Genomic DNA, 71709 nt, shown 5'->3' on the forward strand with positions numbered 1-71709 from the left:
AAAACCAGTATATATTTAACTGGATTTATATATGCAGACTTATGACTTTGATAGAGATTACAAAAACATTGGTGTTGCTCGATTCACCACCAAGAGCTTTGTTGTTAGGAACTGTCTGTGTAATGCAAAGTCGGATGAGGTTTTATCAGCATGGAATCCTCCAGCCGAGTGGGGAAAGTATGTTTTCCTTGCTTGTTTATCTATCATGCCTGTATTTTTTTCATATATTACATGATCTGCAAGACATTTATAATGGTTCTTAATTTTTTTATATATATAAATGATGCTTTCATAGTTGCATTGGAAAAAATATTGATTGTTTAAGAGATATGAAAGGAACCATAGGGCCACAACTATGAACCTTATGAAGTGTGCTTCATCTTCTTACCACATATGATGTGCAAGTGTGCTTCATCTTTTTACCACATATGATGTGCAAATGCAATGTAATTCTGTTTGCAGGAAATTCATGCTACGTGTGGATGCAAAGCAGGGAACACCAAAAGATGGAAATCCTCTTGACCTTTTTCATGTAAGTATCTTCTGTTCCTTTTTTACCATTTGTTACTGGATTTTCAAAAGTGTGGACTGAAACATGCTAATAGCTGTGACTCTTGTTTTCAGTTTATGACTTTATTTGATATTTTTAAATGAACTGTCTTCTCTTGTTGTGTAAGTTTCCATATCCTTTTGATAGTATCTGTCATTCTTTTAGATGGAGATTTACCCTCTCAGAATCCATTTGTCAGAGACAATGTACAAAATGATGTGGGAGTACTTCTTCCCAGAGGAAGAGCAGGATTCACAAAGGCGACAGGTCAGAACTAGCATCACAATTTAGCATGTAGATGAAAATCTGATTAAAAATTCAAGTATACATAAAATCCTATTTGCTTAAATTTGTGTATTGCAGGAAGTTTGGAAAGTATCGACAACAGCTGGTTCAAAACGTGTAAAGAGACGGTTAGAAAGTCATGAATCTTCTAGTTCTTCTGCTGTAGTACAGTCACAAAGCAATGTTGACTGTGTTCAAGTAGGATTTCATCATAGTTTATACGTCAAAGTTTTGAATGAAATTTCACCATTCGTTTTCAGAATTTACTTGAATTCTATTTGCAGAAATCCAATATGTTAGACGTTAGGTCTACCGCTGGTGGTTCAGCTGATCAGGAACTGAGACGAACATCTTCTTTTGACAGGAGTTGGGAAGAAAGTGTGTTATCTTCCAATGACCAAAAAGGGGAGTCCTCTAGACAGATGAATCTCAAAAACGCAAAAACTGACAAGTCTCCCAGCTCTTCTCGTAGTGAAAAGAAGGCCAGAAAAAAACAAGTGGAGGTGATAAAGATTTACAACATTAAAATAAGTCAGGTGAGTTGACTAGTTTCTACGACTGCATTGGAACTTTAAGGTCAGAGTTTGGCTTATTCAATCGGTTTTATCTCAGGTGGAACTTCTAGTTACCTATGAGGGCTCAAGATTTGTCGTAGAGGACCTCAGATTGTTGATGGATAAATTTTCTCTTGATGAGTTTGCTGGGACCTGGAGGGGACTTTTTGCTCGTGTTAAAAAACACATAACATGTGGAGTACTGAAGTCTGTTATTGGAATGCAGGTAAGATTTATCAATTGTGCATTTTTGCTTTATTGAAGTCATTATGAGTCTAGTTATCCAGAAACACTATGCTTCTGAATGATGATTAGTTTCTTCCAAATCAAAATTTCAGGGGAAGAAATTCACATACAAATCACAAGAGAATGCCGAGTCTTCTGACGATGAACTTAAACTAAGTGACAATGATGAAAGTGGTGTTTTAACAAGAAAAATATATGATGAAAGTGGTGGAGCTGGGGATAATTTTGTAACTTCTGTTCGAGGACTCTTCAATACCCAAAGACGAAAGCCTAAAGCATTTGTCTTAAGAACTATGCGAGGTGAAGCAGATAATGACTTCAACGGGGAGTGGAGTGACAGTGATGTTGAATTTTCTCCTTTTGCCAGGCAGTTAACTATAACAAAGGCTAAGAGGCTCATCAGACGACATACTAAGAAATTTCGTCCAATTTCTGAAAGAGGTTAGTAGAAACCATCAATGCTTTTCACATATCTTGAAAATTCCAAGCCATTTATCTATTTCCAATCAATCAGGACTAATTAAGTCCTATGGATATAATTATTTTTCATGGCCTTGTAGAACATCTTAACTCTCTTAGAAAGTGATCTTTTAGTTTTATAGTTAAGGATCCTAGTGGTTTTGTGGTATATGTTCAGAGTAATTTTATTCTCAGTCTGTTTGTTTCCTGCTCGACTCAGCTTTCTGACTTGTTTTTCTTCTTAGGTTCGATGTCCCAACAAAGAGAGTCACTTCCATTATCTGTAAGAGAGACCGATACGTCTGAAAGTTCTTATTCAAGCGAATCTTCACCGTATGAAGATTTTTCAAGATAAAAATAAAATAGATGTTGTTAAGACTAAAAGTCTGCAAGTAAATGTATTCAATAGAGATACACGGTTGCACAAGTCATATTGAGATAACGTGGCAGAATGTGGTTTTTTTACCTAATCAATTATTTATATTTTGGAACAATTAGTTGAATATCCTTAATGGAAGCCTTAATTAGCCAAATGCCAATGATGTGAAGTAATTGATTTGGATGATGTTTTTTTGGTGTTGGGTTGACGAAAATACCCCTCTGTGTATGTGACACATTAATTGTCTGGACTGACACAACATGTTTGGCAGGTTACTTTCTGCAGTGTATTTTTTTTATTTTGACAACATTTTTGGTAGCTTTTTGTAGGAAGATGTTTAAGTTAGCGATTAAGAAAAATGCTTAGCGGTACATATATATTTTACACCTATTTTGGAAAGACCTGATAAAATTGTTAGAGACAAAATGATTATGAAGAATAAAATCGTAAATCTATAATAGTAATTTTATGAAAAAATAAAAATTTGATAAACACTTTTTTCTCGGTTTATGATGAACAATTTTAGAACTAATAAATAAATGCGCCCGTCAAACATGTTATAAATTTTGTTAGCGAGTTAATAAAATGTGTAACATATTTCACATTTTGTTAACATTGAATACTACTTGTTAACACATATATTATCCATTTCATATTTAGAAGACTAGAATCATAATCAATCACATACATATGTTAAATTATATGTTAGCAGGCTATGTGTATAGTTAACGGCTGATGATATTGACTAATATGTAATAAAATTTGTTAGCGAGTTAACAAATTGTATAGCATGTTTCACATTTTTGTTAACATTGAATTCTACTTCTTAACATGTAAAAGAAAATTTATTAGATTATATTTTGTTATAATACATTAAACAAATCAATAACTTAATAATACACTATATAATTTAGTATCATTTACCAAAGTTAACACACTATGAAATTGACTATTAAGGTTGTTATAATTTTTGTTAGCGAGATAAAAGACTATGTTACATGATACGCATTATGTTAACGTTGAATACTACTTGTTAACATGTTACAAATTATATTATCGAAGTAATAGATATAATAAAATAGATGAAAAATTGATAACCATTACACAAATCATTAAAATAGATGAAAAAGTTGATTATAATTAAAATAGATGAAAATTTGATAATCATTAAACAATTTTTTATCAGGTTATTTTATTATAATACATTAAACAAATAAATAACTTAATAATACACTATATAATTTATTTACAAAAGTTAACCCACTATGAATTTGACTATTAAGATTGTTACAAATTTTGTTAGCAAGTTAACAGACTATGTTACATTTTACGCATTATGCTAACGTTGAGTACTACTTATTAACATGTTACAAATTATGTTATCGATGTAATCAAATATAACTGACCAAAGTTAGTAAAATAGATGAAAAAGTTGATAATCAGAAGTAGTCAGATATTTGAAACTATGAATCTGGTTCGTAAGTGATGAGAGATGAAAGAAAAAAAGGAAAGAAAAAAGATGAATAATAAAGAGAAAAAAACAAAAGAGAACTAAAAAAGAATGAGAATTATCTAACAGATAGAAGAAGGAATATGATATACGACAGAGTAACTCCAGCTCTAAGGGAGTAGCCTGGAGGGCTATTAGATGTAGGTTGGTGTGGCAGAGGGGTAAAATCGTCCAATGAAAAAGGTTTATGAGATTAAGGGTAGATGGTTAATTAGAGATTGATTTAGGTGCATTCTTACCAATTTCTCTTATATTTTCCATAAAAATGTATGTTATTGGAGTGCAGCTCTAAATATTATCATTTTTAGGTGCAAAGCTCTAATATAGATACATACAGAGTGTGGTTTTTTTTTTGGTTCAAAACAGAGTGTGGTCTTTTTATCTAATCAAACTTTTATTTTTTTTTTCCATAAATAAAATATTAATTTCACAAAGATGAAATTTTGTGTGCATACAGAAAAATTTCCAAGAAAATTTTATAAAAATAACTGCATTTGTTAAATTATTATTACTAAACCGATAATCACAATAAATAATGTATTTATGAATTTTTTAATATAATCCTCAAAATGTGCAAAAACACAAAAATATATTTATGAAACTAAAGTATTACAGACTAGCATTTCCAACGCTCAAAATCCTCTTTTCAAGTTTTAAGTAATACAAAATATTTTTTTATTGAGTTAAGTTATGTAATAAATTTTGGATGTCTTTTGAAAAAATTAACAAATGATAGATGGTCATGTGAATCTTTCGGTAGAAAGGGAGGTTTTTACGGTTATGTTTTTAGATACAATTTTTATCCTCTCTCTTCTTTATGCATTTGTTTTTATATTTTACAGAAATTGCCGTGTATACACCTAAACCAACCTCTATTTTAAAATATACCCATAATTTTTTTAACCAATTTTTTTTTCTATTTTACCCTTACCATATACCTTTTTCTACACGATATATCTTCTGAGTTGAGTGTTACGGCACACAACATTTCATCAGTCTAAGCATTAATTCAACCTCTAAACAACATATTTTCAATTCATTAATTCATCCTTCTTTTATCCAGAAATTTCCTCATTTCTTTCCCTAAAATAAAAACCCTAGTCAAAGATAGTGCTTAGATTTCTTAATCATAGATTCATAGGATGGAAGAAATCAACCTCCTTCAAAAGTGTTTGCAGATGACGAGGAACTGACTGGTGAACGAGTCAGCCATCATGATAGTGCTCTTGATTGAAACTCACTCCTCAGGTGGTGTTGATCAGTGCACGGCAATCACTCCTTCTGTCCTCCCAGTAGCTGCAAAATAGTTTGCCGTTAAGTTCTACAACACCTTTTCAAAAACGTTTCAGATTAATGTGGTTTTTTTACCTAGATTTTTTTATTTTTCCTGGTTTTACTTTTTACAATATCATTATCAGATTTTATATTTGGCATATGCTTTTCTTGCCTTCTCGAGTTTCAATCAATATTAGGTATCAACTAACAACATTGGACCCATGCGTGATGATGTTGTGAGACTTAAATGACAAACAATCCACTCATCAGCTAACATTTTAATTACCAGCTACCATACCTAGGTAACATATATCGTGCCTAGGCCTGGGCGTTTTTACCTCAACCCGAAATACCTACCTAAACCCGAACCGAAAAAACCAAAACCGAATCCGAACTGCTATAAAAAAATATCCGAACGGAACTTATGAGCTTAGTACTTTTGGGGTTTGGTTAAAATCCGAATCGAACTGAAATCCGAACTAGGATCCGGTAATATCCGAAATTAGTTAAATATGTTAATGTTTTATATATTTTAAGGTGATTTAGATATTTTAAAGTATTTAAAATATTTTTGTAGTTTGTTTAATTTTTTATTTTGAATACGTTTTAGCTAATTTAGATATTTAACTAATTTAATTAGATTTGTAAAAAATTTATATATTTTGAAAAAAGAAATTGTCAATTTTTGAAGTTTAAAAAATATTTTTGAACGATTTTAAACATTGGTTACATCCGATCCGAACCAAACCCTGAAGGAATTGAACCGAACCGATCTAATGATTAGTAAAACCCGAATGACACTTCTGAGCATAACACCAAAAATCCGAATCACCCAGACCGATACCGAATGGCCCACTGAATGCTCAGGCCTAATCATGCCTATAATAAAGCAAGAGTGTCCTTATTTTAGACATGTGGTCATATTGATGTACATAACTGCTAACAAATGACTTATCAGATAACATTCACAATAGCAACTAACAATCCCTGCGGAGGCCTATTTATATATGGGTTTGAGTATCTAATAGACTGTAACTTTTCTTTCAAGTTGCTAATCCACTACCAAATCAGATTAAAAAAAAATATTTATCTACTGTAAGTATGTTTCATGCATGTTTGTTTACACAAAGAACTTGGTATTTTTTAGTCAACCTGAACTATACACATCGTGCTGTTTTCTTCTTGGGCTTTGTAGTAATGCGTATTTCATACTGAAACTAGAATTTAAATATTTGATAAAGGATGTAAAATAGTATAAAAGGGTTGAAATGTTAACATTCCTAAAATAATGAATGTTGTTATTCAAACACATGCTTTTCGTAGAGTACTAACAATTAATTTTTAGTTGTTTGGTCTTTTATATTGAAACTCAAATTTTTATTGTATGTTTAACTATGTTTTCTTCACTTTTTTCTTATAAGATGTCATGACTGATTTGTACGATGTAATTTGTTGATTATTTTTTATGTTGTATTGTTTAAATTAGTTTCAATAGTCTCTTTTATATAGTAGATATATTACTAATAATTTATATATTTTTAATTAAAGAAAAATACGGATTTTATATTGATTAAGGCAAGTAATCACATCTTCGAATTAAGATTTTAGTACGTCACATGTAATATACTCTTTTATTAAATCAAGTTAATAGTGACTATATCTATTATCTTTTTTCCTTTAACGAAGTAAATAAGTTTTAGTTCAAAAAGCAAGGTTTCATGCAAACGCATTTGCGGATAAATCCTTTGCAGCGACCATCAGGAAAACCTTCACTCATACATACTTGTTTGCAATTCCTCCACTTAAAACACATTCCCCTAAAATCTATGCTATTTGCTTGACAAATTTGCTGTCCTTGAACCATCTTCATACCTATAAAAAATTATTCAAACTAATGACCATAAATATAATCATGAACAACAAAAAATAATTGCTGCAAAAATATATATATTCCAATCTCTTCTAGTTTTTAATATTTATATAACACTTCATCATTTGTATAAACAATTCATAAGTTCTTATATATTGTGATTTTCATGTAAAATATGGGTTTTCAATATTATATCAAATACCTTTTTTACTATGTAAAACAATTATTAAAAACTAATCCAGTTAAAAGTTGTAAACTTAATCTATCATGCAAAATAATTTATTATATTAAACAAAATAATCAAATTTCAGTATATAACACACAAACATACATTAGCAGATTTGGTTACATACTTATAACTTAATATCAGGGGAAAATTACCTGGCCCAACAAGTAGTATTACTAAGAAGAAAACCTTAGAAATTAACTGTGTAAAGTTCTTCATATTTACCAGCTAATTTACAGAAAGAAATGTAATCCAGAGAGAACAAATAGAACTGTTGATATTTTAATTAACTTGTAAATTTTGTATGAGCGACTAGTGTTTTTATAGTATACATAAGTATAAATTTAATTGGTAGAATATAAGCATATATATTATTTCTAAATGTGAAACAACGAACAAAAAAATATGTGGAACAAAATCTCTTTTAATGGAACATATATGTGATAATTCATAGTTGTGAAATTATGTTCTATATATATATATATATATATATATATATATTGTATTTATTTTTATTCCAAACTTTATAAAATCATGAAATTAAAAGTCATTGTTTATAAATACAGGTAGTGAAAACAGATAAAACTGTTTTGGTAAACGTATGACACTTATTGACTTATATATTCAATACATCTATCTTATTAAAGCTGAAGTACAATTTCGGTGTGTTTGGATACTTGGATAAGAGTATTAAAAAAATTTGGTGTGTTTGGAAACATGGATTGTAGTCTTTTTACAAAAATTAATTTTGTTTGGAAACAAAGATAGTAGTATTAAATAGAAAAAGTAATGGGCTTAAGTTATTAAGTCCATTATAAAAGAATGTTGTCAATATATATAAGAAAAATACAATACAAAGCCCAATTTGAAATAACTCAAATTATGGTTTTTATATTTCATATTAAGTTTTTAAAATATAATATATATAATTATTTATATGATGATACATATTAAATATTATTAATTATATGATTACATATATGATGGTACATATAAAATACGATTAATTATATGATGAAATTATACGATATATAATAATGACTAAGGATGGATTTTCAGACATCCATACGGGTTTGGTTCTGATCGGTTTGCGTTTCGGGTTTTCGAGGTCAAAGATTTAAGTCCTATTAGGATGTTTCTAAATTTTTGTTTGAGTTTGATTCGGATCTTTGCGGGTTTGGTTTGGGTTTGGATAACCTATTTAAATAAAATATATCAGAATACCTAAGCTTAACATATCAATTGGTTTGATTTAAAATTTTGGATACAAAATCAATAATTATTTTAAGTATTTTTGGTGATTTGAGTAAACTTTAACTATTTCAGATATTTGTTTTTGACTATCTATATATATTTTCAAGTATTTTAAACCAATTAAAAAGTATCATTCTTGATTTTTTATATACGTTAAATATAAAATAATTAATATATAAGTATATAAATCTATTTTTAGATAAATTTAGGTACACAAATACTTCGGTTCCGATCTAATTCGGTTCTCTAACTAACAAAATTTTGAATAATTCAAATATTTAATCAATTTATGTTCAGGTTTGGTACTATATTTACGGATTGGTATCAGTTATGTTCCTCAGATTCATTTTGCCAAACCCTAATAATCATATGAAAAACAAATATCATCATATTTTTAAAATATACATCCGCAGAGGTGCAGAGATCAAAGTCTATAATCATTTATTTTAACAACAAGCCAAATAAATATGTTGATTGAAGAGCGAATAAAACAAAACTAGAGAAATACATAGTTTACCAGAGACACTCTATGTGTCGAATTTATTATAAAGAAAATTTTATTAAAATAAATAAATTCAATAATTACAAACAAATAATATACTTCATAAAAGTGAAAATAATACCCGCGCTTTCGAAGTGCGGGTCAAAATCTAGTATATAGTTATAAACAATGAAACATATATATAGACATAAATAATCAAAATTATAAGCAATTAATGTTCTCCAGTGATGCAAAATTTGGCTATGATGTCTATATCTTCATGCCCATAAGTCTTTCTTTCATCATGGATTTATAAAATATGAACTAGATATTTGATCATTTGCAAGACGTTCTTGGGAGTAAGCAAATAGCTCTGAGGTGTTTTTATCTGATCTGCAACAAGAAACACATCATATTTAGGCCTTCAGCCTACAAAATATTTGCATGGTGGATTTTTCTTAGGGTTATGATACACCATTCAGTGGATATCAAGAGATTCAACTCGAGAGAGACAACTTCTAAAAATGATTATGTAGGTGGTCTTATCTGATATGTAGCAAGAAACACATTATTTTCAGGGAAAATGTCCTCTTTCAACCTGAACTATACACATTGTGCCTTTTTCTTCTCAAACTTTGTACTAATGCATATTTCATAATGAACTAAAAAAAATTCAAAAATAGTAAAATGAGCTTTATGTGTTGTGCCTTTTCATTCCCGTACTTTATAGTAATTCATATTCATATTTAAACTAAACAAAAATTCTGAAATATTACATGAACTCTCAAAATCATGCTTATATATATATATATATATATAAAATATATTTAAAGGTATTAGTCAAGCGTTAATTTATCAAAACTACATCATTTTCGATAAATTATGTAAAATAAAAATTAAAAATACAACATGAACTCTCAAAAACGATCTTATATATATATAATGACCATCAAAGGTTTTAGTCATCGTTAATTTATCAAAACAACGTCATGTTGGATAAATATGCAAAAAATTTGAAATACTTCAAAAACTCTCAAAATCATGCTTATATATATACATTGCCGTCCAAGGTGTTAGTTATCTGTTAATTTATCAAAATGACGTTATTTTGGATAAAATTTTGTAAATTTTAAAATTATAAAATACTATATAAACTCTCTAAATCGTACTAATATATATAAGATTAATTTTTAGAGTTAATGTAGTATTTTTAATTTTCATTTTACATAATATATCAAAAACGACATCAATTTGATAAATTCGGTAAGAACAATATAATTTTTAATACATTCTAAAAAATTAAAATTATTTTTTTGGGAAAAAAATAAATTTCCGGGTTTGGAAGTACCTTAGACTAAAATTTGGCTGATGCACAGCCCACCTATAGCCTAAGCTCACCCATCCACTCTTGAATTCTTGCCCATAACCGCCCCAAGTGTAAACCTCAACAGTCGTAGGCTAAGACCTCACCTAATCTAACATTATTAACTCAAATCACCCTAACCCTAACACTACAAGAATAATGCATAATATCTGAAATATATATTAGTCGGAAGTTTCTATGTAACGTGTATTTCCTATATATTATTTTCTGACACTCAAATTTAGTCTGAGTTTGGGCGTCAGAAATCTCGGAAAATGTCGTTACATTCAGTCGAAACGTGTTGTGTATATATATATATATATACACACATATTAAAATATACACCCATATTAAAACTAGGAAGCGGAAACGTGTTGGAAGCGTATATTTATTTATATATATATATATACACATATTAAAATATAAAAGATTACAAATGTGACTAACAATTATATGATTCAAATTAAAATAAAAGAAAAATATTCATTTATAATAATTTTAAATGATTTCATGTTAAAACCGTGAAACTATGCATACACTATGTTTATAAAATATTATTATACTAATTATTTTTTAATATTTTGTAAATAATTAACATAATACATTTGAATATAGACGATATTTTTTCTAAAAATCCTCAATACATAAAGACAATATATAGTATTAGTTTTAATTTTTGTATATTTATATTATCTATTTCACTATTATATAAAAACAATGGTTCTTCTATTTTTATTTATTTATGATATTGTATTTCAAAAAAACGGAAGCGTGATTCCAAAATAGAATCGTAAGCTTCCAACGTGTTTTTAAAGATGTATTTTTGGAAGCGCATTGGAAGCGAGATTCCGAGAGCTTCCACAAGCTTCCGATTTCGATTCCGATTCCGAAGCGGGAAGCGGACGTCCGACAAAGTTTCCATGCAACCTAGGTGGGATGTGGAAGAGAAGAAAAGCAGAGTATAAAAATAGAGGTATGCTATATTAAATAAATAAATATATACTACATAAATGCATAGCCCACACAAGTGGATTAGAAAGAAAGATATTATAATTTAAAAGATTAGTATATTATGAGAACTCATCGAAATAAAGTTTACTTTATCAGTGTCTATTTTCCGAGAAATTTAACGACAACTTCCTGAGAAATCATATATGTTGGTATAATCCAAAAATATTCTGAGAACTTCAACGACACGTTTCCAAGAAACATTTTTTGTCGGAAAACTCCTTCAACTTTCTGATGAATTCAACAAGTCCTCGTTATTTTCTCAATCAACTGTCAGCAGATTTCAGAGAACTCAATTTTTGGTAACTTTTATCAGAGTTCGTAACATTTTGTTGTAATATAACACCTAACCGCCAAACCACTCGACCACCACAGAACAAACCCACCGGTCCTGACCTGGCTGTTCCAACTACCTCACTACCATACCCGATTTCCTCAGCTATTCGAGCTGGCCTGTATTACACTGAGCTAACCTCAGCTACATACACTATTCTTAAGCTTACTACACTATCCATTGCTAAATGGGATCTTGTTTCTGGTCGTGGAAACTACCCAAATTTCAGACTCAACCTCTTAACCATGTGCATAGAGAATCCGAGTCGATGGTTCGACTGAACCTTGACTATGCTTGTCCATAGGAGGTCTGTCTGATCCTATGGAGAACCGAAGGCGTTATACTCTTAGTCTTCTATGTAAGTTCTATCCTTTCAATCTTCTGTGGTTATAATATATTTAAATTTTTGAAATATAAATAAACATAAGTTATATTAAATTAAATAAATTATATTATGCTTTTAGAATTCTCAGAATTAATAAAGCGACTTTATAAATTAAACTAATTTTTTAACCTGGTTTCACTAAGTTATAATTTTTAGTAATATAATATGTACATATATATATATATAGAATTTAAATATTTGATAAAAGATGTAAAGTAGTATAAAAGAGTTGAAATGTTAACATTCCTAAAATAATGAATGGTTGTTATTCAAACACATGCTTTTCGTAGAGTACTAACAATTCAATTTTAGTTGCTTGTTCTTTTATATTGAACTCAAAATTTTGTTGTGCGTTTACCTATGTTTTGTGAACTATTAAATTGAATATATATAATATCTCAATAGAGAATGAGCGGACTAAAATGCCTAATTTGTCAAGTTTGATAAGCAGTTTTATAAGATGAAAAAAAAGAAAGAATAACTTTTATTGATATTTATATTCGACATTTTAATATATTATTAAAATGAAATAAGAATAATACTTGTAAGGGAAACTATTTTATGATGCGATCTAGGCTCCAATTGACTCCAGACCAGCACTTGAGACAGCGATAGTTTTGGGTCTAGATTCAAGAATACAAATATGATTTTGGACTTTCTTATGGTTTTTGTAATTAGTGATCCGTTCACTTTTTTTCTTATAAGCTGACATGACTGATTTGTATGATGTAATTTTTGATTATTTTTTATGCTTCATGCTTAAAATAGTTTCAATAGTCTCTTTTATATATTAGAGATATTACTACTAATTTATATTTTTTTAACTAAAGAAAAATATGGATTTTATATTGATTAAGGCAAGTAATCACATCTTCGAATTAAGATTTTAGGACATAACATGTAATCTACTATTTTATTTAATCAAGTTGATAGTGACTATATCTATTATCTTTTTTCCTTTTACGAAGTAAATAATTTTTAGTGCAAAAAGCAAGGCTTCATGCAAACGCATTTTCGGATAAATCCTTTGCAACGACCATCAGGAAAACCTTCACTCATACATACTTGTTTGCAATTCCGCCACTTAAAACACATTCCCCTAAAATCTATGCTATTTGCTTGACAAATTTGTTGTCCTTTAACCATCTTCATACCTATAAAAAATTATTCGATAAGAATTCAAAACTGATGCCCATAAATGTAATTATGAATAACAACAACAAAAATAATTGCTGCAAAAAATATATATTTCAATCGCTTTTTTGTTTAATATTTTATATAAAACTTATCATTTGTATAAAAAATTCATAATTTCTTATATATTGTATTTTTCATGTAAAATATGGGTTTTCAATATTATATCGAATAACTTTTGTACTCTGTAAAACAATTATCAAAAACTAATCCAGTTAAAAATTGTAAACTTAGTCTATCATGCAACATAATTTATTATGTTAAACAAAATAATCAAATTTCAATATATAACACACAAACATACATTAGAAGATTTGGTTACATACGTATAACTTAATATCAGTGGAAAAATACCTGGCCTAACAAGTAGTATGACTAAGAAGAAAACCTTAGAAATTAACTCCATAAAGTTCTTCATATTACCACCTAGTTTATAGAAAGAAATGTAATCTAGAGAGAACAAATAGAACTATTGATATTTGAATTAACTTGTAAATTTTGTATGTGCGACTAGTGTTTTTATAGTAACCATAAGCATAAATTTAATTGGTAGAATATCAGCATATATATTATTTCTAAATGTGAAACAACGAACAAAAAATAATATGTGGAATAAGATCCCTTTTAATGGAACATATATGTGATAATTCATAGTTGTGAGATTATTTTCTATATATATCTTGTACTTAATTTTATTCTAGACTTTATAGAATCATGAAAATTCATAGATAAACAATTTAGAAATACATCTAGTGAAAACAGATAAAACTGTTTTGGTAAACATATGACACTTATTGACTTATATATTCAATACATATATAGTTATGAACAATGAAACATATATACACCTAAATAATCAAAATTATGAACAATTAATGTTCTCCAGTGATGCAAAATTGGGCTACGATGTCTATATCTTCAAGCCCATAAGTCTTTAGATTTATATAAATATGGACTAGATGTTTGATAACTTGCAAGACGTTCTTGGGTGTAAGAAAATAGCCCTGAGGTGTTTTATCTGATCTGCAACAAGAAAAGACATCATATTTAGGCCTTAATTAGGCCTTAAGCCTACACAACATTTGCATGGCGGATGGTTCTTAGGGTTATGATGCACCATTCAGTGGATATCAAGAGATTCCACTGGAGAGAGACAACTTCTAGAAACGATCCCGTAGGTGATTTTATCTGATATGTAGCTAGAAACACACCATATTCAGGGAAAATATCCTCTTTCAACCTGAACTATATACATCGTGCCTTTTTCTTCTCAGACTTTGTAGTAATGCATGTTTCATACTGAAAAAGAAAAAAATTTCAAAAATACTAAATGAACTTTATGTGTTGTGCCTTTTCATTCCCAACTTTATATTAATGCATATTTCATATTTAAACTAAAAACAAATTTAGAAATATTACATGAACTCTCAAAATCGTGCTTATATATATATATATATATACCGTTAAAGGTATTAGTCAAGCGTTAATTTATCAAAAATATATCATTTTGGATAAATTATGTAAAATCAAAATTAAAAATGCAACATGAACTCTCACAAACGATCTTATATATATTGACCGTCAAAAGTTTTAGTCATCCGTTAATTTATCAAAACAACGTCATGTTGGATAAATTATGCAAAAATTTTAAATTACTACAAAAACTCTCAAAATCGTTCTTATATATATACATTGATCGTCAAATGTGTTAGTTATTTGTTAATTTATCAGAATGACGTTATTTTGGATAAAATTAAGTAAAATTTAAATTTATACTACATAAACTCTACAAATCGTACTTATATATGTATATAAAAATTATTTTTTAGAGTTAATGAATTATTTTTAATTTTTATTTTACATAATTTATCCAAAACGACATCGTTTTGATAAATTCGGTAAAAACGACATTATTTTTAATACATTCTGAAAAGTTAAAAAATATTTTTTTGGGAAAAAAATAAATTTTAGGGTTTGGGAATACCTTCGACTCAAATTTGGCTGACACACACCCACCTATAGCCTAAGCTCATCCATCCACTCTTGAATTCTTGTCCATAACTGTCCCAAGTGTAAACCTCAACAGCCGTATGCTAAGACCTCACCTAACCTAATACTTTTAACTCGAATCACCCTAACCCTAACACTACAAGAATAATGCATAATATCTGAAATCGATATTAGTTTAGAAGTTTCTATGTATAGAGTATTTCCTATTATTTTCCGACAATCAAATTTAGTCTGAGTTTGGGCGCCGGAAATCTCGGAAAAATGTCGGTACATTCATATTACTAGTAATGTCCGAGATCTTTGTCAAATATATATTGGAACATTCCGAGGAACCTCGGGAATATATTTTCGATAAATTTCCAAGAAATTTATGTTTTTAAATAAATTAATAATGAAATATAAATAAAAAATAATATGGAACTACTCTTGTCAAAAAATATTGAGTTACTATTAAATATGTATGACAAGAAGGTGCAGTTGAGCCAACAGCAGTGAAAATAATTGCGGTGATGACGGCAGTCGTGAGTTGAGTGGTGGTGGTGTTTCGACCGATTTACAGATCTTACTTAGCAAAACAAATTCACAGATCTGAAAGACACAAAGAAAGAGAGAAGGGGAAGAAGGAAATAGGAGAAGAAAAGGAAAACAATGATCTGATCGTTGATGCCAAAACAAAAACAGATATATTCTTCGACGGAGGTATGTGGGATGTGGAAGAAAAGAAAAGCAGAGTATAAAAATAGAGGTATGTTATTTTATATAAATATATATTACATAAATGCATGGACCACACAGGTGGATTAGAAAGAAAGATATTAGCATTTAAAAGATTAGTATATTATGCGAACTCATCGCAATAAAGTTTACTTTATTAGTGTCTATTTCCCGATGACAACTCCGACAAAGTACCGAGAAATTTTATATATCGGTATAACCCGAGAAATTCAACGACAAGTTTCTGAGAAATCTTATATGTCGGTATAATCCGACAATATTCCGAGAACTTCAATGACAAGTTTCCGAGAAACATTTTTTTGTCGGAAAAAATCCTTCAACTTTCTGATGAATTCAACAAGTCCTCGTTATTTTCTCAATCAACCATCAGCAGATTTTCTGAGAACTCAATTTTTGGTAACTTTTATCGGAGTTCGTAACATTTTGTTGTAGTATAACACCTAACTGCCAAACCACTCGATCACCACCAAACAAACCCACCGGTCCTTGCGTGGCCGTCCCCAACTACCTCACTACTAAACCTGATTGCCTCAGCTAGTCGAGCTAGCCTATATTACACTGAGCTAACCTCAGCTACATACAATATTCTTAAGCTTATTACATTATCCATAGCTAAATGGGATCTTGTTTCTGGTCGTGGAAACTACCCAAGTTTCAGACTCGACCTCTTAACCACGTCTATGGAGAATCCGAGTCGATGGTTCGACTGAACATCGACTATGCTTGTCCATAGGAAGTCTGTCTGATCCTATGGAGGACCGAAGGCGTTATACTCTTAATCTTCTATGTAAGTTTTATTTTTTTCAATCTTCTATTGGTTATAGTATATTTAAAACTTTTGAAATATAAATAAATATAAATTATAGTAAATTATATTATGCTTTTAGAATTCTCGGAATTATTAAACACCTGTATAAACTAAAACTAATTTTTTAACATAGTTTCACTAAGTTATAATTTTCTTTATTTATAGAATATATATATATATAGAATTTAAATATTTGATAAAGGATGTAAAGTAGTATAAATGGGTTGAAATATTAACATTCCTAAAATAATGAATGGTTGTTATTCAAACACATGCTTTTCGTAGAGTACTAACAATTTTTGCTTGTTCTTTTATATTGAAACTCAGTTTTTGTTGTATGTTTCACTATGTTTCGTGAACTATTAAATTGAATATCTATAATATCTCAATAGAGAATGAACAGACTAAAACAAAGATGACAATTTGTCCTTAACCAACGAGAGTCAATGCTAAGGAAAATTGTGAACATATCGAATCTGATCATAATATTTATCTTCATTCTCTGAATCAAACGAAAGTCTAGATTGTAGGTCTGCTTGATAAATGGGTTGATGCCACAAAAGTTGGTTAATCTTGCTTTGTTATCTGAGTTCGAGACGGGTTTTTCTTAGTTCCTTGAATAGATGTTTGGCTCATGATCATTACATTGCAGAAATCATCACCCTGGACCTAGTGCGTTATCTCCCTGATTTTACATCATTCTCATCCTGCTGTTTAGTTACTTAAGTTACATAAATCATCAACCAAATTGCTTTGTCTTAGCTAATTTATTTCACTCTGAAAGAACCTAGTATAACTGTTGATCTCTGTGGATTCGATCCTAAAGTGCTACATCGACATACCATTTGATTGTGGTAGTGTGCATGTTAGATTAATTGGTGTGCATGTACACGTAATAACAATTTGACACCGTTGCCAGGGACCATTTGTGTTACCTTTGTTTCAGAGATTGAATTTTAGTCTAATAACTAGTGAAAAATTCTTATTCTCTTGTGTGTTTCAGGTGTTGAACCAGGAACTAGCAAGGTAGGGAAGGATTAACGAGAAAGAACATAAATCAAATACAGCCATCATAGGCGAAGAAATCGACAACATGGCTGGTATTGGTCATGTAGCTGGTGCGATTCAGAGGATGGAACAGCAAATTCAGCAGCTCCAACGACAACAACAGCCATAACAAAAACGAGCAATTGGAGATGCTCACAAATCTACTGTCTTCTGTCAGAACAGATCTCATGTATATCTACCAGCTGTTGAGAGAGAAGAGTTTAGAATCAAACCTTATCTGATCGAATTGGTGGATCAGAACTCGTTCCATGGTTCAGCTGATGAGAATCCGATAGATCATCTTAAGAATTTAGAGGCGATAGGCAGCACTATCTGCATGAGTGGAGTACCTCCTGAATTTGTAGCTTGTAAGCTATTTCCTTTTTCTCTAGCAGGCAAGGCTTTTATATAGCTGAAGTTGCTGCCGCCTGGGTTTTTGACTACATGGGAAAAGTCTAGATCTACTTTTCTAAACCACTTCTACACTAGGTCTAAGACAGCTGTAATGAGAAAAAAATCACCACTTTCATCAGCATTTAGAGGAGCCTTTTTATGAGGCATGGCAGAGATTCAAGGACTATCGCACGCACTGTCCTCACCATGGTTTTTCGGATGAGAAGATTCTTGACATATTTTAGGATGGAGTTAGTTGGGACTACCAAAATCTCCTTGATGCTGCAAGTAATGGAAGCTTCACGACTCAGACTAAGGAAAGAGCGTATCAGTTAATAGAGAACTTGGCTGCAAGCTCTAGAAATAGATGTCATGAGAATGAGTTGAATGCGGCAGATGACTTGATGCTGAAGCGAAATCAGAGAAGTGTTAAATTTTGTGAGGACACAGGAGATAATGCTTTATGTCATATATTTCAAGGTGGATTGCAGAAGGATCAGCCTTTGGATACTTTCCAAGAAGCATCCCCAGCCTCATTCCAAGCTCCTGAAAGCGATTCTATGGGTGAGCTAAATATTCTCATGCAGAAGCTAGTCCAAAGGCAGCAAATGCTAGTCCAAAGTCAGAAAGATAATTTAAATGCAATGCACCAGAAAAATATTGAGCGCAGTACCAAATTGGGTGGCATGTACAATGATATTAATAGTAAGTTTGAAGCAAAACTCATGTGAAGGTGCTTGAGTTTCAGATTGTTGAAACTGCCGAAGAGATCATGAGATCACAAGGAACTCTACCAGAAAAATTGGAGAAAAATTCCAGACGAGAGTATGTTGATGCAGTTGAGGGGAAAATGAAAAAAGGGCTGCAATTTTCAGCAAAAACGTTCCTGGAAAATATTAAAAAAAGAGATAAGGAACAGGTTCATGAGCGATCACTCCCTTCCGAAGCGACTGCTCCTAACGAACCTGATGAGAATCCACCTGCTCGGGTCTATGTTCCTAAGGTTTCCTATCCAGTTTCAACTATACATCTGATGGATCACATTAGTACAGAGCAGCTGGCTGGATTTAAGAAGATGGTGATAAGACTTCCTAAAAAGATCTGATTTGAACATGCTTAAGAGATTCACCCATTGCATATGTTCTTCAAAGAGTTGTAGAGAAACTCAAGAGGAAGGCACTCTTTACTGAAAAAATGACACTATCACTTAAGCTATTGCCTAAGGTTGAAGACCCTGGAAATTTGCTTTTCCATGTTTCATCTGTGGAATGGAATTTAAGGAAGCTCTTTTTGACTTCAGTTCTAGTGTGAATCTTGTCTCAAAGGCGATTGTAGACGAGTTGGCCATTGTGGATGTTGAGCCTTCTCAGTTGACTCTAGCTTTTGCAAACTATTCCACAACAGTCCTTTATGGTACCATTCGCAACATTCCTGTCAAAGTAGAGGATTATATCCTTCATACTGAATTTCTGGTTGTTGAGATGAGAAAAATTATAAAATGTATTTGCTCTTTTGAAGGTCATTTATGGCTACAGTGGGGACAATCATTTATGCCTAATAAGAGAGTCTCCTTCTCCAACATCAACAAGAAGGTTTTCTTTAAGGCTGTCCAACTAGATCTCTCATCCTATATGCCTCTTGCATCTCAATGGTTAGTGGAGAACAGCTGAAAATTGTTCCTAAGAAGAAGCTTGGTGATAAGAGTCAGATCAAAGAAGTATTGAATGAAAATCCTCATACTGATACCAAAAAACTCAAAAAGAATGTGAAAGATAAAGTCCAGAAGAAATGGTCAAGAATGATCATACAATGACTTTGATATCTCACATGTGTGATGAGAAATCCATTGAATATGAGGTAAAATGTAAAGGTATCTCTAAACCTTTCTCTAGAGTTACAGTTATCCTCACACATGAGCTGAAAGAGAAAGGAAAAACTGCTGTGAAAGGGTTGTTGAGCGGAGTTCTGAAGCTGAATCTGTTTGATTGTGGAGCCTGTTTTGGCACAAGCCCACATGCTTAACCCGATTGAGCCCTATCAGCAAGTCAAGCTAGTGACCAAGAGCTTAGTGGGAGACAACCCACTGGTTAGTGTAAAAATCATTATGATTTTTTTTTGCTTATTTTTTGTTTTAGTTTATTGAGTTTCAAGTCAAAAATCAGGAAAACCCCAGATACTTCAAAATTATGGATGTCACAAACAGAGCACTTTGCCCTCTAAAAGGAGCGACCGCTCCATGCCAAAATCTGACAATGGAGCACTCATAATTTTTGTAGAGAACCTGATCTACCCAGGTAAGTATCTTGACCAAAGGAAAGTTTATTATTGTTTACACATTCTCTCTGATTTATTTTCACCACAGAAACGTTGTAAAGTAAATCTGGAGAAGGGTCTTCATAATTAACTAACTTATCTTTTTTTTTGAGTCAGTTATGAGTCAGTTTTATTGAATCAAAATTTGTTGGGAATGAAGATATTTCTTTGGAACAAACCATCTAACTGGTGCCACAGTGACCATTCTTTCAGCTATTGATTGCAGATTGTACAACATGGAAAAGCCAAAATAGATTGATCTGCGAATAACATATATGCTTGTAGGATCCAAAACTGGCGTGGAACATAACATACTTGACTCACTTGTCGTAGGGCTTGAAATACACTTGATCGAATTCCTCGTCCAGATCTCAAAATGCAAGTCTGTGTAAGTATGGTTCCCTTCTCTCTGCCTTCAGCATCTAAATTAGTTACAGAATTAAGGAACTAAATTTGTTTTGCATTTAATTTAGATTTTCTTTATTAAATTATGAAAAGACAAAAATGTTTAAAACTCAATTAATTTGTTTTTTTAATATCAAAAGACTATTATATTACTCAAATGAATTTAAGTGGCATGGATTTGTAAATAAATGACAAATTTTAGGGTAAATTTATATCTGTACTTATGTTCTATGTATTATATAAAGTAGGCGTAATCGAGGGAGCGTGTGTATAGGTAGTAGATACAAAAACGTTCTCAATAACGTTACTCTAAGAAGGTCTACATGCGTTGTACACTTCTCCCCGCAGTACATCGATTGGTCTATGTTCCAAAGTATATCGCTCAGGCCCCATGTACACCCCTGTCTTCTCCAGTAGCCCCATTGCTTCCTCTCTTCCGTATTTTGACTCGTACAGCTTCAAGTACTCATAATCCTGTTCCATTACATCAATTTAAACACAATTCGTTCTTTCTTTCTTTCTGGTTGGTAACTAAAAGCTTAAAAGCAGCCATACCTGCAAGCCACTAAGAAGACGCTCTAGCCTAAGTGAAGCAACTGGCTCTGAGGATGATGAGAAAACTTCACCGGGATAGTAAAGAACGCCATCACCAGGAGGAAGACCGCGTCTAAACCTTACCTACAGATACATTTGGTTACTTTGTATAACTTCCTGAAGCAATCAATCAAGAAACATTTACAAAAGGAACCATATAGGTCAAACGAACCTCAGCGCTCGGGACGGTTGCCTTCTCATAGCAGTTCGCACCCCAGTACAAGAACCCGGTTCCACCTTCTTTCCACACACGCCACATCACTGCACGGTGCTGTGTCCCACGCATCCCTAAGTGCCAATTTGGGTGAGGATCTGTAGGTCCAAGGCATATATATGTCCACCATTCCTGCACCCATCATGAGAATTCCTCTTTATTGCTAATACATACATATACAACCACACAAGATTAGCATTAAGATGCCTTAGCTGATTATGATAATCTCGGTTTTACTAATGCAAGATGTATACATGTGTGGACTTTTTGAGAGCTTATGATAACTAATTAACTGTATTGCGTATGGTTGAATCGACCAATGTCTATACTTAAGTACTAATTTCTATTCAGTTACGCAATTGATTAGATGTATCAAACCACATCGAGTCTAGGGTAGACAAGGATGATGGAGAGCTTACCTCACGATTCTCTAACTGCAAACCCTCAACAATATCCTTCACCAAATCTTCCCGGTTACCAAGCACCCACTCACTGAATATTAAACCATATTTTAAGACTTGAGTTGCGGGATTAAGGCAACGATAGACTCCTTGAAAACAGATTTCTCTAAATATTCCTGAAAACGCATCTTTAAAATCCTAACTCATAGAATAACATAATAAACTTACACGCATGCATGTCTATCCAAATAGATAATCGGAGTGATACGGTAGGCAATTTTAAGATCAAAAATGTATTTGCTCAAAAAGGTGACTTTTTGATTGATTTGTGAGAGGTAAGAGAAGGCAATTTTTCTAAATGATCAAATCACTGCCACCTAAGAGAATGTGCATGCGCAATTACCTTGTGCAGTATATCTGAGTATGGGGTCGAAGCAGATTTGGAACTTTGACAAAAGATTCAAAGGGCGTTGGTGCAAGAGGCGCATCACCCGGACCTACAAATAAGAGTAATATTATTAAATTAAATTTCTAAGTAGCTAGTAAGTGCTGTAATGAAACATATCAGACAACCACTGGACCAACATGACAAGTGTGTGAATAAATATTATGGGCTGAACAATCACATAGTGTGAGAAAAAAAGTAAGCAAAATCGAGAAACAGATAAGTAATTAACTAACACATTTAAATTCCACAAAAAGGGAATCATACCACAGTAGTAAGTAGTCAAAACACGAGCATCCGGGGCATAGGCGTAAATTTCACTAGCCATCTTGCGAACGTTATGAAAGTGATCCATATTCAATGGCTGCCAAATTTTCGAATGATAATAAGAAAGCTGTGTCAATAAGTAAATTTTAGCTAAAAGAACACATCAATTACACCGATGGTGGAACATGAGATACAGAAATGCTAAGAGACACCACATCAGCCTATTGATAATCAGTAGGAAAAAAAAATGATTGAAAGACTAAGATACCTCATCCCACAAGTAAAAGTAAGCTTTATTCCAGTGGGGTTTACTCCTCAGTATCTCAACTTCTTTCCGCAGGTAAATTTCTCTTGAATCATCCCTGCTTGTACATCAACAATAGTTAGTTTGGGTACCTACAGTTTGACTGGGACAACACATGCATACCCTGCTATGACTTGTCTATAAGGTACTGCATAAGCAGCAAGCCTTGGATCAGAGAAATATTCATCAGTCTTCGGATGATCGGCTGCAAAACCAAAAAGCGGAATGCAAATGAAAAAAAACTTATACAGATGGTGATAGACAAATAAAAAGAGGATTAGCAATACCAGGCCATGGTGAGGTGTATGTCAAGACACGCATATTTTCACCCCACTTGCAGAAGTATGGACTGATCCGGTACTGAAGAAGCCACTTGAAATGAAGATCCAGTTTCTCGTACCACTTTTCACTTCCATGTTCAACACCAAAACGATCCTCGATTACAGTATCAGAGACGCCAATGACAGCAGGGAGTGATGGAGTCACTGGAATAATAAATTCCCAAACTGTCAATCTTAGCTTTATACGTACTGCAAGGTTTGACACAACATCTTCTTCCATCATATCAGAGGATCCATTTGTAGAAATGAACTCCGCAAATGATGGAGAGAAGAGAATTCTTCTTAATGATGAACTTGCACATTTTATTCTTTCTACCTAAAAGACAAGCTGCAGATTACTGACAAAGTAAAATATTTTATCAAGGGACGAGCTCAACAAAACAGAATCAAACTGAAAATATTACCACTTCGTCCATGGGTTTCCCTTCTATTGGTTCCATAATATCGAGACAGTTCTTAAGTTCCAGACATAGCTGATCCTTCTCATGCTTTCCCAAGTTATCAGAACAGCTGTAACCAACCACAAATATGGGCATCAGCGTGTAAAATCCATGAGAAACAACCTCTCATTTTTACAAGACACAATGAAACCAAGCAGAGATGTGAGCATCCTGAAGTAGATAAAAGAAAAGATATACAGAGGGAGACTCACCCTCCATCTGTTTTCATTGCAGAAACAATGATCTCTCCTTCATATTGACCAGGAGGCTGCCCATTAGGAACGTCTATTGAGACCCAAATCACACTTGTTTCTCTACAGTATGAACCATCCGAGACTATGTCAGTCTTGACGAATTAAGACATCAGTGCTCCACATATCAGAAAACAAAAAAAAAAAGATTAGCGAGTGGTAGTACCCTGGAAGTAAGCTAAGTTGAGTAACAGGCAAATCAAGAGGCACGAGAGCGTCAGGAACACCTAGGACAGGCACTACTCTCCGCAACTTTAGAGACTGCCCAACAACCAATCTGTCGTTGAAAGGAAGAAAACAATCATATGCAGAGCAGATGAAAGGGAGAAAAGCGAAACTATACATTGAAGAAAAGGGAAGGAGGTACCAAAAGGCTCACCTATCACCAGCTGAAGAGCATAAGTCACTGCACTGAATCTGAACACTCCCCGAAGGGGTAGAGGCAGCCCAAGAAACTTTGGGACGCATGGCAATCTGAAAACTTTCCCTCTCGTTTCTAGCTGCCAAAAGATTTATCTGTAGAAACACACAAAAATCACATGGAAAAATGAACAAGATAGGTAAACTAGAATCTATTCAATACAAACTAGTTCAATATAAGAAACAGTAGGATAGAAGAAAGGGGTTTACAGTCTCAAGAGGACGAGGGGTTTCTTGGGAACCGACGTTAACAGAATTGGGCATACACCAGACGTGAACCAAATCGGAAGTAGGAACCTCAGTGGGATCGGTAGATTGTTGAAGAGGTTCTGAATTAAGACCACCGTCGTTAAACCCATAAGCTGTGCCTCCACCAGCAACCCCTTCTACAGGCACACTCATCTCTTGAGGCCCCCCTGCACAGTTAAATTACCTTTTTTTATAAATTACTTTAGATTTCGTCTTAACTTTATTGATCTATAAAGAATATAAAATTCCCAGATACTGAAACCTAATTTCCACTTAGATAAAGAGTTAAATAAGAACGAAATTTGTGTAAACTGACTTCCCAAATCCCTTTCTCAGACTGATTCCACATTTTTTTTCAAATCGCAGACGGAGCAAGCAACGAAGGAACTCGAGAAAAGGGAGAATTGAATCGTACCATTGTTGCTGTCCATTTGAATTGCTTCTTCTTGAGGAGAGGAGAAAGGATCGCGTTGTTGGAGATTTTTTTCTGAAGGCTTTTAACACGTACGTAGTAACCTCCCGCTTTTGTTTTACTCGTGCCCGAAAAGTACCTTTAACTCATCCCACTGCCAATGTCCTTTGTTTGCTTCTTTCCCTGCAATATTCTATGATTTTTTGCACCCAGTGGCCAAAGGCATTTTTATGATCAAACATGTCACGGTTTCGAAACGCAGGATGATCCTTTTTGGTTTTTAGTCAAAAAAAAAAAAAAAAAAAAATCTTAGGATTTTGCAAAAATGATTTACACAAAAATAATTTCTCTTTTTTGTTTCATAATAAAAATAGTTTTATCTGAAAATACGAAAATTAAAAAAATATATATCAACAAATTATTATTTAAATATGGATTAATTATACTAAACCAATATAAATACATCTATGTAATTTGATTGGTCAAATTATGCCTAATAAATATAAATTTTTTTATAAATACATCTTGTGCCTAAAACGAACTGAGACAATGCTACGATTACTATTTTTTTGTGTGTTTTAGTGTACATTGCTAATATGCTAGAGATATGGATCAAAGCTGATGCAATGGTTCACCTGTAGCTGTTGCCGATGCAATGTTTTAAACTAAAAAGGCAGAAGACTTCCAATCAGATACGCAGGAAAGAACCTCGTCGAAGCAGTTTGTGGAACGTTAGTTACCTCTGCAGCTGTTAAGTATCTATGCAATGATTCTAAAGTGATCCACTTGTATGATCCATAAGATTGAGATATAATGGAGTAGTCAAAGTAGCTCTAGTTTATCATCATTGGATCTGTGATTTTTGGTAGTCTCAAGGCCACCTGCTATGTTAGCCTAAGGCATTCCTCAACATGTGCTACCTTTATGTTCTTTATCTTGAAGCAGTTTGAATACCATCTCATGAAAACAGCTTCACCGAGGTGTTGCTCAAAGGTTCATGGCTCTATATCTGCATATGAAATAACACATATCGACCGAGCAAACCTGAGATTAATTTTTTCCAATTAAGAGAACTGCGTTGTTTGGTCGTAAAGCCTGTTCTGATATTGGTTTGTTTAGTTGAAGATGATAGATAAGCTAATGAAGTTTCCTCAAAAAATGTATTAGAATTCTCAGAGTAAAAAAAGATGCTTTTCAATTGCTTATCACGGTAAAAAGATTAAGACTGGAGTTTGCAGAGGAAAGAACTCTGTATAGTGAGCAATTCAGATTGAAAAGAACTTTATTAACAGTTACACTTTCGTAACATACTGATTTGAGACCTCAGATACATACCAAACATCAATGAAACTACACAGTGATCCTAAACGTCAATAAACAAAAACTACTAAGCAAGAGATATACCATTGAACAGAAAACAACCTACTAAACCTTAATGTACAGACACTAAATTAAAGTCGGTCGATTTCTTCAAAGGCATGAACTTCAACCTCAAGACTTGGTTCAAAGCTCTCTTAAACTGTGTGGCCTTTGTAGGAAAAAACCTCAAATTCAAAGGCTTCTTCTCTGAAATAACAACAGCATCATCTGTCCTTGGTTTCTTGTTGGAACTTCTTCGTCTGAACAACTTAAATAGAAACGAGTTTCTTGTTTTCTTGTCCTCCTTCTCTTTTTCTTCAACTTCTGAACGAGGCAAGAAAGGATGAGACAACAACTCATAAGCGCTTCCTCTCTCCTCATGCTCCCTGGAGAAACAAGTTTGGATAAAGTCCTTTGCATCGGAAGGTAAACCCTCAGGGATCTCAGGAGCTTCACCGCAACGGAGACGAGTCGCTAGAAGATCGAGACGAACACCTTCCCAAGGACTCACCCCCGTGTACATCTCCAGCACCAAACACCCCACCGACCACAAATCCAACGTCTTGTAAACGACGCCGTAACGGACGGACTTTGGCGCCATGTAGAAAGGAGTCCCCACCCACGGGACTCCACTCCCCCAGAACATAGGAACCTCTCCCACCTCCAACGCGTTACCGAAATCCGAAATCTTGACCTCGTAAGAAGATCTCGGACGAGGGAAGACGAGTATGTTGTCTGGTTTGATGTCACAATGGACGTAACCGTGGCCGTGAACCGAGACCAAACCTCGGAGAATCATCCGCGTGAAATCTTTGATCAAGGGCTCCGGCAGCTTCCTGTCGGGGTATTTGTCCATGAAAGCGGTTAGACTACCTTCGGAAGCGTACTCGAGTTGGAGTCTGTAGAGTCTCTCCCCGAGTTCGCTGAAGCCTTCTTGGAGAGAGTCTCCGAAACACGTGACGATATTGGGGTATCCCTTGAGTTCGAGAAGAATCTTTAACTCGCTTTGGAGGCTGTCGCAGTCTTCTTGGTGAGAGGTCTTGACGGCAGAGAGATAGGAAGAGGAAGAGGAAGAGCCGTTAGAGTAGTAGCGGACGAGATTAACGCTGCCGAAGGAGCCTTCTCCTAGAAACCTTACGAACTCTTCGTTTGATGATGATGATGATGATTGCATCTTTTGATTTTCTAGGGTTTCGAAAGAGAGTCGCGTTTTGAGAAATAAAGAATAAAAAACAAAAGCTTTTTTAGGGTTTTGAAAACAGAATCGCTTGCGGAGAAAAACGTAAGGAAAAGCAAATTGTAGTGAAGGAGAAGAGATGACAGTCTTTTTATAGATTTCGGCACACACGGGAAAAGGAAATTATTGAATTAACAATTTCCTTTTCTGACACTCAAAAAAGGAAATTCAAAGCACCGCCAAAAGATTGAAAAAAGGAAAATCCTTTGATTTCCTTTTTTGGCATTAAAGTTCAGTCAAAACAATAAACAATTTAGAAGTTATAAAGAAAAACAATTTAATAGTTTTAGTAAATCGAAGTAAATAATACTTATTTAAGCTTTTTAATCCGAAATATAAACAATTACAATTAAAAAACAAAAAAGAACAAAAGACCACAAACAATTGTTTTCAAATTTCCTCTTTAAAAATAAACTTACATATACCAATATAAATTTTATTCTTTTTTTTTGATAACTCGAGCAAACAATTTCTCATGTAGTACCCGGAGCGTACCGTTATCAATGATCCATGTAGGTTCGGATGAAAGTTTGGCTAACTAGACTGTTTTAAGTTTTGCTAAAAAAAAAAAAGACTAAGTTTTGTATTTACCTTTCCTTATTATTGTTCGTTGTCAAAAACGTATTTGGATATTGTTTTAGATATACTTAATAATAATAATAATTAATTTATAAATCATACCTTTAAATATATATTTATTTTAAATTATATAAACTAGTTTCTTAAATATATAAATCATATTTTTAATATTTATTCATCCATTCAGTCTTGATTCAATAATAATAAACAAAATACTAAAATTTTATTCATTCACTCCTTGAATTCCATGTCCGAATCGGTTTAAGCAGTTGTGCGATTTTTACACATTATTTAACTCGACACTATGAATTTTCCTCTAAAGAGGCTTCTGTCATTGACTGCGTGACAGAAAAGTGTTAGAGAAGTGGGATCCCATAATTTTCAGTAACCAAAAACTCTCTTTTATTTCATCACCCTCAAATATACACCAATCTAATAATACAAATGTGTATCTAATAGATATGTGCTGTGGGCGGGTATGCCAGTTTTTGTTGCCACACTATTAATTAGCTTTGAGATTTGCATTTGAAACCATTCCAAATGATTTTATGACAAAACTGCATAAACAGTTACCCTAAACCATTAAGGTAACGAACTCGCATAGAAAAAAAGGGAGAGTAGTTGCAGCAGCAGCAGCTACAAACGTCAAAGCAGATGCAAACCAGACCAACCCGCTGACTAAAGCCCGCTTTGACGATTGTACCAAAGCTCTACGTTCCATGGCCATTAAAAGGTGAGGCTCCTCCTCCTTTGGTTGGATCCTTTTGCAATAACACATCATGATTGATCGAAGCCAACTGTGACAAATTCTGCAACATAATATTTATCATTATCTTATAGTTTGATAATAAATAATCCCAAGACAGAATAATATAATCCTCAACTTACTTATTTCTATAGTTATTAATCTATACTAAGGTTCCCAAGACTACCCAACAACGTCAACTAAATGTAAACTGAGATTCGTTTTAGTGTGAGAGCAGAGATTTTACCTTGAAAGAAAAGTTTATGAAGGAGAGATAGTAAGGTGGAGAATCAAAGTCGGCCAGGTTGGTGCATTCATCCAACTAAAAAAAACGCACGAAACCAGGATACGCTTTAGATCCGATGTTTGCAAGTGAAAGTACTTGGAGAGAAAAAGGGATGCAGAGTTTTCTAGATGTTTACCTCGTCTCCTGAGTTTGGATATGATTCACTTTCCTTGTCAGTATCAGAATCACTGCAACTCTTTTCACCGAACCGTGATACAAAATAGCTGGTGTCATGTATATTCTCAGGCTGTGGTACAAAGGCAGCCTGCCAAAAAGAAAGATTATAAGACTTGTGTTTTTCTCATCTCTTCATCAGGCGACTAACAATGATTTACTAGCATAATTTGTCTAACAAATCTGTCTTGATAGCAAAACAGGTGGGGAGTCATGTTCTTACCTTTTGCATAGCAAGATTTTCCCAGTCAACACCTCGAAAGAAGGGATGTGACTTAACCTGGAAATGTGACCAGAAAATGTTAAAGCATAATTTAAGTAAACAACAGCATCCTTCTGCTGTAGCATGTGGTTTTTCAGTTCTGCTGCTTTAATAAAAAGTAAAGGGAAAAGTAGTTGAATACCTCTGCAGCCCCATTCGCCCCCAGTCGCTTTTCCGGCTCATGGACAAGAAACCTATATCGAAAGAAAATGAGTCTATTTGAATACGGAGAAACCAGTAATATATCCTTAACAAAGACCACCATAAAGCCAAAAAATCAGCTCGAAATATACTAAAGAGTAACGTGAATAAGACTGCAGAAAAGTCGGGGTCTCAGTCAAGACAAAACATACCTGTTAATCAGATCCTGAGCTTCGTATGACATTTGACCAGGCACATCAGGCCAGGGCATTTTTCCGTTGAGGATGTTGTCAAATATAATCTGCACAGCATAATTAGAAAAGTTTGAGCCTGGTAAAATATTTGTAGAACTCATCTCAATATAGCTGGTAACAAATGAACTATTCAGAGAGTTCTTTGCTTAGACAGAAATACATAGCTACTATATGGTTCGTTCAATCAGATAAGTGCATAAGATGCCTGAGGAACATTGGACTATAGTGAACATATGACTATGATACTTTACTAAGATTTTATGACTTTAAAAATTGCTGGCAGCTCCAGAAATACACTCTAGTCAGTAAGTTTAAGATGTTGTAGGCACCTCAGGGCGGGCTGCTGTAAATGGTGGAATTCCGGTTATCAGTTCAAACAAGATGATTCCCACAGACCACCAATCAGCAGCATAACCTGCACACACATTAAAAAAGGTAAATATAATTTCTTGGCCTACGTTTAAGGTTGTATGCAGACCATGTTCAGTTCCCAGAAGAATCTCCGGCGCCAAGTAGTCAGGTGTCCCAACAGCTGAATGACGAATCCTCTCTTCTTCTTTGCTCTTCTGAAAATGACGAGAACTTTTTCTTGGAGATGCGTCTGACTCAGGCCCAGATAAATCAATTGTGTTGTTTATAAGACCGATCTTTGACAGCCCAAAGTCTGTCAGCTGGTGACAAAGATTATAATAAGTTAGATGGTTAAAACAGCAGAACAATTTAAATTCAACAATCGCAGAGGATAGATAACAGACCTTGATGTGTCCATCATGGGCAATTAAAAGGTTATCAGGCTTTATATCTCTGTGCACTATATTTAGAGAATGGAGGTATTCCAATGCAAGAACCTGAAATAAATAATAACTGTTTCTTTAAGAACCCCACAAACTTAGTTATTCTATGCGTTTGAAGCCTTTCAACTAACCAGTTCAGCGATGTATATACGAGCAATGTCATCATCAAGACAACCAACTTTCTGGAGCAGAGAGTATAGATCACCACCATTGAGATATTCCATTACCAAGTAGAGGTTATCACTGCAGGTGAATGAATAAAAAAATCGAACCTGCATTAATAATAAGACCAGGTGTTCAGCCTTTGGGAAGAGTTATTATGGTTGGACAGTAGCAAAGAAGTGAAAATGTTTTACCACAAAAGGGTATCTGACTGTTATTAGTATATTTCGCTCTTCCAATATCCGTTCGAAGTCGTTTTTCCTTATCATGTCCAGCTTCTTGAGTATCTGTATTTTAGCAACATAAGATTAGCACACGGATAAGCTGACTCCAAATAGTTTAACAAATACCAATGTCCCCTGTTGCATCTACCTTGATTGCAAAAAAGTCCCCTGTTGTTCTTTTACGTGCAAGAAAGACTTTACCAAAGGCACCTCTGCTAATTGGTTTGATGATCTCAAAGTCATCGATGCTTGTCCTTTCTTTCTGCGCAAAGTGGGGAGTAGTCATTGCTGAACCTTGCGATGCATGCTCCGAGACACTTTCACTATCTTTTACATTGCCCGTTGAACTTTTATCAGCAATCAAATCACATGCATACATATATTTCTCGCTGCAGGTACGATCAGAAATTAATATACTTATATAAAATATAATTATCGCTGCAGATAGGGGTAGAAATTTATAACACAGTGAATTTTACCAGAGAAGTTTCTCGATCCTCCCTCCAAAGGTATCTATAACAAGTGCTTTGAGCTTGCTCTGCTTCAATACAGCTTGTATGTCCTGCATGCAGGCAAGCAAATAGTCACAGGAACCCTCTTTCGAGAGATCAGTGCTTGCTCCACAGCGTGCAATATCAGAAAGGTCCATCATCTGCAAGATGAGAAAAAAGTATTCCCAAAACTCATCAGGATAGGACCTAAATAAATATTCCCTCCGTTTCAAATTAATTGTTGTTGTAGGAGAAAATTTTCGTTTCAAAATAAGCTTCATTTTATGATTTCAATGCAAAATTTATTAATAAAATTCTTCTATTTATTTTTCTATTGGTTGAAATATATAAGAAAGACAGAAAAGCAACCTGATTCAAATACATAGTGAGACCAGAAAACTAACCAGTTGAAGATCCTCTTGCTCTGGACTATGCCGCTCCAGCCAATAAGAGTCAAAGTGACTTGTTCTGGGGGTATTCGTTGAAGATACTGAGGTGATGCTACCAGTTGATGATGAAGTGCCATGATGGCAAAATTTAGCCCCTACATGGCTCTTCAAGTTAATAGGAAATGTATTAGACTCGTCTATGAAGGCAGTATCCATCTCATGCAGATCCTCAAACATTCCCTCCACACCTTTGTTCCGCCATTCATTCACCTTAGGAGAACAACCTTCAGATGCAACCCCAGATTTCTGCACGACCGAGTTTTCCAGGCCGCCGCCACCGGCTTGAGGAAAAGAATTTGAACTCCTTGAATCAATGATCTGTTCCAGTATCTCTTCTAGTTTCAAAAGGCGCTCATCTACATCCAAACAGTTTATCTCACATTTATCTGCGTATGCACATATGTAAGAGTGTGGTTCCAGATGGGAGAGAGTAACTTCTTCCTCGCATATTCTGCAGATTACAGAATCCCATCCACCTAACTCTTTCCCAGGCTCATTTGGCATCTTCTCCTCTTTAGAAGCTCCATAACCTTCTCTAGCAGCATCATTGCCTAGAGTTGCCTCTGGCTCCAAAGACTCCTTGTCCTGTTTCTTCAACCCTTTTCCAGAATCATCAACTCTAGAATTGGAAACCCAATGTGTTTCCAGAGAAGGGATGTTTTCCAAACACTCCTTAAATTTCCGGAAGGAGTTCTCATCAATTGGCTCAGTCTCCTTCTGGAACATGACGACTCTTGTACAATGAGTCAGTATAAAGAGCAACTGAGAGACAAACCACTTCACAAGTCCTGCTTGACACTGTTTCATCTTCTTAGTTAAGTCTTGGACAATAGCTTCACAAGTAGCACGAAGCTGAGCAGATGTCATCTCTATACAGGTCTGAGCCAACTTAAGTAACTCCTCTGCCATCTCTCGATCTTCAGGGCATGATGAATCCATTTTCTCCATATTCTCTTCCACATCTATAACAAAGTCATCCAGCTTCTTATCCACAATCTCCTTTGCTACATCAAATCTTGAGTGAAGTGAGCCCAAAAGTTCCTGAATATAACCAATTTTCATCTCCAAAACTCAATAATTTTAAGACAAAACCAAACAAATCAAAATATAAAAGCATCACCTTGAGATCGTTGTAGCTGTGTGGACGAGGGTGAGAAGCTTGAACACCGCCACGTGGCCCTAACTCATGTGAAAAGCTCTTTATACCTATTGCTGGCACCTTGTTAGTCTCAGATAGTTTGACCATCCTTTCCTCCTCTTTACAACGAGAGTTCTTGACTTTAGATTTGGCATCCTGCCACCAAAAAGCAAGGTCACAGTTAGTATCAAAACCCCAATGATGCACAAATCAAAACCAATTTCTTTACCTCACTAGTTGAGCAACCATAATCTTTGTGAAGGTTCACAGAGTACTTGGGTTTATAAGAAGCAAGCCACCTAGACAACTTCTTTCCTTTATGCTCTGAAATCAAGAATCAAGAATCAAGAATCAAGAATCAAGAAACCTATTCAGTTTGGTTTCTTTGGAGGCAAGTTTGAAATGATCATAACAGAAATGAAAACCTTGCTTGGAAGAAGTGGTTTTGCCATGTTGACGAGGAGCAATACGGTTATTAAAAGGAGGAGGAGGAACGGTGACGAAGGCGGATTCATCGGGTCTGGGAGCTAACCGGGTCTTGATCCGGTTCAAACCGGAAGGAATCGAGACTTCAGACGAAACGCCTCGATCCTTACGATTCTCTGCCGCCATAAACAGGGAGGATGGTGAGGAAAACCCCTAATTGAAAGACCTCTAAAAGGGCTATATATGGCTTCTCCCGGGAAACGAGGACGGCGATGAGAGAGAATGAGAATGAGAAGGAGAAGAAAGATTCATGGTTTTGGTAAGAGCTTATTAGAGAGTGCAAATGTGGTGTTTGGTTGGTTATAGGATCAACGACTCACTCGCGGTTGTAATCTCTCGTTCAGTTTAATGATTTTTTTTAATGTGTTTACCTTTTCAAATTTCAAAACAATTTATTAATTATATTGTATTTTTTCTATAAAGTATATTTTTACCATATTTTAACCAATAGGCTTGAACATAATGGATCATGTCCGATTCTTCCCAAACTACATGTGGCTTTTTTGTGAAAATGATCGAGATTTACCCATTTCGGTCACTATAATGTTTTTTTTTTCTTTTTGACAAAAAACATTAATGTTTTATTACCCATTTTGTCACTTTAATGTTTTTAGTGAATTAAAAATCAGAGTGGGTAACTTATACAAAAGGTCCAAGAATACACAGAACACGACAGCTTCATAGATAAAGATTATCAAAGTTATGTGATTTGCGAGAAAAAGACACTTTTTTGGGAAAGGGCTGAGAAAAAACAATTTTGATGATGACAAAATATATAAATCATTTTCGATGTTAAAAGTTAAAAAAACACGAAGATAATATACTCAGAACTTACTACGTAAATAAATATGAGTTAACATTTTGAAAAGGTTCATAGCATCTGATATTTTTCAGAAAGTCGATGTCAATCTCTGGAACTTAGCTTAAGTAACTGATGAATTAGAAACCATCTCAGAATCATCTTGAAACATCATGAGTATTGGATTCCTCCTGCTTCCAACCGGAACAAATGTAACACTAGATTCTCTTGGTCCAAACATAAACACTTAGGAGCATCTTGGGTTCACCGTAATGATCAGGGAACCTGTCTTTTACACAGCATAGGCCTTTTTTGTTTGTTAACAACCTTCATGATGCCAATGTTTAAAGTCTTCTATGGACAGTGGAGAGCATGGTTCATTTAAAGGTCTCTAAAGTGGTGTTTGCCTTGAATGCTAAAGATTTAGTTGGTGCTGTTAATAGGTCACTTGCTTGGCCCGCATTAAGATATGTCTCTTCGGAAGTTAGAGTTGCATTATCTTCTATTTCATTTTGGTCCATGAAAGGGGAAAATAGCTCTTCTAACCATCCATCCAGCCTAATAGAAAGCAGTGTAACCTCTCAAAATAGGACCCAATCCTATGCTGTTTCGGGTGACCCATTTTTAGGGATGGCAATCAAAGACCTGGACCGCGGGCCTAGCCCGTAAAGGCTTGCTGCGGGGCGGGATTGGGCTTCCATTTGATAGGCCCGCAAAATTGCGGACCTCGCGGGACGGGCTCAAAACGGGACGGGTTCAAAGCGGGATGGGCTCAAAATAGGACGGGTCGAAAGTGGGATGGGTTAAACCGCGGGATTTTGCGACAATCCTAAGTCTCCATTTATGCTTTCACATGAGAGAGAGAGAGAGAGAGAGAGAGAGAGAGAGAGAGAGAGAGAGAGAGAGAGAGAGAGAGAGAGAGTGAGAGAGAGAGAGAGAGAGAGAGAGAGAGAGAGAGAGAGAGAGAGAGAGAGAGAGAGAGAGAGAGAGAGATTAGACACTATGGAACTCCACTGATGGTGGTTTCAGTGTCGATGATGCTTCCGGTCTCCCAAGAGCCTCTGATCTGCACTGGTAGAGCTTCTTCAAACCATCATAAATGATAATAAATACATTTTTTTTGTAAAAGCTTAATGTATTGATCTTGTAAGAGTATACTCGATCATGTGCAAGATAAAAATCAATTCATGTCTATGTTTGTTTGTGCATGTAAAAATAAGCAATGTAATATTTGATATCCCGCGGGAAAGCCCGCGAAGGCCTGCATATTTCGCGGTACGGGATTGGGCAGCTAGTTTGAGGACCGCATCCCGCGCAGGACAGGCCCGCCGTGTACCGCCAGAAGTCGAACCCGCAGCGGTTCGGGACGGGACGGGACGGGACGGGAGAACCCAATTGCCATCTCTACCCATTTTGGTTAAATGGTCTATTTGCTTATGAGAAATCTTTTTGTATTTAATTCTATTTCGTTTGTCCTTTTGTAAATGTCCATATTTTTTTGTAAAGTAGATCTTTTAAAAAACTTACATCCATGATTAAAAAATGGAGAATTTATTTCTATATACATATATAACCTCCCCCTCCCCCCCCCCCCTAATTCTCTAACCAAAGCATTTCTTCTCTTTCCATTTCTCTTCATATCTCTTTCTAACATCTCACAAAAATCTAATTATCTCTTATCTTTTGTTTATTTGGAAATAAGCCCATTAAAGATTAAGATTTTAATGAGTCATCTCGAACACAAAAAAAAACTCGATAGAATAACAATACAAGAGTTTAGAAATAAATAGTCGCAAAATTTAACTCAATAGAAACTGTAGCTACCATATAATGCTACTGTATACATTCAAAATGAATAAGGAAATAACATTTCTGCAAATTTCAATTCAAGCAAAAACATCTGACTGCCAACCTGGAGTTCTTCTTCCAGTAAGATGCGTATTTTCTGAACACTCAAAACAGTATATGTTTTAAGTTACACTGATATCAAAAAATTTCCAAAATCTTAAAACGAAAGATCAAGTATATAATTTGGTGGTTAAGAAAATAACATCATATATTATAATTAGTTGTTTGGGTCCTCGCTTTGTTATCTTTTCTTTTACATGGGTAACGATCTATTTTCCCCCAGAACTATTGTATATCATCATATTCACACAGAGTTTGCCCATCATCCTATTTCCCCCAAACTGAAAGTTTCAACCCTTGTTACACCTAAATATAAAGTTCGAAACAAGGTTTGAAACTTTCAGTTTGGGGGATATAGGATGATGGACAAACTATGTGTAGATATGGTGATGTGCAATAGTTTCCGGGGGTGGAGGATCCTCTTTTACAATAATAATTTATTTAGACCAATATTTGCAACAATTCCTACATGATCAGTCTCATTATATATGTTTTCAGAAAAAATCATCTTACCATAATTCTTTATATTATACATTTAAATTCAATCCGTCCACCTACAACCCAACACACCAAATCCAAAAGAGGTATATAAAAAGATCTAGTCTTTAATTCTTTATAAAACAGACAACCGCATGATATTTTACAAAATTGTAGAAACTAAACTATGTATGCTTTATTGTCAAGTTCATATATTGTTTGAAGCTTAAAAGGCCGTGTCCAAAGAACAAATTGAAACAATCCCAAAGGTAGAGTATATACATTAATTCGAAGTTTTAAGAAATGCACAAGAAGCTAGTTTTCTCTTTGAACCGAGTTCATAATTGAATTGCAGAAAAATATTCCAATGGACAGCAGAAAAATATTTCTAATTGTTGACAAACTGCACTCACTAATAATAATAAGAGATATCAGTTTGTGTGGTCGTTAAAGTCTCAGTAATAATTATCAAGAAAATGTCTTAGTAACATCAAACAACGACTAAAAATGTTCTTATGGATAATTGGATATCACATGCGAGGAAAAAGATTGTGGCTACCTTGCTCATGACGTGAGTGAAAGGTCATGTTTAATATGCCAAATGATAAATCTCCGGGTGCAGACAGATTCATCTCTAAATTTCTCAAGGTCTCATGGTCTATTGTTGGTAAAGATTACACTGTTGTCATTCAATCTTTCTTTGTAAAAAGGTTTCTAAAAGAGGAGAACTCAAAAATATTAGTTCTAATTTCGAAGAAGTTAAAGGCAAAAACTAAGAAAGATTATAGACAAATTTCATAGTGCAGCATTTTGTACAAAGTGTTCTAGAAAATATTTGTAAATTAGTTAGAGAAGATACTTCAAAGTTCATTAGCCCAAATCAGTCAGTGTGCCACTGAAATAGGGAAAGACTAACATAAGGAGGATGTTTCTTCTAATGTGACCAAAATCAACATCTCTAAAGCCTTCAATTTTGTTCAATGTATTTCTTATTGAACACGCTCACAAATTTAAATTTCCTTGAGAAGTACATATCTGGATCAGATTGTGCATTACGACAACTTCATTCTTAGTTTAAGTTTCAGAGCAAAAGTGGATTACGACAGGGTTGTGTCCTTACCTATTTGTAATCTGTATGAATGTTTTATCGCGGTTGATCGACAAAGCGGTTGAAGACTGAAGGATTGGTTTCATTTTAATACACTTCTGCTTTGTTTATGATCTTATCGTATTTGTGGATGGTAGAGAATATCCATTGAAAGGATTCTTCTGATCTTTTATGAGTTTTTAGTTTTCTCAGGTCTGAAGATAAGCATTGACAAGCTGGTTCCTAAGAAAAAAATACAAAAACCTTCCAACTTAGTAATGGGTGAGTTACCAGTGATATATTTGGTACTATATTTACTAACTAAAAGGATGAAAAAACAGATTATGATCTGCTAATGGGACATATTAGGTGCAAGTTCAAAGCTTGGACATGGTGTTATCCCTCCTTGGCAGGACGGTTACAACTACTCAGGTAAGTGATCTTGAGTGTGGTCAATATACAGATCACTGCATATCGATTGCCTCAAGTTGTATAAAAGATAGAAAAACTGTGTTCAGCTTTCTTGTTGTTTCCTGGTGAGAGGTTTGTACACAAAAGATAGAAGAAGGTGTGGGTGTGAATTCTTTCTCTTAAGCAAGCAAAATGAACTGTTGCAACTTGCGTGGCGAATTATCTATGGAGTACCATCTCTCCGACAAACTGGATTAAGAAAATGCTGCTAGGGAAGAAATCTTTATGGTCAGTTAATAAGGTTTTGATTGGTACAACTGATGAAGAAACAATAACAATATGTTTAAAAGCAGTATACCTCAAAAACTATATGCTCTTATTAAAAATTTTAATAATGTAATTGGTAGAGTAGTAGCAATATACAGTTTTAAAATTATCATAAAAGTTAGTATATAATATATTTATTTTTAAAATAATATATATTAAATTATAGTATATATTAATAATATATTTGTTGTTAAAATGATGAATCTTATTTAATTATATAAATTAAATTTTACATGTGAAATGTTACTATATTAAAAATAAATGTAAATTTATTTTAAGATATAAATTTATTTTTTGGATTTAAAATAATTTTTTAAATTATTAAATAAAATAACATAATTATATATAAATTATCATTATTTATTTATTAGTAGAGCAGTGCAGATTTATATAATATTATTATCATAAAATTAATATAGACAATATATGACATATAATTACTTATTTCTAAATAATATAGATATGTTTATTTTTAATATTCAAATATATATTATTTTATTTTTTATTAAAATAATGAATGATATGTCTAATTATATAAATTATATTATATTTTAAATGTGAAATATTGTTCGTTTTAAAATGTTAAAAATATTTAATCACAACTTTTATTTTTTTAAAATAATATTTATTATGAACGTAATTTTATATTTTAAATCAAAATTCATTAATTATATAATTATTTTAAAAAATTTATATATTCTAACTGAAAATGCTCTACCAAAAATTCCATATGAGAACATTGAGTAAAGAATATTTGGAGAGCATTAGCATCTTATAAATGTTATTCTAAATGCTTTTGTAATAAGTGTTAATTGGATAATAACTAGCATAATGCTTATGTTAATGCTCTATTAATCGAACTCTAAGAAGGCAAAAAGGTTTCAAGGGTGTGGAAGAAGATCCATTTTTTTTTTTTTTTGAACACTTAAAATTAGATTGAAAAGAAAGAGGCCTCAGGCCCAAGTAGTACAAGAGTGAAACAAGCAAGCCTTGGCTAAGCTGTCCGCTGGCCCATTACAGTCTCGAGACACAAACGAGAAACAACAGAAATTGAAACAGAGAGATAGCGATTCGATGTCCGATAAGATCCCGTAGAGATTCATCGGCTTGGTGATCGAATCTATCGCTTTGATAAGCGATAGGGAGTCTGAGCGTAGCCAGATCGTAATGGGAAACGGCGCAACACACTTTTTGGCACAATTGTTGGTCACCATTGAGAAAATTGTATGAACTTACTAGATAAAGAGGAGCAATCATTTATATATATATATACATTTTTGTTGCAAATAAAATCGCACTGGCATGTTACTAATCAGTCAATAATAATTGGAAATTGTTTTATCTTGTTTTAGAGCTGAAATATGTTTTTGTAATCTTGGAGTTTTAGGCTAACATTTTATGCTAGTTTTGGAGTTGTAAGATGTTTTTCGAATCTATTTCACCGCACAAATGTACATAAGTTATGTTGGTGATTGTGGAAATCTAATTAGAGTTTGTAATCATGAGGAAGACATGTCACTACAAGAAAACATGGCGATTCTGACGGACATTCCGACAGAAAATGAGATCCTCGGAATATTCCGAGAGATTTTAGAAGAAATTCCGAGGAAACTCAAAATTTGAGTCTTCTCGGAATTTCCTCGGAATATACCGACGGAATTCCGAGGAACGAAAATTTCGTCGGTATTTTTTTATGAAATACTGAGGAAACAATGTTCCTCGGAAAAAAACCGACGAAAATCTGAGGATATATTATAGCCGTTAGAGAGTCGTTGGGGAATTTTCAAATTACCGAGGAAATTCCGAGGAAGGAGCCATTCCCGTTGGAATTCCATCGGAATTACCTCGGTAATGTCGGCAGCTTCTCATCTATAAATACGAGCACCCCTCATCCTCTCCATTCACTCCATTTCTTCATCCTCTCACATACTATATTTACTCACGAATTAGATTGAAAAAAAAGATGTCTTCTTCAAATTATTATCGTTCTTGGATCGATCGACCTCATTTGGATCCGAACACGAGATTGCTTACAGAAGAATACCAACGAGGTATAAACGAATTCATGGGGATAGTTCAGCGACAACCGGAAGCAGAAACAGGTAAGTTAAGATGTCATTGCTCTAATTGTAAAAATAGAAAGGTTATTATAGAGTGGGATGTTTGGACTCATCTATATTTGAATGGGTTTACACGGAGTTACAAAATTTGGTATCATTATGGGGAAACTGATTATGAATATGGTAGTACTAGCGAACCTCAGCCTGCGGTTAGGTTAGAAGAACCAATTAGAACTGATGTAGATTATGGTGTAGTTACTGAGCAGATGGTAAATGATCATTTTAGAGGGGAAGATTTACCCAATGCACAAGCTAGGAGATTTTATGATATGTTGGATGCTGGAAAGCAACCCTTGTATGAAGGATGCAGAGATGGTCATTCAGCTTTATCATCTGCAACAAGACTGATGGGCATTAAAACAGATTATAATTTGGCTGAAGACTGTGTGGATGCGATTGATGATTTTGTAAAAGGTATTCTACCTGAGGATAATGTAGCCCCTGGTTCATACTACGAGGTTCAGAAACTGGTAGCTGGTCTTGGTTTATCGTATCAGGTAATAGATGTATGCAGCGATAACTGCATGATTTATTGGAGGGCTGATGAACAGCGGGTTACATGCAAATTTTGTGGGAAGGCTCGTTATAAAGATACGAGTGGAAGAGTTCCAGTGCCATATAAAAGGATGTGGTATTTGCCTCTGATGGAAAGATTGCAGAGGTTGTACCAGTCGGAACGCACAGCGCAACCAATGAGATGGCATGCAGAGGTTGTACCAGTTGTCGATCCCAGTCGGTTCCTCCTTGTGCACCATCGTCCTCAGTTGATCCAGTTTTTATGGATCAATTGAAGGACAGGGATGACCGCATTGCTGCGTTGGAGACCAGGATGGCAGATCAACAGGCGGGATGGGAGGAAACGAGGAGGCAGAACGAGAGAATGATGGAGATGATGAAGAGGATGTACCCGAACGAGTAGTTCCCGTAGTTTATTTTTTTTTTTCAAAAACTCTGAATGTTTTATTTTAATTTGTACAACTTTGAATATTATCTAATATGTTTTCTTTCAATTCTAATTCTAATTTTATATTTTCTAATTCCAATTAAAAACAAATTAATTTACAATTTTTTTAAAAAAAAATTTGGGAAAATTCCGAGGAAGTGTATCCCTCGGAATATTCCGAGGAAACGGTCGTCGGAATATTCCGAGGGATACACTTCCTCGGAAAAGCGTCGGTATGCTTCCGAGGACATTATCGAGGACACCGTCCCTCGGAAATTTCCGAGGAAAAGTTCCCTCGGAAAATTCCGAGAAAATTATTGGTCGGAAATTTCCGAGGGCCGTTGTCCTCGAAATGTCCTTGGAAACATACCGACGCTTTTCCGAGGAATATTCTATCGGACATATCTGAGAAAATATCGATGAAATAGTCTTCAAAAACGTTCTTCGGAATTTCGTCGGAAATTAGTGTTCTCATAATTTCCTCGGAAATTTCTGAAGAAATTCCGAGGAGTCTGGACTTTCCGACCAAATTTTTCCGATGACGTTTTTCGTCGGTATGTCCTTGAAATACCGTTATTCCGAGGAGATACCGACGAAAATTTCCGTCAGAATCACGATGTTTTCTTGTAGTGTGTGTTTTATGAAGTTTTGAATCCTTGTAGTTCTATTAAGGATTCACTGCGAGCTATATTATTTTAAGCAATACCATTAACTTAACAAATAAAATGAGTCATAAAATAAACAGAAAAAACAAGGGTTATTATGTTTTGTTAAATATCAAATATTATATATACTTTTTTGACTAATAATATTATATATACTTGATGGAACTAATACTGATTACACTTTACTTTTAGTTTTCTATAATATTCTCTTTCACAGTAGAGAACTCAAGACAGTCTTTGGAACTACATATAGTTTTATACAATATTAACACACATATCAAGAAGATTTCAAACATGTCATGTGAATAATCTTAGCACAAAACAAAAACTAAAAATGGTTAGAATTAAAGTCAAGTTTTATGATCAAGAAATATGTCCTGTAAAAATAATCATACAAAACATAAAAGAGTACATGGTTAGAAAGTCAAGCTCCATTTTTGAACGTGTTGCAGGTAAAAGCTTCCCTTGCTTCAGGCACCTTGACGTTATCCTGTAAATAATTATATAACTAAACAAAAACAAATTAACATGTTAGAAAGTCAAGCTCTATTTTGAAATGTGTGGCTCGCTTACTATTGTTGTTTTTAGGTCTTTGAATGCTTTGACATGTCTTTAAATTTTTTAAATCAAGCATCACGGAATATGCTCTCTTCCTTACTAGAATCTTATTGAGTACAAGCCTCATCGTCAATCGTAGTGGTAGAGCTAACTCGAATACTGAAGGATCTAAGCTGCGAAAAAAAAGAGAAATGAGATTGTAATGAGATGGTGGCTTCCATGGTGGATGAAGGAGATTCCAGAGCTGAATATTCGTCAAAGACACTAAGCAGTAGAGACATCTAGTCTGGACACTAAAAAGAATCCAGTTGATGAACATTGAACGAACTGACCCTCAAGAACGTGTAGAAGCTTTACTGTAAACAAACAGATTCAGTGTATAGAGCTTGAGACTTAGTATTCAAAAGGAAGAGGGGAGATCAATTAACGCTTTGGGAACGTAATTGTTAGATATTAAGGAGGTGATTGGTAGAGGCGGTAGAAGCTGTAGACATACTTTTTAATTTCTACACTCATTTTTAAAGCATTTTTTTATTTTTAAAACTGAATCTAAAGCCAAAAGATTATAACATGAAATGTGTTAGTTTAGAAAGTACATTTTCTAGAGATTTTATTTGGTGTTCTAAAAAATTTCTAGCAAAATAAATTAAAACTGAAGCTAAAAGTTTAAGGCATAGATCTTAGAGTAAAAAAACAGAAAGCCACAGTTTCAACTAATCAAACCCTAACTTTACTTTTGACTTAACAGTGCTGTGAAAATAATCAAAAATTATATACGGGAAGGTTAAACAAAAATGTATATGCCAAGGCTAGATGAGTGACATGTATTTGTTTTCATTTGTAGTTCAGTTTTTTTCACTTATTGACGTGTCTTCTGGAAAAAGTTCGAAAATACGAAGATATCATCCTTTGAAAATGCATATGTGATATTATTGTGTTGATTATTATGTTATTCATTAATTTTGAAAAACAATTTTTTTTTTAATACAATGTATGATACTAGAGAAAAAAAGAAACTATCTACTTAAATATATGTTTGTTTTAGATTTATATACCTGACTGATTGTATATAAACTTTAAATTCACAAGCTTAATGATTTAGTTACGTTCTATTACTTAGAAGTTTTAATCAATTAATAATTAGTTTTTCTTTTCATCAAACGACTATTCTATTACTCAAATTTGAGGTGGTCTGGGAAACCACACTAGAACAGAACAACTAATGTAATACAAATTTCTATGAAAGGATCTTGTTATCTTAGTTAATGAATCAGATGATACATTCACAGAACGAGGAATAAAAACTATCGAAACCTCAGTGAATCTGTTCTTCAACTTCATCAGCTCTTTCAACTCAGTGGAGAAGTTAGGTCATGTCCCACGATCTTGAATCTTTGAGACTAAATCCTTATAATCGGTGCCAAAAGATTGACAAGTCGATAGTTACAACATGCACTCCATTGCCCATGATAATGTTTCGAGTTCCGAATGTAGTGGTGATATTCATCGTCTTTGGTTCCTTGCACCCAATAAGTGGATTACTCCTCTAGAGTTTGTCCATGTCCATCCATAACCAATAAAAAGAGTGTCATGTGTCCATGATCCATCTATATGCATCGCTCTTTGATCTCCTCTTGTTGTAAAACTTGGGTCTCCACCGGTTCTTCTTCTTTTTGATTAGCCTCAAACCAAGCATGACATACAGTTTCCAATGGGTACATGTCTATCCTTCTGAGTAATTGATATTCGTGTTCACGCACACCAATTAACCTAATGTGCACACTACCACAATCGAATGGTATGTCGATGTAGCACTTTAGGATCGAATCCATAGAGACCAACTCTTACACTTTATTTCTATAGGATCAATATTAAGCTAAAACAATATGGGGGTTTTGAGTTTTGTAACAGACAGCAAATAAAATAAAGTAAATGTGAATTCAGATTAAAGAGAAGCCAGCCTAGGGTTACTTCATCGGGTGTTAATACTTGTGAGCTAAACAATTATTCAAGTGCTAATAAGAACAGTCTAGAACTCGGATCACTCAAGTAGAACAGTCCACTGTCGTGGTACTGCTCCCTATGCTGATCGATCTCACCGTCTAACTGTCGTTGAGGTGAGAAGCGACAACAAGCAATAGAGATCAAGTCCGATAGGTTCACAGAACACCCTAATATCTACTTTCGCTGATTAGGGATGCAATGCTCATTCAAAACAGATCTAGCAACCTAAGCACTTTTGATGATCAGATTAAACCTATGATCTAACATTAAGCGGCCAGTTTAATGCAAGCAGTAAGAATGGTTATGAATGAAGACAATCGAGTGATTCACTTATCTATGTTTAGCTCACGAAATCAACACCCTAGAACCCTAGACAAGCTAGCAGACTACTCAGCCATATCACAAGAGATCAGAGACATTGATACTGAATAATACTGCATAAAGAAAACAGAAACAAGAGATAGGGTTCGGGGTTCTTCTCTATGGAGAGAGATATCCTTCTCCCTTTACAAAGTAGCAAATCCCAAAGTAAAAAGCTCTAGAGTCTGTTTCTCTATGAAAAGTAGCGTAGAATGATAATGAGAAAACAGAAAATATGATATATCAAAGCCACAGGCGGCTGGGAGAGAAAAAGAGGATAATTAGGGCAAATCCCGAGATGTTGTATTTTCTTTATTCGTCTAGAACAACCACGGGATCACTCCGTCTGCTTGTTCCGCTTGATCGGGAACAGTCATCAGACTGTTCTACATGAAAATCACCAAACTGCACTGATTTCTACCTCTTTTGCTCCAACAGGTCCATCTTCCATCCAGTGCAACTCCAGACCTGTAATGACTCGAAAAAGACTAGAAAGACTCGATAAAAACTTGAAAACCAATTAGAAAACATATATACAATGATGTATAAAACACCATATATCAATTCCTCCAGACTTAGATCCTTGTTTGTCCTCGAACAAGACCAAGTATCAAGAATAGGGAGAAAGGTTTGAAAGTGTGCAAACTCTCCTATTCTCAGCAACCTTACCTTAACCACGAATCTCAGAACCATACAAGCAGTAAACTAGGACAACACACCCTTACCAGAACCCCACTGACTGATGTTCAAAATCGGCTCCATACTCTACATCTCAAACCTGAAAAAGCAACACTATCGAGACAGAACTCCCTACATTCATTTAAGAGCAGCGTGAGCTTCTCATCACAGATACTATTCAGGGTAGACGGGCTAGGTGTGGAACATGCTAATTTTATGGTGGAGTTAAATAGTGTTTAGGGGCTACCAACTTTTCGTAGTGGATGCAGGATATCGCGCAAAATAGTCGTGAGAGGACGGCTCCATTGATGTCCACAGCCCCTTGCTCGTTTTGCTATCTCAGGAGCGACTGTTCTTTTCGTTCGAGAACAATCATCAGACTGCTCCGCTCATCTGTCTGCTCCTCATCCCTTCATATTGATACCCACTCTTCTGCTCGACCTTTCCAGTGGCTCATGTATCCTGAATTCTTCTCCTTCTCCATCATCATATGCTAAATAAAATGAAAGACAGATTTTTTTTTTTTTTACAAGTACAAAAAGAGATGATGAGGTGACGAAGAATGAGGTAACATGTGATGTCAAGGATGCCACTGGTGGTTTTCATTCAAATCATTCTGGTTCTCCACCCATGTTCTTGAACAGCTCATTGGTTATGGAGTGGTTGTTCCCTTAATCTGCTTGTTCTCCTTCTGGATGTATCTGCGCAACAGTAACGAGTAAGAGGCTGCGTCGATCCTTTCCTCTCCGACCTTTTTGCACATATCTGCACATATAACACTGAAAAACAAATGCATGAAGGTGGAATAAAGGCTAAGGTTCAGGGTGGGAACTAGCTAAAGATGAGCTAGCCACTCAGGAACAACAAGATGAATAGAAAGAATAAGAAGTACTGAGTGTAGTTCTCGTTTCCCTGATCTAGTGCCCATAACAAGAAGAATTTCAGTCAAGATTAGGTTCAAGTTATTTGGAGTTAAGTCTGCCCAGTGTAACCTGATCGGCTGAGAACTTCTGGAGAATCAAGTGAGATATGTCAGGGTGTTCCGGGTCCACATGTGTGTCTTTTGCCACTGCTAAGGTCACTGAATAAGACAACTAAAGCACGAGGTGGTTAGTGATCAACACAAAATAAGGTCCTAATTCCCACAAAACTTTGACTGACTCGATCCTAAAAACTGACTCAAACTGACTCAAGAGAAAAACCAAAGAAAAAAACGAGTTAGTAAACGACGAAGACCCTCCCCCAGACTTACTTCACAACGTCTCGGTGTGGAAATAAATCAGAGAGAAGGTGAAAACAAGAATTTACAATTTTTTTGGTCGAGATACTTACGTGGAGCGGGTGCTCCGAAAAATTATGGGTGTTCTGTTGCCAGATTTTCACCTGGGCGGTTGTTCTTGGCTCCTGCAGAACAGGGAGCTCCGTTTCTGCAACCCAGAATTTTTCGAAGTATCTCGAATTTTTCTGCTTTTTGACTTGAAACTCCATAAACTAAAACGAAAATAAGCAAACAAACTTGAAACTTACCAGTGGGTTGCCTCCCACCAAGCGCTTGGTTAAAGTCACTAGCTTGACTTGGTGACAGGGATCAATCGGGTTGAGCATGAGGGCTTGTTCCAAAACAAGCTCCACAATCAGACATGTTCAGCTTCAAAACTTTGCTCAACAACCCTTTCACAGCAGCTTCTCCTTTCTCTTTCAGCTCATCAGTGAGAATAACTCTGACTTTAGAGAAAGGTTTAGAGGTATATCCTTGCACTTTACCTCATACTCAATGGATTTCTCATCACACCAGTGAGGTGTCAAAGTCATAGTAGGATCTCCTTTGACCCTTTTCTTCTGGACTTTCTCTTTCACCCTTGCATTCCCACTGAGTTTCTTGGTATCATTGTGAGAATCTCTATTCAGAACTTCCTTGAACTCACTGTTTTTACCAAGCTCCTTCCTTGGAACAACCTTCAGCTTTTCTCCACTGAACACTGAGATGCAAGAGGCGTGTAGTTTCTGAAATCTGGTGGGAACAGCCTGATAAAAGACATTCTTGTTGATGCGGGAGAAGGAGACTCTCTTATTATGCATATCAACGATTGCTCCCACTGTAGCCATAAATGTCCTTCCTAAGATTAAAGACATCTCATGATCCTTGTTCATCTCAACAACCTGAAATTCAGTATGGAGAACACAGTCCCCAACTTGGACAGGAAGGTTGCGAATGGTGCCATAAGGAACTGCTCTGGAAGAGTTTGCAAAAATCAGAGTCACCTTAGAAGGCTCAACATCAGCAATGCCTAACTTGTCTACAATCGCCTTTGAGACAAGATTCACACAAGATCCAGAGTCACAAAGAGCTTCCTCAAATTTTACTCCAGCAATGGAACATGGAAAAGCAAATTTTCCAGGGTCATCAACCTTAGGCAACACCTTCAGGTGTCTAGGTGGAATCGGATAGGGAACCTTGGGAACATAGACTCGCACTGGTGGAATATCAGTAGATCCGTCGGGAGCGGGAGCAGTCGCAGGAGCAGTCGCTCTAGAGCTAGCAGACTGCTCTGTTCTCTGTTCTGCGCCCAGAACAGTCTCAGCAAACAGTTGTTCCGCTTGTTTTTCCTCAGATTTCTCACGGCTCTACTCGGTTGCATTACAGTGCTCAACTCTAGAATTCATCACACTCTTCCCACGAATGATCTCTTGCTGTCTTTTAACAGCTTCAGCAGTTTGAGCAAACTGAACATCAATCCTCTTTATGTGGTTGCTCACAGTATCATATTTTGAATTCAGCTCAGTGAACATGCTGTCCATCCTGGTGTTGATGTCTGCGGTAACCTGATTCAGTGCTTTGACCTGAAGCTGCTGGCTCTGGAGCATCTGCTGCATCATAATGTTCAGATTTTTCAGATCATCTTGTGGACTGTTCCCTGCAGTTGCAGCACTCGCGGCTGGAACAGCTTGCTGATTGCTCTGCGGGGTGGTGTTCTGATACCCAGATCATTGTGCCTGGTTGTTCTGCAGTAGCTGATCGACCTTAGCTGTCAGCTCATCAATTTTCTGGGTGTGTACACTGTTGACTTCCTTGGAGCGATCGCTCTCCTGGTTCTCATTGGTTGAGCTAGCTGCCATGTTCTCAATCAGCTTGAGCGCTCCATTAGTGGTCTGAGTCATGAAGTCTCCATTGCTCGAAGAGTTTAGAGCACCTTGGTATTTCCAGTCCACCCCATCATAGAAAATGTCCAGGAGGTAATCATCATCAAATCCTTGGTGAGGGCATTCTCTCTGGTAGTCATTGAAGCGCTCCCATGCGTCACAAAAAGGCTCATCATGGAGCTGTCTGAATGAGGTGATCTTGTTCCTCAATGCAGTTGTTCTCGCCTTAGAGTAGAAATGGTTGAGGAACGGTGATCAGACCTATTCCCATGAAGTGAGAGAACCGGTAGGGAGGGGGTTCAACCACCGTGCAGCTTTTCCATCAAGAGAGTGATATCACTCAAATTACCCTAAAAAGTGAATTACTCTCTCAAATAAGAGGTTCAGATGCCGTACTTAGGGATCGAATCCACAAGGACTCTAGGATTACTTCAAGGTTTAACCAAATAGAATTAAAGATAAACTTAAGGTTTTATATGTTTTAAAGCAGTAAATATTAATGTGAACAAGGGAATTGTTCAGTAAATGAAGTGAAGGTTGTTTCTAAATGAGGAAGATAGCTAGATTCAGGTATTTCTCAGGTATGAATTTATGCAGTTTGAAAGCGACAATAGGGCTTTAGTCCATGAACTCAATCAATTGGTACGACCAGTAGGGCCTCCTTTACTAGATCCCGGATCTCAACTGTCGTTTGTTGATCTCGGAAAAGAGTCGATCGATACGACTTTTTTCTTAATCGATCGATACACCTTTCATACAATCGATCGTTACAACGATGGTTGTGTCGATCGATAGTAATTCTAGCAAGCATTATCGATTTGGTTGAACACGTTCTCTAATGATCTAGACCACCTTTCGCATGAGTCTAGTCAGTTAGATCACTATAGTTTATTTCAGGGTATTGAGAGTATACAATTGGTTATCTCTTCAATCCTAAGATCTAGATTTAAGGGTGATCAATCCTAAATCTAGTATTAAGAACAACTAAGTGAAAGAACTAATTTAACAACCCTAATAAACATCACAATCTCATCACATGATTCACCCTTATGAGAAACCTAAATCTAACAATTAGGTTTACTCAGACATATTCATGAGAGACAAGATCATGATGGTTTGAATAAAACTTAATATGAAATAAGGAACACAAAGAGTAATGAGTAAGATAAAAAGGGAGTTCAAGATCTTCTCTGTTTTGCAGTCTCAGATCTATCTCTCCAACTCTAACTCTTCTCCTAAGGTAGCCAAATTGCTTCTCCTCTCCAATAGGTCTCTAGGTTAGTCTGCCTCTAAAATGATACAAAACCCTAGTATATAAAGCCTAACAGGCGACCAGGGACTAATTGTGTAAATAACAAACTTTGTGATTCTTGAAAATCTTCTAAATCGTAATCCATCGAATGGTTAAATATCGATCGACACTCTTCCATCACTGTCGATCGATTGTAAATGACTCTAATTGCCCGACCTCGCATGATTCCTATCGGTCGATTCTTCATTCGTGAAAATACTCCAAAAATACCTTAAAAGTATTGATTTCTTCAATTAAGTACCTGTGCCTGAAAATACTCTAAAATACTTTGAAAACTAAGTTAAATATGATTGAAAACTCTTATATACCATGGTTAAAAACGGGTGAAATTTATGGTATATCAGAGAGAATGGGAATAACATGCACTTGATGTAGTCTGGTGGCACACCATTCGCACGAGTAAAACTGCAGACTTTTTCGAAATTCTCAATATGCTCCATTGGAATTTCTGCAGAGAGACCAGATAACACTTTTCTCTGTACCAGATCAATCAGAGCAGGCTTGATCTCGAAGTCCTACCTGGTGCAGAGTGGAGGAACAATGGCAGAGCGCGTAGTAAGAATGTTCCGCGGAATATTTCTCTCCCCGATTAGAAAAGTCTGCGCTGCTTGTTCCTGCCGCGCGAGAGCAGCCTGTTGAGCAGATTGTTTTGCAGCTGCTTGCTGAGCTTAGATGGTCTGCTGCATCTGAAGCATCTGCTGTTGCATCAGTTGCATTGCTGCAGCGAGATCATCCTGATGACCGTGATCACCCATGGTGGTGTCAGTAGGCCTTGGCTGTTGTCTGTTCTGATTTTCTAAACCTTGCGATCTCCTGCAACAAAGAGAAAAGAGCAAGTTAGAGGTCTTAGACTAAATAAATAACCGAAAAATAAAGGTAAAAAGATGGTCCCCGACAACGGTGCCAAATTGATATTCGTGTTCACGCACACCAATTAACCTAATGTGCACACTACCACAATCGAATGGTATATCGATGTAGCACTTTAGGATCGAATCCACAGAGACCAACTCTTACACTTTATTTCTATAGGATCAATATTAAGCTAAAACAATATTGGGGTTTTGAGTTTTGTAACAAGCAGCAAATAAAATAAAGTAAATGTGAATTCAGATTAAAGAGAAGCCAGACTAGGGTTATTTCATCGGGTGTTAATACTTGTGAGCTAAACAATTATTCAAGTGCTAATAAGAACAGTCTAGAACTCGGATCACTCAAGTAGAACAGTCCACTGTCGTGGTACTGCTACCTATGCTGATCGATCTCACCGTCTAACTGTCGTTGAGGTGAGAAGCGACAACAAGCAATAGAGATCAAGTCCAATAGGTTCACAGAACACCCTAATATCTACTTTCGCTGATTAGGGATGCAATGCTCATTCAAAACAGATCTAGCAACCTAAGCACTTTTGATGATCAGATTAAACCTATGATCTAACATTAAGCGGCCAGATAAATGCAAGCAGTAAGAATGGTTATGAATGAAGACAATCGAGTGATTCACTTATCTATGTTTAGCTCACGAAATCAACACCCTAGAATCCTAGACAAGCTAGCAGAATACTCAGCCATATCACAAGAGATCAGAGACATTGATACTGAATAATACTGCATAAAGAAAACAGAAACAAGAGATAGGGTTCAGGGTTCTTCTCTATGGAGAGAGATATCCTTCTCCCTTTACAAAGTAGCAAATCCCAAAGTAAAAAGCTCTAGAGTCTGTTTCTCTATGAAAAGTAGCGTAGAATGATAATGAGAAAACAGAAAATATGATATATCAAAGCCACAGGCGGCTGGGAGAGAAAAAGAGGATAATTAGGACAAATCCCGAGATATTGTATTTTCCTTATTCGTCCGGAACAACCATGGGATCACTCCATCTGCTTGTTCTGCTTGATCGGGAACAGTCATCAGACTGTTCTACGTGAAAATCACCAAACTGCACTGATTTCTACCTCTTTTGCTCCAACAGGTCCATCTTCCACCCAGTGCAACTCCAGACCTATAATGACTCGAAAAAGACTAGAAAGACTCGATAAAAACTTGAAAACCAATTAGAAAACATATATACAATGATGTATAAAACACCATATATCAGTAACTTATCATTATGTGCTTCCCAAATGTACCATATAATCCAAGGGTATGGATCACTATCAAACTCTGGATCTTTAATATCGTTATTTCGCCAGAAAAGATAGTCCATATTTGTATAGCGGCTTGTAGTGGGAAACATCACTGGTGGATTTGGGGTTGATGCATGTTCCCATATTTGTAGAACTGGAGGACACTCAAACATTACATGATTCATAGTTTCATCCTCTGCCCCACATCTAGGAAAATGATTGTCGCACCTCATATGCTGATGAGTCAAATTACTTGTCACTACTAATTGTTAGATGTCGTTTGCCAAATGAGGTGTCAGATTTTTAGGGGAGCTTTTATCTTCCAGGCAAATGCTTGAAGTTTTGTTATACTTGGTTCTTGTATCTCCATCGTTGTTGCCACCCAATAACTAACTTAACAGTGTACATTCTAATCTTTGTATAACTCCAGCAATATTCATCTCGATGATAATCCTGACTTATGGCCATCGATTGAATTAATGAGATATCTTTTTGATTGACATAGTTTTCCAGCATCTCTAAGTTCCACCTCTTTGGGTTCTCTATCATCAATCGACTTGTTGGCATCATCAGGTGAACTACAGGAGCAATATGCCTAGCTGATCTTGCCAGTATCGTTGGTATCCAAAGATCTTTCCAAATTCTAATCTCATTTTCAGAGTGTACCTTCGATCTAATTCCCTGTGCTATTAATGGTTTCGCAGCCATTGTACTCATCCACCTATACGAAGGGTTAGAAGTTTTGTATAGCTGCAAAAGCAAACTACAGCGGAAATATTGTTCCCTTAAAACTCTTACCAATAAAGAGTGAGAATGGCACTAACCCCCATAGCTGTTTACCTAATAAAACAAGATTGAACATGGATCAACCTGAATACACACATTTATATTCTGCAAATACTCAAATCTGAAACACTCAAACCAATATGATTAAGTTTATGCTTTTCAGTTATATTTGATTCATCTTTAATGCCAACTAGATTTTGATCCGCACTTTTAAAGGGCGGATATATATATATATATATATATATATATTTTTTTTTTTTTAATTTGTTGGCATTAAAGATGCCAACAAATGCCAACTAGAGGGCGGATATTTGATTCATCTTTAATGCCAACTAGATTTTGTTTTAATTTTTTTTTAAATTTTTTTTATTTAAGTTTTTTTTATAATCATATATGTGTTTAATATTAATTTGATAGAATAGTCCTTTAAATAAATAAAATACATAGTTGGATATAACATTTATCAATAGATTATGTTTCTGTTTTAACAGAACTAGGTGATTATCCCGTGCTTATGCACGGGTAAAAATATTTATAAATTGAAGTATATTGAGTTACATATATTCTTAGAATTTAAACTGAAGTATAATTATTTTTATTACAATTAAGTAAAATTAAATTAATTTTGTTTATCATTTAAAAGTGCATGGGTTTTCATAATATTTATAAAATTATATGTTTATTTTTTAATATTAGAAAATAAAGAGATGTCCAATAGGAAGTTACATACATAAGTAACTAATACATTTTTGGAAGTTCATAAGCACATATCAATATTTACAATAGTTGTAAAATATTTTATAAATTATAAATAGTTTTATTTCTTAGATTTATTAAATGGTAGACTGAAATTCATTTTAAATAATTTTAAAAATGATAATTCAGATTTGCTTTGGTATTTTAATTATGGTTATATTAACTTCCTCAAAACTAAAAACATAAATTTTAAAAGCAAATTTAATATTAAGAAAAAAATAATGATAAAATATAATATATCTACCTCATTAAAGTATATAATGTTATGTTATTTTAAAATATTTTGTAGTTATTTGATCGAGAGATGTTTATTGTGATTTTTTCTTATGAGATCATAGTATATAAAAATATAAGAAAATATAGATATAAAGAAATATTTTATTACTTCAAAATTATATTTTATGTTATTTAAAAATATTTTTTAATGGAATATATCTATTTTGTGAAATTTCCTTTTTAATGAAATTATATTATATAAACATATATTTTCGTTTTTAAATTTGTTTTTTTTTAATTTATAAATATTTCCTTTTTATTATATATGTTATTTGAAAAAAAATTAAAAGGAAACTAAAAAAAAAACAATAATAGTACTTAAATGTAATATGTTAATTCATTAAGGGTATCAGCGTAATCAACCATCATGAAAGTTAAATTGAACGCGACACATAAGAAACTAACTTCTCAAATAATATTATAGAGATATATTATTAGGATCATACAAAATTGTCAAAAAACTATCAAGCAACAAAGGATAATACATTAAGCATGCATAAGCATCAAACTGTTATTACAAATAGTGAAAGAAAGTATAAAAACATATGAAAATTAAATCAATAAAAAAATTCATATAAAAGAAATTACACATAAAATGAACGTGGATATGAAGTGTAGGTGAGAGAATGTAAATCCCATCTATTTTGTATCCAAACAAAATGATTTACGGTATACAAAAAGTAGAAAATTGATCTATTATGTAGATTACGATTATACTCTTAATGAGAGACAAAATTCAGTTTGAAAAATTAGTGGCAAAAGAAGTAACATTTTAAGGTATATTGAGGGTAAAAAATAACAATAATCATGTTTTAATAAATTAGATTCCCATAAGATTTTAGAAGCGTATGTACTTTTTTGTGAATGTTATGTATAACATATATCTATTGATTGAAAATCTTTGTTTGAAATAGCCATATCTTCATCTTTTTCTTGTAGAATTAAGACTATATATTTTTTTCATGGTAGATTTTTTAAAAATTAATGATTTTATTCATAAACAAACCAAAGTCAATCAAGATATTAGTGTTTAAGTATTCTGCTCTTTACAGCCCAAAAAAAAGAAAAAGGAGGAAAAAATCTCTAAGAAATCTGTTTAAAACATAGTAAGAAAATTTGTCTTTTAGAAAAAATATAGCTGTGAGAAGATTTCAAAGCATTTGCCAATCAAATCTATTATGTATGACAGCCCATAACATAATGATTTAGGAATCTATGTTGAATATAAGCAGATTGATAACGCATACTTTCAGACATGTTCAAGAGATAAGATAATATACTATACGCATTTATCACCAATTATTTTAACAATTGGTTTAATATCACAATTAGCTTTGGATTCGTCGAAGTTCCTTTTAATTTACGAAGTTAATATAAAAAGAGAGAGAGAGAGAAGCAACAAGAAGAGGCAAAAGAGGCAGCGTGCGTTTGGTTGGACGTGAGAGAAAAGAAGAGACAAAAGACACCTTCTCGTCTTAATTTGCCCAACTTGCTTTTCCTCCCTCTCTCCTCACCAAATCTAATTACATATATTACATTCACGTTACAAATACAAAGTCTCTCTCTTTCTCTCTCTACAATAGATTTATTACCATAGTTTCGTGTTGGTACCTATCTTCTTTTGCAACATAGCTATTCAATTCTGTCTTCGGAAACTGCTCTTTTTTGCTTGACTTTTTCTCTTAAAATTAATTCCCATTCTTCTTTTTTAAAAATATTCAACTTCCTTTTGTTGTTGTTATTATCAAATTTTGAATATTATAGTCTTTGGTTAAATGTGAATTTACCAATATTACTGTTCTCTCGTCCTAATAATCTCCGGATTCTATTCCCATTTGGTTTATGTGTTGTTGCTTCGCTTCCCTTTCCTCATTCCCATCATCATCTCCTCTTCTCTCTGCTAATAAAAAGTGGTTTGTTTTCCTCTTTTCTCCGCAATCGGTTTCCTCTTTCATTGTGTTTTGTTCAAGAATCTAATATTATGATATTTAGGCTGTAACGTTTCTTTCATTCTCCTACCAAACCTTCTCAGATCGGTCTCTTTCTTTGTGTTGTTTTTTTTCTTTTTGCTTTCTGGGTTGTGGGTTTCTTTGTGCTCGATCTTAACTGGTGAAATCGGTTGGTGGGGTTTGGCTCTGTTCGTCCTAAGAACTTGAATAATTCAAGTTTTGCAAGAAAAAACTTTAGTTTCTTTGCAATTAGTTTTTAGGCTGGATCTCTGTCTTTAGGAAACCTGTTCAGTGTTTGGTTTCGCAAAAGGTTGTCTTTTTTTTTTTTAAGTTTATAATATATTTAGTTATTGTTTTTCTGATTTGTTTTGTTGATTCTGGTTAACTAACAAGGCTTTTGTTAACCTAATACATTCATGTTTTTTTTTTTTTTATAGTTGAGATTTGAAGTGGAGATTTCTGCTGAAGTTTTGATCTTTTTATTCTTCGTCTGTTGCAAGTGCCATTGGTAGAGTATATAGGTTGCTCTTGATTTTGAAGTGCACATGTCAAAACTGATAATGCAGCTTTTTCTATATGGTTAACAACACAATTGGTTTTGTGGTCTTAATATTATGCATAGCATATGTAATTTTACTTGCTTAGTTGCATCATTCTTTTAACTTTACATTCTTAGTTGCATTATTCACCATTGGCTCATGAGGAACTGTTTTCAATTAAGTGCTGGACTATGTTTCTCTTTGACAGTTGAATGCTTCCAGTGACAAGATTGTTGAGCTTTTTTTTTTTCTTTAATAAAAGATAACTAAAACAGGTTTACATTGTTCGTTTTGTTTTAGTTTCCAGCATCGATTACATTGTGGAAAGTGGTGAGGATGCAAGGAGAGAGGGCAAGTATCGGTTCTTTATCAGAGACCATGAACTATGAGCATGGTTCTACATCTAGCAACCCTGTGGTAGAACAGCAGATTCGTTGGGATAGTCTTCACAGTCTCGGTGATAATGATCTGCATAACTACATGAGTTCATCCGCAGCTGCTGATGCAAACACTAGTTTGTCAAACTCAGTGTATCATGAGCAACGTGAGTTACAACACAGGTTTACCCTTGGTGAAGCTAGCTCTAGTGGTCCAAAGAACGAAGCCCCTAGTGAGCAGTGGATGCAAATGGGACGCTTTGAGGAAAGAAGAAACGACAAGATAGACTTGAGCCCTTTGTTAATGCAACAACCGTCTAGTGGAAACCGAGTCGTGCGTGATGTCAATCTGAATGCAGAATATATCGAGCGTGCTGAGGACATGAATCCAGTCACAGGTCATCCTGGTCTTAGTCAGGTTAACGAAAATGCTAGAGCTGGTTGTAAAAGAAAAGCTATTGATGCTGGCATTGGCCAGTCATCATCATCAACGGGAGCTTTCCACCGTGGAGAGAGCAGTTCTTCTTGGGTTTATAACCAAAATGATTTGAACATATCTCTCAACCACCCTCCAAGAGGGTTGGTGTCTCCTTCTCCTCCCATCTCCAGCAGAAGCTTTTCTTTCGGTGCTAATCCCACAGCTCAGCAAGAGGGTGTTTTCTCTGCTGGAAGTGTTATCAGACAACCAGTTACTCCTCCATCCATGAATGCACCAGCTTATCCACCACCTGTAGATCATCAATATAGACATGCTTTTAGCAATTTCACTCCTCTAAACCCAAATGCTTCTGCTGTTAGTATGCCTCCTGTTTCAAGAAACATGACACCACCATTTCAATGGAGTGGGAACACTGCTGTAGCAGCAGGCATTGGATCATCTGCTCCCGTTGACCGAAACGCCCTTCGTCCAGGTCAATCAAGGCTGAGAAGCAACATGCTAGCGAATCCTTTGTTTGTTCCAGCTCCTCCTGAACCGAGGAACCTGCATCAGGGTCATGGAAGTGGAGGAGCTGGACATGTAAGTGTTCAGCCATCAGCGTCTACTCCAACATGGACTCCTTACCAGAACCAGTCGCCAGTTAATCAAAGAAGATTATCTGAACATCGTCGTAGGTCGTTGATTTCTTCCCTTCTTACAAACCAGAGAGCTGCTGCTGCTGCTGCTGCTCGTTCCATGGTCCCTCCTCCCACTCCGGATCAGCATGTGCTTCAGCCTGGCGGTGATAACAACTTTCAGACACATAATCAGGCTTACTCTAGAGCAGTACCAAGACAAGGACAAACCGCTGTTGGCGTTCCTCATTCTTTGCGTAGCTTGGTGGCATCCACAAGCCGAGGAAGAAGCAGACCTTCTGCATCTGAGGTTAGTTCATTACAAAGACTAGTGTTGTTGCCTTTTGGGTGGTTCATCTACACTGTAAAAGACCTGACGCTGTGATTTTTTCATTTTATTTTTGAAACAGATCCGCAATGTCTTGGATCATATGCGTAGGACAGGGAACTTGCGTGTGGAGGTAAGATATTTTGTGTTATCACATCTTCTGTTTTGTTTAGATGAAAGGCAATCAAATATAACAAAAAAACGTTACATATATTTAATATTTTTATTGTGCTGATTTTTTTTTTCAGGATTTTATGCTTCTCAATCAGACGATGATGCTAGGTGCAGCTGATGTTCATGACCGGTATAGAGACATGCGTCTTGATGTGGACGACATGACATATGAGGTAAAGCCAGAACATAAAAAAACTCTTTATATGCTCATCGTATTAACATTGTCATCAAATCTGCAGGAGTTGTTGTCTCTAGAAGAAAGGATTGGAGATGTTTGTACCGGTCTTAATGAAGAGACCATATCAAACCGATTGAAGCAAAGGAAATACAATTGTGGTAGCAAATCTACACAAGAAGTAGAGCCATGCTGTGTTTGTCAGGTAATATTTGGTGTCACCTTCACTTTTGCAAAATGGTATGAATGTGTATATATTGACTTGGGTGCAAATACTGCAGGAGGAATACAAGGAAGGAGAAGAAATGGGGGTGCTTGAATGTGGGCATGACTTCCATAGCCAGTGCATCAAAGAATGGCTGAAGAGGAAGAATCTTTGTCCAATCTGCAAAACAACAGGGTTAAACACCGCAGAGAAGCCGAGCAAATAATGATGTTAAGACCTTAAGCTGTTCTTGAGTTTTCACCATTCGTCGAATCTTCTATACCATTGCAACCTCATAAGAACCCCCACAAAAGGCAACTTTGGTGTCTGAGTTTGAGGTTTGATGATTTGGAGGTAGTGAAAATTAAGGGAAGCACCTGAGGGAGATAGAAAGGAGATGAGGAGAATCTAAGAAAAAAGAAACTTGGGTTCTTCTGAAATTGTTTGGATAATTTAATTTTTACCAATTAGTTTTTTTTTTTCATTATTAAAAGAACCAAAAAAGTTTGTGAGTCAATTTGATAGATTTTATGGATGATTGATTATGTAATATACATGTCTTATATTATTCTAGTTGGATCTATCAACATAGCAAAAGCTATGTAAATTCTTTGATTCAATTATGTAGCAAGATCTTAGCTCTTAGTATCATTTGATTTATATGGCTTTGTTTATGGTTAAGTTAGGTGGACTTCCACCACTGTTGTCAACGGCAAGGTCAGCATAGTTGGCTAAACTTCCGTTAAGTTTTTCCATTAAGAAAGCGCTAGACAGTGATTCAACACCTAGTTCTTAAAACAATTAATTAATCGTCTAGATTATGAGTTAATTTCTGTAAACTTTAAGCATTTACTAATTATAACAATGTACTAAATATATTTAATATAATAAGTTAAATATAACGATTTACAAATAGTTGTATCCATATTATTTATTTTAATAAAATTTTATTATTTTCATATTCTAATAATAAATATTTATATTTATTATTGTCATATCATTATATTACAATTATTTGACAAAAGGTGGCTGAAAAATGAAGAACTAAAGCAAGTAATTTTTGAGGAACTATGTATTTTTCCTGCACCATGTGCAGTAAGAAATTTTTTAAATCTAACTTATATTTAAAAATAAATTTGATTAAATATTATAAATTTAACTATTTTTTACTAATATTTAATATATATTTGATATATATTAAATCAATTTGTATAAAACGAATAAAATTATATAAAATTGTATAATTATAAAAATTAGCCTAACCAGTATTTATAAAATTTGTTGATATATAAGAAACTAATAATCTTAAGATTAGATATTTAAATTTTTAAAAAATTATAGAAAATTTTGAAAGTTTTAGTAATACAAATTGTATAATTATAAAAATAATAATAAGTAGAATTTGAAATGTTATATATGTTTTTTAAATCTAATCTATTTTTTTTAAAAATAAATTTTATTAAATTTTATTAAATATTATAGATTTTACTATTTTCTTACTAATATTTAATATATATTTGATGTATATTAAATAAATTTGTATAAAACTAATAAAATAATATAAAATTTTATAATTATAAATTTTTTTCCCTAAACAATATTTATAAAATTTGTTGATATATAAGAAACTAATAATCTTACGATTAGATATTTTTTTTTTTTAAATTGTAGATTTTTTTGAAAGTTTTAGTAATACAAAATTGTATAATTATAAAAAATTACTAATATTTCGAAATTTGAAATTTTATATGAATATATTTATTTTATAGGTGATGTATGAGCTATTACCATATTTTAAAAAAGTTTACCAAAAAGAAATATCAATATTAAATGTAATATATGAATTATTACCATATTCTAATAAGTTTGCCAAAAATATAAATCAACATTAAATGAACTTATCCATGTCATATTTTTCCGGAAGCCATGTCATCAATTTTAGTAGCAATGTCATATTTGTTTTGTGAAACTGATTGTAAAGAAGACATGTGGCAAAATCACTTCGCAAATATAGACTATTGGATGGAAATCTCCAAATCTCCCTCGAGATGTAAATATTATGGTGTATATTGCGAGCAAGAGTGCATGTATTCAAATGATTATGCTATAACTGAAGAAATAGCTGAGACATTGAAAGAGCTATCTGATGTGCTTAAGGCAGAAGAAATGTTGTGGAAGTAGAAAAGCAGGATGTTCTCGATACGAGAAGGCGACATAAATACAAAATTTTTTCATGCGTTGACAAAGAAAAGGAGAGCGAAAAATAAGATTACCTAGCTTTTAGATGCAAATGGGAATGTTGTGGAGGATGAAGAAAGACTAGTAGCCATTGCTACTAGTTATTTTAGGCAAATCTTTGAATCTTCTAACCCAGAGAATATAGAAGAAGCGTTTTCGGAGGTATCAACAACTATTACTGGATCAATTAATGATGATCTTACAGGTCCAGTTACTAAATGGAAAGTGAAATTAGCTCTTTTCGCTATGCATCTGAAGAAGGCTACTGGCTTAGATGGGATGACAGCTCTATTCTATCAGAAATTTTGGAATATTGTAAAAGATGATTTAACTCTTATGATTAATCAATTCATTTTACATGGAGAGATGGCGAATGGTTTTGCCACAAACATATGCCTTATCCCAAAGACGACTAGGCCTAACGAGATGACTCAATTTCGACCCATCAGTTTGTGTATCAGTTTGTGTAACATCAGCTATAAGATAATCTCTAAGGTCTTATGCCAGGATTAAAGAAAGTTTTACATGATAGAATTTCAAATGCTGGAAGACAGATTACATACAATATTATGATTGCACAAGAGATGTTCCATGCTCTGAGAACTAAACCAAGCGGCAGAAACAAAATGATGGCCATTAAGATAGACATGAACAAAGCATACGATAAAATGGAGTGGTCATTTATTGAAGCAGTTATGCGCAAGATGAGATTCTCTGAAATCTGGATCACCGGGATAATGAGGTGCATTACATCGGTTAAATACAAGGTACTCATGAATGGGCAACCAAGGGGAAATATAGTCCCGGAAAGAGGTTTCCGTCAAGGAGATCCTTTGTCTCCTTTCATCTTTATTCGATGCACGGAATCGCTCGTTAGCCTTTTTAATCATGGAGAGAACCAAGGGAAGATAACGGAGATGCGTGTTACACGCGCTTGTCCCTCGGTAACCTTCTCTTTGCTGATGATTGTCTTTTCTTCTATAAGGCGGAGCCCCGTGAATGTGAAGAAGTGATGAAAGTGGTCAGGAAATATGGGAAAACATCAGGATAGTGTATCCATTTTGACAAGTCCTCCTTACTCTTTGGTAAGAGGATCGGTGTAAATCTTAACAAATACATGATACACTTGAGATACATAATGAGGAAGGCATGGAAACATATCTTGGAATCCCAGAAGACATTAGCAGATCCAAGTGTAAGCTTTTTGCGTTTCTTAAAGAAAAACTAATGCATAGAGTGAATGGATGGATAAGAAGGTGGCTATCAAAAGAATGGAAAGATGTGCTAATCAAATCTATACTGTTAGCCCTCCCGACATATGTTATGTCTATCTTTTTGCTCCCGCTGGAGATTTGTGAAAACCTCATAAGTGCCATTGCAAAATTTTGGTGGAGCTCAAATCCACCAAAGAGAGGGATTCATTAGACTAAATGGGATAAGATGTGCCTACCAAGAGAAGGGGACGAGATTGGTTTCCAAACGACTTTGGAGATTATTCCAGTTCCCTAACTCGTTGGTAGCTCGAATATTGAGAGGAAGGTATTATAGAATGAGTTCGCCATTGTGAATGCATTATGTGAGTAGTCCATCTTATGTCTGGTCCAGTACTTCATCGGGTCGAAAACTACTATTATTGGGGATTAGACAAAAAAATCATTCTGGCTATGAGGTTAGGGTTTGGGAGGACCCTTGGATCCCTACTACACCAGCTAGGCCGGCTAGATCAATTGCCCTTGTACTGCATCCAAATCTGAGAGTTTGTGATCTCATTAATGGTGAAACAAAGGAGTGGGATGTTGGCTACTAAAGAACTATGTTATTCCAGATGATATACCCCTCATTAGAAGTTTGGTCGTAAGTTCAACCCACCGCAAAGACTCCTTTTGCTGGAATTACACAAAAAGATCAATACATAGTTAAGTCGGGATATTGGGTAGCTTGTAATTTGATGAGGAATGATAAAGAGATAGCGATCGTAGAGCCCAGTATAACCAAACTCCAAACCTTTGTTTGGAAAGTAAAAGCACCTAAGAAGATATGTGGCAACTGATAACAAGACAAGTCGCTGTTGCAAGAAATCTAATACGCCGGAACATGAGATGAGATAATTACTGTCCAAGTTGTGGGGAGCCAGAAGAAACCGCTACTCATGCCATATTTGAATGTCCTCCAGCTTTGCAAGTATGATCCCTAGTATCAACACCGTCTGCTCCTGACATTTTTCCATTACCTAGTATTTATGCCAATATGGATTATCTTTTCTGGAGGAAGAATGACATTTCTGAACCAGAGCTTGATAAAAGACCCTTATCCTTGGATAATCTGGTATATCTGAAAGGCTCAAAAAGATAAAATTTTTAGGAGAATAAACAGAGATCCTCTGGAACTAGTCAGGTATGCTGAAAGCGAATGTCAGGCTTTGTTTAATGCGAATGAGATGGTATCAGACACCACACATGAGCTCCACAATGAGGAATCCCAAGCCATATGCTTGGATGACATATGCATGGTCGATGGATCATGGAGTTCCATGGCACAATTTAGTGGTTGCGGATGGGTTTGGAAAGATAGCATGGGGAAAATACAACTTGTGGGAATGCGAAACTTAAGTAGGCGAGAGTCTGCCCTATATTCAGAAGTGGAGGCACTGCGGTGGGCAATAGAGAGCATGCTTCTACATTCCTCGTGATTGCAAGGATCTAATAGCAATGATAAGGGAGCCTCAAGCTTGGCCAAGTTTTGCAACTAAGTTGGAGGCAATAAAAACACTACAGTTATGCTTTCTGGAATTCAAGATCTCTCACATCCCAAGAGCACAAAATAGAATATCTGATTCACTAGCCAAGTCTGCTAGATCATTTTATAGGAAGTTTTGTTATATTGATTGTTCTATTCTGGTCTGATTACTCAGACCATCTCAAGTTCTTTAATTAATAGAATAGATGTTCGATGTAAAAAAAATATTACAATTATTTAAACGATTTATAAGGTAATTGCCATAGTTTTAGAGAGCCTATTTGTTGTGTTTTTTTTTTGGCAAGAGCCTATTTGTTGTCTAAGTGGCCGTTTAAAACGATTTTAACAAAATCAAACTTTTCAGATGCATTTTCCGATACACAAAAACACAACTAAATTGGGAATATATATAACTCGGTTTGGTTCAACTAAGTCAAAGTTAAACTTTTTGATTTACATATATATCTAATTTAATGTAAAAACTTATATAGAATTTATTTAAGTACATACCAATTAACTTATTATGTCAACAATACCACAATTGATTATTATGTCATTCTAGCACTTTAAAATCGAATCATAGAGAACTAAAGACTTATAAATTATAATAACAAGAATACACAAGCATCAATAATCTAAGGAAATAAGAAGAATGTATCTGATCTAAACTATGCAAAATGAAAAAAAATCAATAAAAGTCAACACAAGATCATGCCGACGAGAGTTAAAGAAAGACATGTTCTTGGATCAAGGTTATTGATTATAATGATCAAATACTATCTCGTAATGCTTAAACAATCAACAATTGCTAATCATTATGTCTAAGATCACTAATTTAAGTCTCTCGTTGGAACTACACTAGGTGCTAGTCGGACGCCAATTCCGAACCTAACAAATTACCAAAAAATCAAGGATTAATCGGGGTATATACAGCTCACTATTAAATAGTCTTCTGAAATATAGTAAGACTTCGGAAACATTCAAGCGCGACATCTGTAGCAACGTATTATGCAATCTTTCAATATCTATCTTATTAAAGTAGAAGTACTTTAAGCTTTTGTTTGGTAATAGGGATAGGAGTCTTTAAAAAAATTAAATTTTGTTTGGTAACAAAGATAGTAGAGAATTTTGTATTTTCCTTATTTAAATGATAGATTTAAGTATTTAATATTTTTTTCCTAATTTAAATAATAAATTCTTTAGTAGAATGAATCTTAACCAAAATAAATTTTCTATAGATTTTTTGTTAACATTAAATATTTTTCAATATATTTATTATTGCTAAAAAACCCATTATAGAAAATTAAATACTTAAATCTATCTTAGCATTATTAATAAAAAATAAAATAATTTATAATAAATAAAATATATAAACATATTTGAAATTAAATAAATTTATTAAAAAAAAATCTTACGCCATTGTTATTTATTTCTATAGATTCACCCCGTGGCCGTATAAAATTTGCTTTCACTTCAATTTTTTCTTTGTTCTAATGATAAATATATATATATATAATATATATAATATGTATTAGATAATTGTTAGTATAGCATTTTAAAATATTTTTTTTTTTATTTATTACTTTAAATAATTATATTATGTGATTTTAATCGTCTATTATATCACAGTGTATCATATAAAAATCTAATATTTAATAACTAAGTGGACTTATATTATAAAAGTGTATACTAACAATTTATAAATAAAATATTTATATTTTATTATATGATATATAAATTGATTTTGATGTGTGATTTTTATTTTATTATTTTATTAATAAATATTGAAAAATATTTAATGTTAACAAAAAAATCTATAAGGAGAATTATTTTGGTTAAGATTCATTCTATTAAAGAAATCTATAAGGAAATTTATTTTGGTAAATTAATATGTATTACATAATTTTTAGCATAACATTTTAAAACAAAATTTTATTTATTACTTTAAATAATTATATTATGTGATTTTAATCGTCTATTATAACAGTGTATCATATAAAAATCTAATATTTATAACTAATTGGACTTATATTATAAAAGTGTTATACTAACAATTTAAAAATAAAATATTTAATTATGCTAACAATTTATAAATAAAATATTTATAAATAAAATAATGCTAAGATTTTGGAATTGGAAAAAATTATGACCCATCTCTATATTATTTTAATTAGGAATTAAAATTTATATCAAAATATTTTTTTTTAACTTTTAATTTTTATTATAACTACAAATGTTAATTTTCAATCTAAATTAATGTTTAAATATTACAAATATATCATTTATAAATAAAAAACTAAAAACATAAAATAAATATTCGCCCGGTTGGGCGGGTCAAGATCTAGTTTTCTTATTACGTTTATTGCAGAAAAAGTACTCAAAACCTCCTTTTGGATCAATCCAACAGAAACACACAAAAAACTCTGATTAAGTTCTGATCATGATAATAAATCCCATTGCAGATTGAGCTTCTGATCAGAAATCAAATTCGTATAATAGCCGCAAAACATGAGTTTTTCGGGACAGCTTTCCTAAATTCAAATTTGAAAATGTCTTACGAGACAACTTCCGTAAAACCAAACTTGATAACATTTTACGGAACAGCTTTGTAGAATTGAATTCGGCAACATTTTACGAAATAAGTCAAACAATTAAACTGACAAAATTTTACGAAATCCTTCGTAATATTTAACTCGACAACATTTAAGAAACAATTTCATAGAGTTAAACTCAAAAGAAATTTACGAAATAGCTTTCATATACTCGGCAACATTTTATGGAATAACTTTCGTAAAATTAAACTCGACAACACTTTACGAAACAACTTTCCTAAAACTAAACTCGCCTACATTTTACAAAACAACTTTTGTAAAATTAAACTTGACAGCATTTTACGAAATAAAATTTAAAAGTTAAAACGAAACATCTTTCATAAAATTTAACAAGAAAATATTTACAAAAATAATTCGTAAAATTAAACTTGATAGTATTTTATGATACAACTTTCGCAGAAGAAATTTGACAAAATTTACAAATGACTCTCGTAAATAAAACTCAAAAAATTATTTGACGACCTTTAAAAATCAAACAACGATCAACGAAAACTGAAGGGCTAGAACAGGACCAGTTCTCCCACAGTTTATGTTTTTTTTGCTCTTCGCCCTTCACTTTTCCTCAAGTTGTCGACTGCTTCTCATCATTTCGTGTCAATGCTTTGGTAAAAGTTCCATTTATTTAAAATATGTAATCATGTTTTAAGAAATTCAGCTATGTTGAGGTCGAAACCTGCTACTCATACACATTTGATAGAGTTTTCAACGATATACGAAGTGCAGTTGATCATTTTCACAAGACCAACGATACAAAGAAACAAGAACATAAACTTAGAACGGAGAATTGGGATCCTCCCTTGCGGTTATGTTCTCGTCAGAGTTTGTTAGCGACCAAATCATACAAGAATTAGAATCAAGCTTTGCGAATTTCTGCAACATTGAGTCGAAAATGGGTATAGTTTTTCATAGTTCAGTTAACTATGATCATAGTGAATCATAATAGGGAAAATTGTGCATAGAGAAAAAAAACAAGGGTGTTGTCACTTTGGTATAAATTTTTTTTTATCCATTTTTTCCCTTTTTACCCTTTGTATTTCTGAAAACTAATGAAATAAATAATTTTGTGAATAAAAAATATTAAAAAATATAAAAAATTAATAAAATACCCATATACACAAGTTGGTATTTTTTATTTTTTCAAAAAGTTGATAAATAAAAATTTGAAAAATACATTCTACTAAAGTAGAATGTGTCTTCTACGAAAAATGATATAGTAGAAAACGATTTCTAAAATAAAAATGTTCATCTACTTCTTTTAGAACGCACATTCTATTATTTACTAAATCTCTAAATAAGAGGAATGTGCATTCTATTACTCGTAAAGCTATCTACTCTTCGTCCGGATGCATCTTCTACTTTTATTAAGTATTCTAAATTTTGGGGAATGTGTTTTCTACAATGTACACTTCCGTCTACTAAGACCATCTCCAATGTATTTTGCTATTTTCACCTCTAAAATAGAGGAACTCTATAATAGAGGTGGGATATGCTCCAATGTATTTCTCTAAAATAGCAATCTCTATTTTATAGAGTAAAAAATAGAGGAATGCTATTTCTTCCTCTATAAATAGAAGAAAAAATAGATATCCCCTATATATTAAAGGAGAAGCATTTTTAAGGCTTTCCTTAAACGATTTTTGTGAGAATGCATGAGAAGGTTCGGATCCACGTGTCACTCTGTGAGCGATTTGAAAAAAAACACAACATTTAATGCTTAACTTTCTTTCCTTTTTTGCTTAAATAACAAAGGAACATAACGAATTTTTTTTTCATAGCTTTGACGTCAAACGACAAGAAACAACCACAATAACAACATATAGTTTCAATCCCCATCTCAACAAAAGGATATAGATCGTACTAAACTCACCACCACGAACCAGAAACACTTAGAAGCATTTTCGGTGAGATTTCTCTGTTTCTATTTCATGTCTCTTTGTCTCTCTGAAACACTACTTGAACGTTTTCTCTGCGTACGTAAACGTACGTATCTTGCTTTAATTTTAGTTGTCAAGGTAACTAAGCGAGGAGGAAGAGACGGTGTAAAGAGAAGGAGGCGCGAGGATGTAAAGGAACAACCATTGTTCATAGCGAACATAACCCAAAGCGAGACGTGTTCTTCTGAGTTCCCTTATGCATTGCCATACCATCTTGCATTAGAGAATGGAGAGGAGAGGAAGCTTGATTCAACGTTAGCATACGCTATGCAAGCATTGAAGGTTGCAGCAGAGTCTGGTCTTCAAGTATGGTTGCTTCTGGCTCGGGTTTTATCGTGGATGCAGCGCTTAACGAGATAGGGAAGTGGGAACAAGGGAAGCTGTTACGTCTGAATGCAAAGGTTCGTGTAGCCAAAGGAGAAGTTAAGGATGCTATTGAGACTTACGCACAACTTCTTGCACTCCTTCGGGTTCAAATCATGAAGCTTTAGTTCTGTAAAGAAAAATCCAAAGGGATGTGATGTAGAGGGTTTAGAAGTCTTGAGCTTGGGACGTGGAATGATTTTGCTCATATATATATAAACCTCTCGCAATGGGATGACGCAGAGACATGAGCAAGATCATGACAATCGTGTTGATGAGTTATATATATAAACCTCGCGCAATTGCCTCTGTTTCTTCTCCGCATCGTCTCAGTTTCTTCTCAGTTTCTTCTCAGTATCTTCTCTGTTTTTTCACGTAAATATATAGTTTTGCGGTCAGTTGATGAGTTGCGAGGTTGGTTGGTCGAGGTCTCTCTTAGGTTTTGTTAATGATCAACTATATAAAATGAAGAGATAATGACTTCATACAATCTGTTTTTGTTATCAATTCATGCACGTTCCTTTGCCTTTTTAATTCATGCAAGAACGGTTTTGTTAATTGATGAGTTTGGTCTGTTAGAATAACATAATCTTCAAACACATTTTTATTTAATAACATGGACATTATCGTGACCGTCTATGTTGGAATAACATAACCTTCAGATGGTATATCAGAACGATATAAAGGAACTCCATGGTATACAGATGAAGAAGAAGAAGAAGATCGAGAACAATTGTTTACGTTATGAACTTTGTATATATCTAACCCTTTTATTAATCTTCGACCTTGGTATTTTTGGTATTTTTAGCGTTTTGTGTGGGATTTATTTGAGGACCTTTTTATTAATTAAAATTAACAATTTTTTTAAGTAGAGATAACAATATTTATTTTCTTGCTTAACAAGTTTCAAATATCTACGAAAAGAAGAAAATTTCATAAAAAAATAACTAATATAAGCTCGCTCTTCTTGATCGGAAGATGGCTACCGCTACGGAGATAGCGAAGAGGATACATGTTAAAGCGAAGATGAGGCATATCACCGGGACGTCGTTGTTGTTGTTGTCTCTCTTTGAGAGGAGTAACAGATGAAATCTTGATTCGGGTGGATTGTGTTGAACCCGCAGACTCTGTTCTTGACCCGACAGTCTCTGCATTTAGCGAAGTACGGGTCTCGAGACATTGTAGCATTTGTTTTCACAAACAATAACAGTTTGACACAAGCGATAACACATTCTATACAAACTATAAGAGTTCTTACTACAGTCTCCCATTGTCAAGTATGCTTTACGAGTCATTCTCATGTAGTACACGTAAATTTTAAAGCGAATGAAATACTACAATTTTATTACACATGAATTTTAATAATATGGTTAAGATTTTTAAACCGATATCAATGAATTCTACCCATCCCGAATTAGACCGGCTAGCATTAACGTTTGGACAATATTTATATTTTATGAGTGATTAGCAAGGTAAATTGATGATACTAAATGTCATATATTTCACATTTTTGTTATGGAAATTTATATATCTAAGAGTGATTGGCAAGGTAAAAATATTTTTCATTTAATACGATATTACACCAAGATACCACATTTATTGAATTAGGTTTAGTAAACCTATATAAGACTCACTGCTCCACATAATTTTATTTATTCACTACACCCGAAACCTTACAAGTTTATCTCATTCTCCTATAATGGTTGCGGTAACTTATGTGTCTGATTTGAAACTATTCAAGTCAATGTGGAAGATTATGGTTAAGATCCTTTATTTGTGGAAGCAATATTCTGCTGGTAGTGGTCTAACTATTGAAATGGTTTTTATCGACTTCAATGTAGGCATCTTTACTCTTCACCTGAATACATTTTATAAATTTCGTTTTCTTTATTTAAACATGTCTAAGTTTCGAGTTTTTTTTTATTTCGTAGGTTGTGAAGATGTTTTACGCAGACCAAATTGAAAAATAAATGTTAAAACATAATGCTTGATTGCTAAAATTCATTGGCCTTATGTTTAATACATTGTAAGAATTAAACTCAGCAGGTTCAATGTGTAGATATATTAATGTTATTGTTTATGTATATATT

At 34.1% G+C, this 71709-nt stretch overlaps 5 protein-coding genes and 2 non-coding genes across 11 annotated transcripts in view; 3 read left to right on the top strand and 4 right to left on the bottom strand.

The window, feature by feature from the left end:
• Positions 1-2702, top strand: part of LOC108821782 (protein SABRE-like) — a 15867-nt gene extending 13165 nt beyond the window's left edge. Inside the window, 8 exon segments of the mRNA XM_056992478.1 lie at positions 38-177; positions 463-532; positions 716-817; positions 914-1033; positions 1120-1371; positions 1448-1615; positions 1728-2076; positions 2340-2702. Of these exon segments, the coding sequence (XP_056848458.1) occupies positions 38-177; positions 463-532; positions 716-817; positions 914-1033; positions 1120-1371; positions 1448-1615; positions 1728-2076; positions 2340-2449 (1311 nt within the window). The 3' untranslated portion in view covers positions 2450-2702.
• Positions 2703-18475: 15773 nt separating this feature from the next.
• LOC130499354 (small nucleolar RNA R71) lies at positions 18476-18580 on the bottom strand. The gene has a single exon (XR_008938232.1). It is a non-coding gene; the product is annotated as a small nucleolar RNA R71 (small nucleolar RNA).
• A 2691-nt stretch (positions 18581-21271) lies between these two features.
• Positions 21272-25595, bottom strand: LOC108823079 (uncharacterized). Its single transcript, XM_056991559.1, has 15 exons — positions 25426-25595; positions 24972-25177; positions 24721-24857; positions 24508-24618; positions 24303-24404; positions 24055-24160; positions 23597-23966; positions 23433-23514; positions 23274-23367; positions 23006-23102; positions 22697-22790; positions 22312-22384; positions 21851-22024; positions 21640-21762; positions 21272-21558 (listed from the first exon to the last, which is right to left on the bottom strand). Exons 1-15 carry the CDS (start codon positions 25439-25441, stop codon positions 21394-21396), a joined length of 1950 nt encoding a protein of 649 aa, XP_056847539.1. The 5' UTR covers positions 25442-25595; the 3' UTR covers positions 21272-21393.
• Positions 25596-26738: 1143 nt separating this feature from the next.
• Positions 26739-27997, bottom strand: LOC108820292 (mitogen-activated protein kinase kinase kinase 20-like). The gene has a single exon (XM_018593255.2). The coding sequence runs from the start codon at positions 27953-27955 to the stop codon at positions 26855-26857; it is 1101 nt and encodes a 366-aa protein (XP_018448757.2). The 5' UTR covers positions 27956-27997; the 3' UTR covers positions 26739-26854.
• A 978-nt stretch (positions 27998-28975) lies between these two features.
• Positions 28976-34499, bottom strand: LOC108822901 (probable serine/threonine protein kinase IRE4). Its single transcript, XM_018596101.2, has 17 exons — positions 34143-34499; positions 33947-34041; positions 33700-33873; positions 32535-33620; positions 32119-32291; positions 31788-32028; positions 31610-31702; positions 31385-31525; positions 31215-31307; positions 30938-31130; positions 30789-30874; positions 30418-30506; positions 30207-30258; positions 30026-30082; positions 29765-29893; positions 29590-29664; positions 28976-29406 (listed from the first exon to the last, which is right to left on the bottom strand). The coding sequence occupies exons 1-17, from the start codon at positions 34327-34329 to the stop codon at positions 29308-29310; spliced, it is 3063 nt and encodes a 1020-aa protein (XP_018451603.2). The 5' UTR covers positions 34330-34499; the 3' UTR covers positions 28976-29307.
• Positions 34500-49787: 15288 nt separating this feature from the next.
• Positions 49788-49894, top strand: LOC130499349 (small nucleolar RNA R71). The gene has a single exon (XR_008938227.1). It is a non-coding gene; the product is annotated as a small nucleolar RNA R71 (small nucleolar RNA).
• Positions 49895-56470: 6576 nt separating this feature from the next.
• LOC130498402 (probable E3 ubiquitin-protein ligase RHG1A) lies at positions 56471-60359 on the top strand. Of its 5 annotated transcripts, XM_056991740.1 has the most exons (7): positions 56856-57195; positions 57323-57393; positions 57725-59164; positions 59265-59315; positions 59431-59529; positions 59596-59736; positions 59813-60359. In XM_056991740.1, the coding sequence occupies exons 3-7, from the start codon at positions 57761-57763 to the stop codon at positions 59960-59962; spliced, it is 1845 nt and encodes a 614-aa protein (XP_056847720.1). In that variant the 5' UTR covers positions 56856-57195; positions 57323-57393; positions 57725-57760; the 3' UTR covers positions 59963-60359. The 5 variants fall into 5 exon arrangements, with proteins under 5 accessions (XP_056847721.1, XP_056847717.1, XP_056847719.1 ...); XM_056991741.1 differs by lacking the exons at positions 56856-57195; positions 57323-57393 and adding an exon at positions 56471-56492; XM_056991737.1 differs by lacking the exons at positions 56856-57195; positions 57323-57393 and adding an exon at positions 56514-56849.
• Positions 60360-71709: the final 11350 nt, after the last annotated feature.

This window comes from Raphanus sativus, chromosome 8, assembly GCF_000801105.2.
Source record: "Raphanus sativus cultivar WK10039 chromosome 8, ASM80110v3, whole genome shotgun sequence".
Lineage (NCBI taxonomy): Eukaryota > Viridiplantae > Streptophyta > Magnoliopsida > Brassicales > Brassicaceae > Raphanus > Raphanus sativus.

What these genes read in the sequence shown, in the direction of transcription:
- LOC108823079 (XM_056991559.1), bottom strand. An exon ending in ATACACCTCACCATGGCCTG is followed by an intron (nt 23,515 to 23,596) that starts GTATTGCTAATC and finishes TTGGTTTTGCAG; the next exon opens with CCGATCATCCGAAGACTGAT. An exon ending in CAACCGTCCCGAGCGCTGAG is followed by an intron (nt 21,763 to 21,850) that starts GTTCGTTTGACC and finishes ATGTATCTGTAG; the next exon opens with GTAAGGTTTAGACGCGGTCT.
- LOC108820292 (XM_018593255.2), bottom strand. Translation starts at nt 27,955, where the DNA reads ATGCAATCATCATCATCATCATCAAACGAAGAGTTCGTAAGGTTTCTA.
- LOC108822901 (XM_018596101.2), bottom strand. Translation starts at nt 34,329, where the DNA reads ATGGCGGCAGAGAATCGTAAGGATCGAGGCGTTTCGTCTGAAGTCTCG. An exon ending in CAGTCAGATACCCTTTTGTG is followed by an intron (nt 31,526 to 31,609) that starts GTAAAACATTTT and finishes TTATTAATGCAG; the next exon opens with GTTCGATTTTTTTATTCATT. An exon ending in GTATATACATCGCTGAACTG is followed by an intron (nt 31,308 to 31,384) that starts GTTAGTTGAAAG and finishes TATTTATTTCAG; the next exon opens with GTTCTTGCATTGGAATACCT.
- LOC130498402 (XM_056991741.1), top strand. Translation starts at nt 57,761, where the DNA reads ATGCAAGGAGAGAGGGCAAGTATCGGTTCTTTATCAGAGACCATGAAC. An exon ending in TGGACGACATGACATATGAG is followed by an intron (nt 59,530 to 59,595) that starts GTAAAGCCAGAA and finishes TCAAATCTGCAG; the next exon opens with GAGTTGTTGTCTCTAGAAGA. An exon ending in AGCCATGCTGTGTTTGTCAG is followed by an intron (nt 59,737 to 59,812) that starts GTAATATTTGGT and finishes CAAATACTGCAG; the next exon opens with GAGGAATACAAGGAAGGAGA.